Here is a 63,466-nt window from a genome sequence, read left to right on the forward strand (position 1 = left end):
CCAAGGAATCAGTCAGATTCCTCATCAAACCAAACGCTTTTTCGATCGAAACAAAGTCGCTTTGGTCCAACTGGCCGATCCCCGCATCGACACTCAAACCAAAAAACAAATCATTTTGAAACCTGGAGGGAGCGGTACTCTAGGAGGGGTCATCATTCGCTCTCTCTTAAGATGGGATCCTAATGCCCCCAAAGTTATCCCCAAGAAAAAAGTCCAACGAAGCCCCAAGAAGAAAAAGAAAAAGACCAGGTCCCCAAGAAGAAAAAGAAAAACTTCTCCAGTGGCGGGACCCTCCTCTGACCAGTCACCAACCCGGAAAAAGAAAAGAAGCCCCCCAAAAAAGAAAAGTCCACAGAAGAAAACTAGTCGCAAGGGAGGTACTTCTTCGGCCAGGACGCAACCTTACACGCGCAAACCACGACCTGCCACGGCAGTGACACGGTCACCGGCAGCCTCACGTTCATCCACTTCTCCGTTGATGACACCAAGAACTGAAGAGTACTTGGAGACGCTGATCACACCAAGAACTTCTCCGTTGATGAACCCAAAAAGAACTTCCCCAGTGGCAGGACCCTCCAATTTAGCGGCAGTGGCTGCTGCTCACAAAGTATCTTCTCCCAAAATCAAAGTCCATGAAAGATCGGGCATGTTACAAAGTTTACTGGATTTGTCCAAGCAAGAACTGGCTCGATTTAGTCCGTTACATACCCCTGCACGACGTGTCATGCCTGTCCTCAAACTGATACGACGTAAAGACAATCAGTGGCGACGCGTTCCAGTATAAAAAAGGTGTGTGACCAAGTCGGGGGTATCAGTGTTTTTTGGTGCTCCTGAAGACTCAAAGATGTCACCCTCCAGAAAACCCCAAGGAAAGAAAAAGAAAGGACTACCACCACGTTTAGTCAAACATGGGGACATGTTATCTGTCCTGTCCAAAGCTTCTCCACCTCTACGAAAAAAACTCATTCAATCAGCCTCCAAAGAGGTCATCGATACCGTGTGCGAATGTTGTTTGAACGTTTTGAAAGGCACGATCCCTTTGTCCAAACACCAGAAACAATGCTTAGGCAAACATCGTCACGTTCTTCGCCAAATGATTCAAAAGAAAATTCCCATTCGTCAAAAGAAGAAGATATTAGTGCAACGTGGAGGCATTTTACCCCTCTTGTTAGGCCCCATACTGAAAGGAGTCTTGGGAACCATGTTGGGAGGACTGGTGGGAGCAAGATAAAAGGGCCCTCGGAAGTCCCAAGATCTCAGAATTGACCCCTGACAACCCCATGGAAGGATGAAAACTAGCTTTAGTACCTTACAAACGATGGATGGAATACCATCGGTGGCAAGAACAACGCACCCCGCATTTAACTCCCAATCCCAATTTGAGCGAGATGTCCCAGTTACAACACGAATTGCAGTCCTTAATGGATCGCCAAGATTTGTCCGAAACAGAAAAATCGCAAAAGTACGGTCAACTTTTGCAACGACTGCAACTCTTTCACCAGAAAGCTTTAGACGAAACAGCTCTACCCACTCTGAAAGATTTTAAGACCTTGATGAAAAGTCCAGCACCATCACCAGTACCAGTACCAGTACCATCAGTACCAGTGACCAAGACAGAAAAAGGAAAAGAAGAAGAAGAAGAAGGGTTTCAAACTCCACCAGAAAAAGTACGCAAGTTAACAACACCACCTACCTCCAGAATTGGATGAATTAAAAAGATGATGGCCACCCCTTCTTCATCACAAGAGAAAAAGAAGGTGAAGACAGAAGTGAAACAAGAACCGATATCTCCCGCTCAGACATCCTCCTCCTCTTCAACACCTATTGCCGGTCGCACACGCAAAGCATTTGAATCCAAAAAAATACCCCAAGAGAAAAAGAGTAGCATCTTCCAAGAGTGGGTGCCTTATTAACACACCAACCAACACAAAAAATAAAAAAAATGGAAAAAGTCTTAGCCAGCATTTACTACGATCCCTCCCATCCTGCAGGTTACGCAGGAGTTCAAAAATTGTATCGTGCTGCCAAAAGTCGACTGAAAAGTCTCCGTTTACCTCAAGTGCAACGATGGTTACAAGAACAAGCTACCTACACTTTACACAAACCCATTCGACGCAAGTTTGCCAGAAGTCGCACCCGAGTGGAAGGCATCGATCATCAATGGCAAGCCGATTTAGCCGATGTCTCTCATTTGGCCAGCTACAATCGTGGCTACAAATATTTGTTTTGTGTCATCGACGTCTTTTCCAAATTTGCCTGGGTCGTGCCCTTGACTTCCAAATCGAGCAGCGAGTTAGTGTGAGCCCTGCAGCGGGTGTTGAAACAATGCGGGCGTCACCCTCTTCGATGGCAAACGGACAAAGGCACCGAATTTCTGAACCAAGCTTTCCAAAAAGAATTAAAGAAACGTGACATTCATTTTTTTACCACGGAGAATCCCGAAACCAAAGCCAGCATCGTGGAACGTTTTCAACGCACTTTGAAAGAACGCATGTGGAAATATTTTACGCATCACCACACTCTGAAGTACATCGACATCTTACCGCACCTGGTGCAAGCGTACAACCAATCTTACCATCGAAGCATCGGACGTGCCCCGCAAGACGTAACTCCCATACAACGAAGTGCTGGTGTTTGAGCGTCTGTTTGGTACGTCCCCGACGAGGGCTGTCCCCAAGAAAAGTGGAATGTTGGCCGTAGGAGATTGGGTGCGCATTGGCAAAACCAAACGCACTTTCGACAAAGGTTACTTACCGAACTGGACGACCGAATTGTTTCGCGTCACTGGACAAGTGCATGGCCGTCATCCTACCGTCTATAAATTGGAAGACATGAACGGAGAAGTGCTCAAAGGAACGTTTTATTTGCCCGAGTTACAACGTGTCACCAAAAAAGAAGACGACGTGTACGACATCGAAAGCATTCTCGAACGCAGAACCCGTAAAGTGGGCAAACGACGTGTCAAAGAAGTCAAAGTACGTTGGATAGGATATCCACCCAGTTTTGATTCTTGGATCGACGCTTCGCAAGTCATCGACTATAAAAAGAAGTGACCATCATGCCCTTTCACACAGCAGACGCAGTTACGTCGACCACTCCTTCTTCACATAGTTCTTCTGTGCAAGATTTACAAAAACAACCCTTGTGGGTGTGGTGTGGAGAACGTGTGCCTAAAACGCAAATCGTCTTTTTCTGCCAAATCTTCGTGGTGTATTGTGTCATGGGGGCAGCCATTGCCAATTTGAGTTTGCAACAAGGAGACAAACAATTGTGGACCATTTTATTGAGCAGTTGCATCGGTTACCTGCTTCCTAATCCTTCCCTGAAATTCTCCTCGAACGGGAACCTTGTGTCCAGTGCCAGTGTCAGTCACCACTCCAACCACAATCAGAACCCCATTTTAGACGTAGACACACCTCTGACGTCCAGTAACCCCTCGGAGAGCCACAGAACTCTGGAATTATGAGTCACCAAAACCAATTTTACTTAACCTTACCCAGTGACAGTTCCATGGAGGTGTTTCCCAATAACACGTTGTGCTGTTACACGGCCAAATTACCTCAGGCCATCCCCTTAGATCACGAAGCCCATTGGGAAGTGGCTTTAGTAGAAATGATTCACCCGATCCAAGTCCTCAATGTCCTTCCCAATCAAAATAAATTTGATTTGGAAGTTTATGACGAACAAGTGCAACAGTGGATGGATAACAATAACAAGTATGACAAGAAAACCCGTACACAAAATCTAAAGTACACCACCTATCACTTGTTCATTCCCCCAGGCTATTATTTTAGTGGTCAACATTTGGTCAGCACCATAGCCACCAGGTTTAATGGCGTGTTTCTGAGAGCTTTGGAAAGTGCCAATAAAGGTATCGTCACCCTGGAGTACCACAAAACAGCTCGTCGCTTTCTGATAAAATTTCCTGATGGGCGTAAAATGATGTCTTTCTTATTTTGTCCTGAATTGTTTGACATGTTGGGCGGAGACATGGAGCTGAGAAAGAAAGCAGAACAAAAACCCGAATTACCAATCATTTCCGACAACGAGACTTTTGCCAAGTATTTTCGTACCCCGGTAGAACTGAACCAAGGACTGAATTTGATGTTTGTGTATTCCGATGTGGTGGAATACAACGTGGTGGGACACACCTCCGTGCCGTTACTGCGTGTCATTCCTTTCAAAGTGGATTCTGCCGCGAACGCTGACGAGGAAGGTGGAAACACTTACCACGTCCACCGCGAATTTGTCCATCCTCACTATTTGCCTGTCAGCAAGTCGTATTTGGACACGGTCAACATTACTATAAAAGGAGATTTGGGACAAAATATTTCATTCACCAAAGGAAAAGTCACGGTGAAACTCCATTTTCGAAAACGGTTCTCTCACGACTCGTAAGTAAGTCATGTATCCAGTGTACCGAGGGGTTGCTCGACAGCGAGGACACGGTTTAGGAGACATGTTAAAATCGGCCTTTCGTTCGGTGGCCCCGGTGTTGAAACCGATGGTGACACGCGGATTGCACGCCTTGAAAGATGCGGCACTGACGCAAGGCAAAGAATTTCTCCAAAATGTCATCATCGACAAACAAAACCCTAAAGAAGCCTTCATGAGGGCAGGCAAAAATGTCTTGCTGCAAACGGGTAAAGACCTTTTGGGTCGACGAGACACACCTATAAATGCCCTGCACGCTACCGAGTCAGGCATTCAGCAAGGACAAGGCAGAAAGAGACGACGCAGAAAACACCCTTTCACCAGACTTCAAGCTAGAAAGGCCAAGAAAAGAAGAACCGTTCGAGACTTAGACGTTTTCGATTATTGAGAAAAGAGACAAAAAAATGATGCACCGAGAGTCTTGCGCTTGTTCCAAGACGGAACTGGATCCATTTGCCATGCCCCCCACCATGATGACCATGCAAGAATCCCAATGGGTGGAATTTCACCCCGTCTCCTCATTGACAGCCTCAGCTCCCATCGAGTTTGAAATCAAAGGACAGCCCGAAGATTACATCGATCTGAATAGCAGTTACTTGTACTTGAAAGTCAAAGTTGTCGATGATGACAATTCGCCCCTAGAAAAGGATGAGGTAATAGCTCCCGTCAACAATTTCATGCATTCCTTGTTTAGCGGAGTGGACTTGTACTTGAACAACAAACTGGTCAGCAGCAGCATGGATACTTACCCTTATCGAGCGTACCTGGAAAATCTCTTGACGTACGGAATAGATGCCAAGAACACTCATCTCAATGCCTGTGTGCTATGGGAAGCTGACGAAGCAGGCCAGTTTGAAACATTCGAAACTGATGCAAGCAAAACACCAAGCAATGATGGATTTGTAGAACGAAGAAACAGAATCAAAGATGGACAGAGTTTAGAACTAATGGATCGTTTGCATTTGGACATGTGGTTGCAAGAGAAATATTTGCTAAACGGGGTGAATGTCCTCCTGAGACTGAATTGTAGCAGTGCCACTTTCAATTTAATAGGTAGTACCGCTTGCAAAACTGTAATCGAGGAAGCCAGGCTCTACGTACGACGCGTGGAAGTGTTACCTAAAGTGGGAAACGACATCAGTCAGACGTTGAGCAGAACAACCGCCAAGTATCCCATCCGACGCGTGGAAGTGAAAACCTTCACCATTCCCAAGGGACAGCGATCCATGATCGAAGATCATCTGTTCCAAGGACAGTTACCCAAACGTTTGATCGTTGGTATCGTCGAGAATACAGCCTTCAACGGAACTTTGGGTAAAAATCCTTTCTACTTTCAACACTTTGGCGTGTCCAAGATCGAAGTCAGTCGCGATGGCAAAACCTTGTGTACCCGACCCTTTGAGCCTGACTTTGAGAAGAAGAATTACTTGAGATCGTACTTGTCCCTGTACAAAGCCACTGGTCAGTTAGGAACCAACACCAGTCACGGCATTACGTACGACGATTACGCAGGAGGCTACGCTTTGTGGGCTTTCGATTTCACTCCAGACCAAGGCAGCGACGAGGGACATTTCCACCCTATAAAATCTGGTCAGATTCGTGTGGAAATTCAGTTTAAAGACCGAGTCCCTGATGAAACGGTGAACGTCATCCTGTATGCAGAATTCGATAATACCATAGAAATCAACAGTCATCCTAGATTACTAGAAACCATGGAAGATTGTTATCCCTCTTTACCTAGTGGAGAAACTTTGGAGATGGAATGTGAGGAGACCCTGGAAAAAGAAGAAGTGATCATGATGAAGTCGAGATGGCCAGAACAAGAAGCCCATTTAGTCTCCTGTTTTGCCAAACACTTGGTGGAAAAAATGACGGAATTGATCAAGAAAAATTGTTATGGATGTCGAAACGATCATCCCAGTCAAATTCAACACGATAAATGCCTGATGTTGAGTCAAGAAGAAAAATTGGACGAGTATCTGGACGAAGCTTGGAGTCTCATCTCGGACAAAGACGTGTTGCATCAGTGGTATAAAGACTTGCGTGAACATTCTTGTCCACCATTAACAACTCAAGAGATCAATCGTATCGAAGGTCTCCTGAATCAAAGTGAGGAGACGAAACGAAGAAACCGTTATTTGTCAGACATTTTCAAGCAAAAAGTCAGGATCGAATTGACGACGTATTATTACCTGTGAAGAAGAAAACAACACAAATGGATACCTGGGAACTTTATTACCTTTTGAACCACAGTTCGTATACGTCTTCTTGGAATCCTGTCGTCTGTGCTAAAGATGAACTCCCTCATCGCAAACCTAAAGACCATCTAGCTTACGTGATCAACACGGACGACAGTCATCTCCCAGGAACCCACTGGGTAGCCGTTTACTTTCCTCAAGAAGGATGTGTGGAATATTTCGATTCGTATGGATTGCCTCCTTTGGAAGACGATATCATCGACTTTATGAGAAGAAATGCTCAAACCACCCGATTCAATAATGTGAAATTACAAGGCACAGATTCCTTGGTGTGTGGACAATATTGTGTGTATTTTCTGCATCATCGCAGCCTGGGCTATTCCTTAGAACATTTAGTGACTCATTTTGATCCTCGTTCTTCTTCTAGAAACGATGTGAAAGTAGATCGATGGTTTTGTGACCATTATGCTTATATTTTGTCTCAAGCTAGGAAACGTAGTGTTCATCAATGGCCTAATGATTTCCAACAGTGGAAATCACAATTTCATTCACAACGTTGTCAGCCCTGTTTAAAGTAGACTGTCAATTGAGAAAAAAAATGTTTGATGTTATAATGTTGGATTATTGTTTAAAATATGTTAGAGTTGATGTTTAGTGTTAAGTGATTATTGAATAAAAAATGTTGTGTTTTGAAAAAAATGCCTTTGTGGTTTGTTTAGCTATAAGACTGTTTGATTGATGCTCTTTCATTTCTTACTATCCCTCCCATGACACTCACTGAACGTTGCGACTCGAAAACCGTGAAGGGGATGTTTTCCTTCACGTCCGCGCTTTGACTTTAAGAACCGGGTTGTTTCCATTCTAACCATCCATTGTCGACTCATCCTCCTACGAAGATGTGCTCCAAACTAGCTAAGCTCAACGAAGCCTACGTGAATTTGCATAGGGTCAGACACAGTCTGATACCGAAGCCAGAAGAGATAGAGAATGTGAGAATGCTAAAAGTCACTGAAGACCTGATAGAAGAGCTCTTCAGAGAAGAAGTGAACAGGGAAAAAGAAGAATGGACAGAGAAATACAGACTTCAGAGACAGCAGCAGCAACAACAACAACAGCAGCAGCAGCAACCTGAACCTGACAGAGGCTTTGTCGATTGTCGTATCGACACCAAAGAGTTCTTCTTCTCTTTCCGAAGAAGCAGACCTATCGCCAGAAAGTCTATCCTCAGAGGACATCGCATTCTTAGAAACTAAAAAGATTGCCATAGCAAACAAAAAAAAAACAGACCTTTTAAGGGCTACCCAATACTCTAGAAAAGAAATAACCATCACTTTGCCAATGTGTGTAGGTAGAGTAGTGTGAATATAAACACTAACTCTTTTTTAAAAAAATGTGAGGGTATGTATTTGTGTGTTTGTGTTTGTAAGTGCTAAAGTAAGTTGGTGAGGATAGTAGATTAAAATAATGTTTTTTTGGTGTTTGGGTTAGATTGGATTGCTTTGCGTATGTAAATAGTCTATTGAAGTGATTTATAAAAAATTTTAAAATAGTGATGGGTAGCATTAAAAAGTGAGTGAGTGTTTCTTTTAGGTCCTCGCATTGTTTTTTGGTCATGATCTAGGTAAGATCAATTTTATGTTTTTAGGGGGATGTTTTCCTTCACGTCCGCGCTTTCACTATAAATTGAAACTCGTTCGGCAGTCTAACTACCCTTGTTGATTGATCAACACCAAAAATGAACACGAGATTGGCGAAATTGTTGGAACTTCATGTGCATCTGGAATATGCCAGGCGCCTGTTGAACGAACTGGCCGCGGAGGCCATTGTGGAAGAAGGAAGGATAAGAGAGGAGGAGGAAAGAAGAAACAAAGAAGAGGAGGAGAGAAGATATAAAGAAGAGGAGGAAAAAAGATACAAAGAGGAGGAGAGAAGATATAAAGAAGAGGAGGAGGAGGAAAAGGAGAGAAGAAGAAATTTCAGAATCCCAGAAACCGAAAATTGGGATTCTGAAGCCACATATCCTGCCTCTGCTCTCTCCCCCCAAAAAGTAAAAAGTAACTGGGAAACAAGATGTGTATGTGGCGCAAGGCCTGGAAGGTGCCACCATTAACCAGGTGTCCATGAAGTTCAAAAAAAAAAACAGCCCTTTTCAGGGCTAACCAATACTCAAGAAAAGAAATAACCATCAATTTGCCAATGTGTGTAGGTAGAGTAGTGTGAATATAAACACTAACTCTTTTTTAAATAATGCGAGTGTATGTGTTTGTGTGTTAGTGATTGTGTTTGTAACTGCTCAAGTAAGTTCGTGTGAGTAGTAGATTATGGGTTTCTTTATTGTTTCTTAGTGTATGTGGAGAGTATAGTTTGGGTTATATTATATGAAATGAGAAAAGTGGGGGATGTTTTCCTTCACCTCCGCGCGTTGTTTGGTCCTGATCTAGGTAAGATCAATTTTATGTTTTTAGGGGATGTTTTCCATCACGTCCGCGCTTTCACTATAAGAACCCACCAGGTTCGTCGTTCGAACCATTTTACGGAATAATAAAAACGAAGATGGTGGTTGCAAGTGACTTGTTCAACAATTTGGTACATATATACAACTGGATAATAGATGGTATCTATGTAGTGGAGAGACTAGAAAAAGAATGGAAGATAGTAGAGTACCTGGACTACGCTAAATGTCTAAACATAGCAAAAGAAGTGATAGCAGGAATGATTGAAGAGGAGGAAAAGAGATTGAGAGGTATGATAAATCCCACCTATGTCAGAGTGGGAAGCCTAAAGGAAGAACTTGACAATGCAAGCTAAGTCAGGTGCTTTCTTGAAAAAATGTCACATGGGACAGAGTGCTCTTATGTGGAGAGAGGTCAGGAAAGACTGAGGAAAGGAGAGGAGTTGATGAGAAAAGTGATGGAGGTAGAGGTAAAGAAGATTAAAGAGAGATGGTATAAAGAAAGAAAAGATCAGGAAAACAAAAAGAAACAGGCTGATTTTGAAAGGCTAAATCAAAATTGGATCAAAGTCCAGGAAAAGTTTAGAGCCTTGGGCCATCCAGACTGGATGCCAGAAAACGAGAAAAAGAAGACAGGAATAGTGACAAAAGTGAGAAGATGGTTGAAGAAGTGGAAGTGTTAGAAGAAGAAACCCAAAGGCCCTTTTCAGGGCCACGCATATTTCTCGAAAAGAGAATGACTTTTCAATTGCCTAAATTTAAATTTAAATTTAAAATTTTTAAAAAAAAAAAAATCCCATATTCAATTCCCCTTGTCCCTAGACAAACCCAAACTCTATTCCCCATGTTAAATTCCCCTTGTACGTAGAGTGTCCCACGATTTTTCGCCATGTTAAATTCCCATTGTACGTAGAGTGTCCCAGGGGTGTTTTTAATGCTAATTCCCATTGTACGTAGGGTATCCCCATTTACTACTTTTCACTTCCAGATCATCACCAAGGCCTTATTAATCACTGTGCACTGTCGCTAAAATACACATGGACAACCACACCCTGAGCTCATATTCTCAACAATAAACAATTACCTTTAAATCTTTACCAAAAATGCATAAATTTAACTCTTCTATCACCACCAAAATTAGAGAGGAAAAACTGCTCTAAAAATAGACTAGAAATACATTCGTGGGGTACTGAACCGAAACTGTTAGCTGCGACCTGATTCCTGACATAAGGAATCAGGTCACAGTTAGTACTTCCAGTTCAGTACTCACGAATGTAGTTCTAGCTAATGGGCGGCAAGTTTACAGATGCAGCCAAAGTTATTCTGTAACGCCCCTGTCCTCCTTCGAACGAGAAAGGCAATGACTTGTCGCCGGTCTTAAATATGTCGCTTCCAACATCGATTGATGCACACTTTACAAAGTCCAAACCTACGATCAAGGCGATTTCAAACTTTGCAACCACTGCTTTGCTTTGGTAAACGTTACATCCGAAAGCAAAAGTCAAACACGTTTGTCCTAAAAGCGTCAGCTTTGTAGCTTTTGCAGAGACAATATCCTCCTTAGCTTTGCTGAGTTGAGGCCGGTTTTGTATACGAATTTGCCAGTATAATCTCTGAAAAACACGTGCATCGGTCGCTCCAGTAGCAATCAAAAACTTGGTATTAGTACCTTGGATACTAGCTGGCACATACATATATACATACCTGCATCGGTAGCTACAGTTGGATTCCAACCGAGTGCCGCAGGTTGTGGTCTTATCCCACTGTCCGTTTCGATGAATGTCGCAGCTTCAACCCTGGCGCCAAACCTATCTCCGCGCAGCGCCGACTGTAGTTTGCCTCTTTGTTTCTTTGTTACCATCTTTTTCAGGTTTGTTTAATTCTGGACAGTGTTTATAAAAAGCGTACCATCTGACCACATTTGAAACATTTGACGCGAGTCAGAGATTTAGAGCTAGAATTTTTATCGGAATGCGCTCTAACATTAGTACGTGTGACTTTATCGCGCTCAGACGACTTTTCAAGATACTTGTTTCTTTATGGTGCTCTCCGAGTATCTGTTTGAGCCGAACCAGCATATGCTCCATCGCCACTAATTCTGATACTTCTTTCCGTTCTTCTCCTAACCGACAACAGTAGCTACTATCACCCTTGTGATGAGTGTCTGCGCGATCAAAGGCTTCTAATTTCATGGCTTGGAGTATGACATCATTCAAACTTTTTGGCCGTGTTGAATGCGAAGTTGAATATCCTAATCAACCAGTGCGTCATTAAATTGTCTTTGCCTAGAACTTCTGTCAAACCACCTGTTGCTGTTGGATAGGCTAAGTGAACAAGTTTCCTGATATTTTTTCCAAGTTTGGGAAGTGTTTTGCCAGCTCGTTGTATTCTCTCTCTTAGCTGTGCTCTGTACAACCGCGTTTTGATTGAGCGGTGAAAGTTGTTCCTCAAGAGGCCTTGAATGCAGTTCTTAATTCTCACCAACACCATCCTTCAGGTTTCCGAGGACGCTTTGCGCTTGTCTGACAAGGGAAACGGCGAAATACGTACCCTTTTGCTCGCTATTCCAACCATTAAGGTGGGTACATGCCTCGAAATGAGACTTATAATCTAACTAGGAACCAGTTCCATCAAATGCTGGTTTGGTATGACATGACTTCGTCTGATTTGTCTGATCTGGCAACTGATGAGTGGTAAACACATGCGCTTGCAAATATGGTTCTGGACTTTCATCAAGTATACTACTTATTTCAGCAGCACCAAGGAGTCTGTTACATGTACGTTCGATGGGCTCAAATGTTGACTTGGGTACATTTTTGTGGGGTCCAAAACATGGGGAAAGTGTTACAATCTCGTTTTCTCACAACACAATCTGTGCCTCCATTCTACTATCTTGCACAGTTTAAGCGCCGTGTGTACTACTGCTGTCTGGCGCTAAGATGCTACGGCACGTCTCATGCACCCCAGACTCATTCGACTCCTGTGGCCACGCTTTACGTGACCCATGCGCTTGCGCCACTGCGCACGGTACCTTATTTTGTACCTGTGCCACAACATGTTTTGTACTAGTAGTTAATTGAACAATACTGTCACGAAAAATCCACAGGGCTAACTGTATTTTATCATCGAGTTTCGACGCTAGCCAACTCACAGTCTGAATGCTATCTTCATTGATGCTTGGCTAACCATCTCGAAAGTTTCGTTGAAAGATTCGTCAATCAGCGCAAAGACTGCAGCACATTTCTATCCTAAGCACTTTGCGCTTTGAATTATGTGGTGTTAGAAGCCAATCGTCATCTAGTATTCTATACGCCATTCTCAAAACTAATTATTTAAGCACCTTCTTCCAACCCTACTGCTACCACCAATTAATATGTGACGTGTATGAAAAAGTGCGTGAAAGAATATTTACAACTTTGGTAGCGAACCTTCCCCCTTGCTGTTCGTACTCTGTTTATAGTCAGAGACTGGCATCGGCGCCTGAAAATTCATTTCGAGGCCTGGCGTGTGCTTTAGCGAGGAAGATAAAAACACCAAATATCTGTATCGTCTTTAATATTGTTAGAGTCATTGAAAGCCTTCTTCAGGCATTTCACCTGTAGCATGCTTATTATAATAATTACCACACGATTATCTTCTTGATCCACCACTTCTTTAATCTATTTTCTCTGAGGACGATACACATCAGAATCACAATTTAGCTTACCGCCGGTCTTTATATATGCTGGTAAGAAATCACTTATCATTTTACCAAGACGAGTCTATTCCTAGCTAGACCACCCCATTCTTAATACGGGAATTTCTACCAAAACGACCGACTTAGGATGCAAAGGAAAACCGATACATCATTTTAAAAATATAAATGACTTGATATGTCCAACAGTGGAATACATTAGGGCATTGAAAATTCCACAGTGGAATATATGAATGCCTTGAAATGCCTAACAGTGGAATATGTTCGAGCACTGAAAAGCCCACAGCGGAATATATCAATGGCTTGAAGTGCCAAGCAATGGAAAAGTGTTTTCTGAACGCCATAATTAAAAATAATATCATATCACAAAGTTATGATTGACTATGGGGGAAATCGATTTTTGACAATAAAGAACGCAATAAGAAGCAACTGGGGGCTCATACTATTACTTTCTGAGCAAAATTAACTGGAATTATGCCCTTGTGGTTAAACCAGACGCAGCTTGATCAACTTAATGCAGCCAAACGGAATAACATCTCAAACACATTAATGTTATCCAAGTCTAAGATTTCCATTTCTCGCTGTCATCGCAGCATTGTTTGCGGCCCCGGCCCCTGCGATTGCAATAGTGGCTGTGTCAGGTACCGCCGAAACTTCATATGGCAAGACTTTCAAAAAGGTGATTGTGGGACTCAAAGAGTTCGTGGACGAATAACAATGGTAAAAGCCTTCGACTACAAAGGACGAGTCCCCAAATACCCTCAGGCATAAGTCACCCACAGCCCGGTACAACGCCCAAAAGACCTCGTCGTTGATGGAAACGAAGTTTTTCTCAGGCCCAGTAACCAGTTTTGATTTGTTCGCTTTGACAAAATCAAGCATTTTCAAGGAGTGTTTATGCGGAATGTACTTGCATCAATGGTTCTTCACACGCAGGAAACCGCAACATATCAACTAGATTTTACAAGAGGACCTGGTACTTATTGGGTCTCATACGTTGTAACAGCAACAACAGAAGAACAAACTAATGTCTTAAACTTAGCAATGGCCAACGTGTTTTCCATCCTCTTTAAAATGGTATTGATTAGCGTAAACGTCACATCGTAAAGTTGCGAGAGTCCGGATCATACTTGCTAAACATAACTGGATATAAAGTAGCTGGGGTCGAATAGCGATGTAAAGAATTGATCAGTATAATCGTTTGATGATACACATATAAATTATCGACAAAATCCATTATTATTGCAGAATTGTTCACCTATAAGCTATAATCATAATTAGTCACTGGCGATGAACTTTAGTTGGGAGGCATTAACACTAATCCGAAAATACACTTAACCGTCTGTTTGACGTTTGTGTTTAAGATTTATTATTACATATACTCAGTGGATTATGAAAGCGATGATGATGATGATGCGTTCTATAAATTTATTTACTTGTGACGAATATGTGCTTCAGAGTGGTGTTACCAGGCCCTCACACAAGCTTGGCTATGATCTAAGCGAGGGTAAGATAGAAATCGACCACTGGATCCACATGCCTGATGTGCCACTAGCCATTCGCGGCCAGCATTGTGTCATATCACAAGTGTGTGAGAACGTGTGTCAAAAATGAAGTCACTGGCTGCTGTAACAAATCCCAGCTCGAGACTGATTCTACAACGATGAAGTGAAATTCACTCCCGAATTCACCCCGTTTATCCAGCATGGATTCATATATGACTCAAGGACGTACTTGTTCGTGTAACAGGTCTTGGACGAAAACGACCGTTAGAGGAACAAAGCAAAGGCATAATGCCTGTGTTTCTGAGTGAGCGCGGTGCCAAAGAGCAGTAACACACAATCGTGGGACACTTAAATATTTCACAAGATTACATTTTCTATGATTGCATGACGGATGCACAAGCAAAACCAAAATGCATGGATGGAAGTGTATGCGTGTGTTGCAGCTGACCAAGTTCACCCTGTCGACCAATTCATTTCCAAAACAGCGATAACTACAGCATATCATGTGAAAAAGTCCGCACACATCGATGAATCAAGATTTATCGTGGCAAAAACACTTGATATAATGACGAACCTACAGCTTAATATAAAGATACCACATACATAACGAATAAATCATCGAAAAGAAAGAACATACTCCTGAAAGTAACTGTGAAATATCACATAAGAGAGCCCTATCCTTCCAATTACTTTTGTGACAGATTTGAAACATGGTTTCGTGCGTATATTTATTTCATCTATATTTTATCTGGTGATAAAAGTCGATTGACCTATGCATAAAAGCTTACGTGTCCATGGCGGATCGTTTTCTATGTTTTCAGATAGGTCATGTATTCGTATTCAGGTCGATTTATACAGTTAATGCTATTCAGCACATTTGTGTTGTGAAAACTTGCACACCTACATTCTACTTCATTTGTTCTTCATTCTCTCGACATGCATTGTTTGACTGCATTAATGCAAGGGACTGCATCTTGTTCTACTGGGAAATTTTCTGTGTAACTGGAGAACATGTAAGTATAATAACAGGGCATGGCATACGTACTGGGTGAAATCCAATTTTGATACTTGGATTCGGACGGATTCATACACCTAGTCCAAAAATGCTGCACAAGCATTCGTTTGTAAGAATAAAACGGTGCGTTTATACATAGAGGTTACTAAAAACAGCGGACGAGTCGCCACTCTGATAGTTCAGAATCAAAGATAGAAAAAATGCACACAACACGCAGTCAGTATCAGAAGATCTAGTACAATATATAACAGATGAAGTCGTGCTGTTGACTGGCGACAATCAGATTATAAATTATAAATTGACGTATGAAATAACTATGTTTTGCGCATTTTGTTTGATGCTTTTTGTTTTTAAAATCGGTAATGGGGTATAAACAGACGAGAAGGCAAACGATTAATATAGGCTGTGTCTAAGAACGTTATTGGGGGTTCCAAGAAACCTTCAGTACATCGTTTTCCATTAATTAAAAATAAAGAATAATGTTTCATCTATATAGATAGAAAAGTGAGACTGGATCGGTGTAAAAGAAATACTCACACGAAACCGCAAACAATCTCTTAAATTATTTCTGATAACTGCCATTAGTTTCTTTACTTCTTTAACATGTCATATATTGAAGATAAATACCTCAGTATGTTACATATTTTTATTATCTACCTATTTGCTGTCGGATTTTAATCAATCTTGTTTTATTTGATTTCTATAAATTTTACAAGCATCTTAGTAAAAGTTTTAAGGTGTTTTTTTCCGCTTGTTTTACAGGCAGAGACTTATAAACGGTTCGTTTCCATCATCGCATCTGAGGGGCATTGAATATATGAATAATTAAGATTGATCACTCAGTTACAGAGATATTATGTTAGGTTGGTCCGTTTTATATATGTATTATATCAGAACCACTCTACTAAAATATTCTTGAATGACGGATTTGAAAAGCAAAGTCTTTTACGGGTTTAGATATTGATGTATCATTTCCCATCTACTGACCTTTAAAATTCTTTGTATGAGCAAATGATGGAAGAGTGCTTCTTGCTGGGTGAAATCAATCCTTAGAACCCGTTTTAAGGTAAATGGCCCATCCTCTGACAGTTATTGATGCATTGCATTACTCCTTCTTGTGCTAGGAAAAATCACGATGCTATTATATTTATTACTAGGTAACCTGTAGATACACAAACAACTGTAAAAACTGGATTAACATTACATCCAGTATTTCAATACATTAGTTTATAATATTTTGAGAAACACTACGTAGTTTATCAAATAATATGAGTTAAGGACTCATGGATTTCAAATTTAATTGATAAGCCGGGCGCCTATTCCTCGTAAGATGTAAACGTACAGTTTGCCTTATCTAACTTTACTCTCAAATTTAAAACAAAAGGAAACGATTTTTAAAGCAGACTCCAATAACCGTTTAGATTTTAGTATCAGTCTTCTCTTATCAAATTTGTGGTTGGTGCCTGCAGTGTTCCAAACAAGATAGTTGCTCTTTTGTTATGAGTTTTGTTTTCATAACTTTTCAAATGGAGAGAGAGAGAGAGAGAGAGAGAGAGAGAGAGAATTCAGGCTTGCTAAAAGGGGTGTCACTCCTACATCTTGGAGAAAGGCTGAACGAGAGGTACGACGGGTTGGCTGTAAGAAAAACAAAACCGCTTGATTCTCGACGAATGAACTAACTTTATTTAAATAAATGATATATAGGAAATTACATTCTAGATGCACACACAATTTATATTTTAAAAACAAGAAATACATATAAAATTACAACTTTCCATCCTAATAAATCTGCTGAAAAATTCTATCCTGAAACTTTCAAAACATGGAGTAATCAAATTTCTTATTTCGATGACTTTATTCCTGATGCGAGTGAAAAGGATTCATAATTTGTAAAAGAAATATTTTAAAACATATCTTTCACAGTTTTGGATGCAATTAAAAATGTACAGTTGGCAAATGGATTTAAAAGTTATGTAGGGCTTTATGGTGAGCATTGTAAAAAAGCTGGATTATTCGGATCTTATACAATGATGAATAGCTGAAGAAAACTCAATATTTATGACTTTAATTTCCTTTCAATTAATTTTACAATTTACATCACAACTATAGGCATAGAAAAACCTTCGCCATTACATCTCATAAAGAGTAATTTTCTTGTAGTATTTAGCAACTCCCAATAGTTTTGTCAGATGAAAACTGAATAATTATTTCTACTCCTTGTTCACGATACAACTAGGAAGTTCTGTCGAAGCAGATAATTTTTGTAATGTAATTATCGCCGAAAAAATACAAAATACAACACCAATAAAGGCCAAAATTATGATGACCACATGCCAATTATGCTGATGTCAGTAGAACATAAAAAATGTAAATGAATATAAATAAATTGCAACGCGAGCATATAATAGTTTGGATAATAAGAAACAAGCAATCAACAGTGCTCTTTATTTCCTTCTATCACATGAATGTGTATAGTAATGTGTAACATAGTTGTCCGAGTACATATGCTGCCTAAAATAACACGAACTCCACCTTTACCTTGAACAAACAACGCATGGCAGAGCTCGCCCTTCAAAATAAGGTGGACAAGGTAAGGACCCACAACGTGCCTGGACAACATACATAAGATGACCGTCCTTGTTTGCAGATCCTCGAGACATTGCCTCTGGGTTTTCGTCCACACACACGTAGTTTGTAGTCCCAACATGATCATAATATCCAGACATCAAATATCCAGTATATTCCATTTTCCATCCGGGATAGCAGTTCGTTTTACCAGGGATAATAAGGATGGCCATATGAGAAGTTTTACACACACAGCATGGTACGTCATCGTGGCTAGACACGGTAGAAAAAGGATTCGACCCATCCACCAATTCGTACTCAGCACCGTATATATACGCAGTCCACACTGTTCCGCCGACATTTTTTCCCCAGTTCGGTTCCTCCGGCAAGCAAAGAAAGTCAGCTGCGCCTCCGGCGTGAGAGTGAAAAGAGCCACTAGCAAATCCTGGAAAAAGAGTAAGTTAGCAAAATAAATGTGAAAATGAATTACTTCCATCTTTATACACTAGCATGCCTCAAAATGACACTCGCGAAAGAATCAACGAGTGCCCCAAATTGTCTCAGCTTCTTTTATTGTTGCACACTGGATACTAAGCTTCACTACATTAGTAAAATAAAACCCAGTTATTGCCTATAAATAGCCGCATATAAAAATAATGCATTTAATCACTGCTATGAATTAGCAGGGTTCATATCGAGCCATCTTACTAAAGAAAGAAACGAATGATCATTTTCGATTAAAGCACTTACATAAAAAATATGCTGATTCCAAACAAAATCTACTTTTAAATAATCAGATCGAGTTAACAAATAATTGTATGTGTTTGATTTATTTTCAGAATAAAATTACCGCTATTGGATTCGGTGGAAACGCAGTTCGGTTAGGTAAAGTTCTTGTTAGCATTAACAAGAACACTACGAATATATAAAGTGAATTTCTTTCTAGATAAGTGTAATATGCACCTTTTTTCATTCCTATTTGATCATACATGTTTAATATGGCGTTCGATAAGGACGTTCAATTGGTATTTCTGTATCCCGCACGATGATGGGAATTACTTTTGTGTCTTCTTTAACGTCTGCGTTATGATATTTTTAAACTTTTAATATTTCTAATTCGTGTTGAATTTCGTTCATACCGTAAATATAAATATATCGAAAAAAAAGCGTTAAAAATGGGTATGTAATAAATACAAAACCTCGTATGTGTTCTGCTTTTGAGTCCAGGAATAATTCCTTTTTTGACAGAGTAAGTCTCACCATAACGGCCTCAACGTATCCCCCCTATACCATTTCAAATTTGTTTTTTCCGCTAACTCATATCAATACACTTATGCAGTTTTGCATATTTAATTATATACCCAAGCAATCGTGAAATCATGCATGATTGATATGCGTTCTTTACAGATGTTCAGTACGTATTTCTATTTTTTTAAATTCTCTTCCCGGAAAATTTTTCATTGTACGACGGCCTTTGTATTGAATTTAAAGACTATTCGGACTGCTGTAGCTGTCCTCATGGGATCTGTGAATATATTAGGGACGAATCCGAATTAGTCTGAATCAGTTATTCAATGAACACAGGGGACTCGTTGGAAATGAGATTTAGAGTGTTGGCTAATAGATGAAGTTTAGATCCCACACCCTAAATATAAACTTTTTAATCGATATGAAGAGCGGAGGGACGGGAGTAGTGAATGGGGATACCCTAGCGACAATGGGAATTAGCATTACAGAGACCCCTGGGACACTCTGGCGACAATGGAAAATTAACATGGAGAAAAATCGTGGGACACTCTGGCCACAAGGGAAATTAACATGGGAAATAGATTTTGGGACTGTTGAGCGACAAGGGGAATTTAACATGGGAATAAATCGTGGGACTGTCTAGCGTCAAGGGCAATTGAACATGGGACTAAATCGTGGGACTGTCTAGCGTCAAGGGGAATTTAACATATGGAAATTGAACATGGTGGGTCTGTATAGCGTCAAGGGGAATTGAACATGGTGGGATTGTCTAGGGACAATGATGGTAGAGGGTCAAACACAACAGAGACAGAAACATACATACACTAGTACAAACGTGAGATTTATATATAAAGCATTACCAAGACCTGAAATCTTGCTGGGGTGTTCAAAAATTTGCATAATTGTAATGATGCTATAAATAGCTATAATCAAGGAAATGCTCAACGACAAAATGCATGTGACTAAAAGTAACGCTAAAATGACGAAATTGTCCCAGAATTTAAAGGAAAATAAACATATCCCAGAAAATTAAGTTACAATGGTTTAGACTAAAATGGATATAATTAGTAACTACTTACAATATCAACTTCTGTGACGATCGTGGATAAATACCTATGTATCTATAATCAGCTGAAATTCCTATGAAATCCCACTATCTATTTATAGCTCCAACTTGTGGGTTATTCCTTTGGAAAATCCCACTATCTTTTTATAGCCTCAGCTTGAGTGACGTTCCTGTTTAGGTGGCGCTCACCAGATAATATGTACTTTTGAGAGAGTGACGTATGTAAGGTGAAGTAGTTTGCATTTAAAACATGCACAGTGGAGAGAATGTTGGCATATCTCTATGCTACATTAATGTAATTTGGATGATATTTCGTCTGGATATTGTACTTTTGGAAATTTTACATGATTTAAGTACACTGCTAACTAAAATGACTGCTCCCTTGTGTTAAAAAATCAGTCTGAATTAGTCTAAAGTGCACTATACATAGCAGCTATTAAAATAGGGAAAATGAATTTTGCCAGACTAGACAATACCAGCTTCTGAAAGTGCAATGAATGAATTACCAAATATATAAAATGTAAAAAAAGTTATCGGCTCTTTTTTATACAATTGACCTCTGAAGTTCAGGAAGTGAAAATGACAAAGTAGAGCTAGCACTTTTTTGAAAGGTGCACATTTGAAGTAAGGACAAGCTGTATACTCTATAACCCATAGTACACCCATCAATCATACACCAAAATAAAGGGAATTAAAGGTTCTTTGCATTGTACCTAAGATATACAAGGTCTTTTTTAAATAGCCAGTAAAACCAGTGAGGAGAGCCGGGGAAATTCTTTTTCTTTAAAATCCTAACCCTATGCAAAATGCGAAACTGTATAGCGCCACCTTAAAGAAAATATAAAAATGTTTGCAATTATTTTTTTTATTTTCATATAATTATGTATGATGTTCTGAATAAAATGGTACATTCATATTGATGTTAAGCATGAAAATAAGCTAATTATGATCATATTTCTCTTGCTTACATAATTTGCCATGAGGTATGTTTGTGTGAGTAGTGACCTTAATTATGGGGAAATTAGAAGTCTTAGAATATAGGAATAGAGTCAACTTAAATTTAAAACTGTTGCAATAAGTGACAGAAATATATGGTGAAAATGTTTCTTTTCATTTATTTGCAATGAAATAAAAAAATAAATGAAGAGAAAGTGAATTCGCTTCTTCCATATTAAACAATAGGCAAATATTTTACACTTTGACCTTTGACCTTTATGAACCTGATGAGTTGCCTCCCTTTTCTAACTGTAAAATTCTTTGTTGATCTCTCTGAAATAATTCTGGATAGTTTCATGTTCCTGTCATTCAGCATAACATTGGTTGCTATGTTTACAAAAAGTAATGTGCATTCTTAAAATAGCTCACTTTTATCATGGGGGGGGGGAGGCTGGACTTGTTAGAGACTCTGACACTCATAAATACTGTTCTGTGGGGGGAAAGGCAGGAGAATTATTCAGAAGGATTGTTTTGATGCTTGCGACTTAAATGTTTCAGCCATATAAACATAATTAAATCATACAAAAATAATACCTATATCTTCTTTATGGTGGCGCTCACCAGATAATATGTACTTTTGAGAGAGTGACGTATGTAAGGTGAAGTAGTTTGCATCTAAAACATGCACAGTGGAGAGAATGTTGGCATATCTCTATGCTACATTAATGTAATGTGGATGATATTTCTTCTGGATATTGTACTTTTGGAAATTTTACATGATTTAAGTACACTGCTAACTAAAATGACTGCTCCCTTGTATTAAAAAATCAGTCTGAATTAGTCTAAAGTGCACTATACATAGCAGCTATTAAAATAGGGAAAATGAATTTTGCCAGACTAGACAATACCAGCTTCTGAAAGTGCAATGAATGAATTACCAAAAATATAAAATGTAAAAAAAGTTATAGGCTCTTTTTTATACAATTGACCTCTGAAGTTCAGGAAGTGAAAATGACCAAGTAGAGCTAGCACTTTTTTGAAAGGTGCACATTTGAAGTAAGGCCAAGCTGTATACTCTATAACCCATAGTACACCCATCAATCATACACCAAAATAAAGGGAATTAAAGGTTCTTTGCATTATACCAAAGATATACAAGGTCTTTTTTAAATAGCCAGTAAAACCAGTGAGGAGAGCCGCGGAAATTCTTTTTCTTTAAAATCCTAACCCTATGCAAAATGCGAAACTGTATAGCGCCACCTTATGAATTCTAGTATATATGTATAGCTACAAAATGTGGAAATCCCCAAGTCGATATTTATAGTCTCAAAATTTCCAGCGTCAGTGACGTCACTGTACTGAACACTAGGGGATAAATGGCAACAGTGTTGCAAGTGGCTGACCTGAATACGCGCTACTGTAGGTAGGTAGGAAGAGTGTATCTGATAGGCATAAAGTGAGTTTTATAGGGACAAACAGAGACCAATACACACACACACACACACAGAGACACACAACATATGCGCGCAGACACACGCACACACACACACACAGAGGGAAGAGGAAAAAGCAAACCCCAAATATACTATCAACACAGAGGGGAGATAATACAAACCCCAAATAAACTATCCATACAAACGTACGCGAACGCATACAAACCCCAAATATACTATCCACACAAGGTCGCTAACGCATACAAACCCCAAATATACTATCCACACTCGGGAGGAAGAAAAAAAAAACAACCAAATATACGATCTACACAACGTACGCGAACACACACACACACACACACACACACACACACACACACTATAAAATGGATAAAATTAGTAACTACTTACAATATCAACTTCTGTGACGATCGTGGATAAATACCTATGTATCTATAATCAGCTGAAATTCCTATGAAATCCCACTATCTATTTATAGCTCCAACTGGTGGGTTATTCCTTTGGAAAATCCCACTATCTTTTTATAGCCTCAGCTTGAGTGACGTTCCTGTTTATGAATTCTAATATATATGTATAGCTACAAAATGTGGAAATTCCCAAGTTGATATTTATAGTCTCAAAATTTCCAGCGTCAGTGACGTCACTGTACTGAACACTAGGGGATAAATGGCAACAGTGTTGCAAGTGGCTGACCTGAATACGCGCTACTGTAGGTAGGTAGGTAGAGTGTATCTGATAGGGATAAAGTGAGTTTTATACGGACAAACAGAGACCAATACACACACACACACACACACAACATACGTGCGCAGACACACGCACACACACACACAGAGGGAAGAGGAAAAAACAAACCCCAAATATACTATCAACACAGAGGGGAGATAATACAAACCCCAAATAAACTATCCACACAGACGTACGCGAACGCATACAAACCCCAAATATACTATCCACACAAGGTCGCTAACGCATACAAACCCCAAATATACTATCCACACTCGGGAGGAAAAAAAAAAAACAACCAAATATACTATCTACACAAAATACGCGAACACACACACACACCACACACACACACACACGCACACCACAGAGGGAAGAAGAAGAAAACCATTATACACTATCCACACGGAGTGAAGAAATAACCCTTTATATATACTATCAACAGAGAGTGAAGAAAATAACGCATTATATTCCATCAACACAGAGTGAAGAAGAAAAAGTTTTTTGAAAGCACCTAAGCCCTCACCTGCAATGACCAACTCTGCCAAACACCTACACCCCACCCCACCCCCCACTCCCAACACTACAAAACCCATTTAACCCGTTATTTTATGGCATCAGTGTGTGCTTTAGGAAACATCAAGACACAAAATGATGGATGAATAGACTGACTATTGTGTACGGACTTGCATGCCTAAAGAGCGTGCGTGAAGGAAAACATCCTTCCATTTCAATTCTAACTAAAACATGATCCAGAGGGATAGAGAGAGGTGAAAGAGCACAATTTCATAAAGTGTGAGTAAAAACAAAACACGCCATCCTTATTATACAATGTCAAGACCAAGAGACACTTACGTTTTCTTTCTGGTCTATTCTCTTTTAGAAGGTAGTATGATATTTCACATCAGGGCCAACGCATCGGCTCACATTGTCAATTTTTCCATTTCCATGTCTTTACTGGCACAAGTTCTTCATCATCTTCAATTTCTTCTTCTTCTTCTTCTGAATCCCTCTTCTCTGTTTCGTCTTGTTTTTTTGTTTCTTCTCTTTTCTCGTAGGGCACTCTGAATTCCAGTGTCCTTTCTCCTGACAACGATATTAGGTATCTTGACTTTTGTCTCTCTTTCTTAGACGAAGCAGGTATTTTGGAGACAAATACCCATTTACCTTTGCAGATATAGCAAACTTCATTAGCACACACTTTCGTATGACTCTCATCAAATCAACGACCAAAAGAGTAAGTTTTGTTGCCACTTTCGCCTGTGAATTATGCTTTCGTATGACTTTTAGCAAATATTTGACCAGCAGTTCGATCTGTGCTGACTCTTCCATCTTCTTGATCGTTTGAGAGTGAAATGAATACTCTGAGGCTAAGACACTATCCTTATATACAGGGACCTGCTGCGTATGAAACCTAGTCAAATGTAATTTTGCAATAAGATGAAACGATTTCTTTGAGGAAGTAAAAGGCAATGATGTACCGTATCGCCTCACACAAAACCTGAAGTGTTAGCTCAGATCCGTGTCAGCGATTTCGAAGACGACATAACTGAGCTTTCATCAATGCTCTCCATTTATGCCACAAAACCACGAGTCCTGATTCACGCCAAAAGAAATTTCGTTCGGTCCATAACAAATAGTATCACATCTGAGAAACGCAAAAACGAACTTCCAGAAAACTGAGAACGACGGCTTACACCTACAACGTGAAATGTATGAGTTCAAGTAGTGCGTAAAACTTAGTCAAATTAAATTTTTATAGTCAAGACGAAACGATCTCTTTTCGAAGAAGAAAGCAGACACCAAGCGACAATGGCGATCTGTGTCACACAACACTTTTCAAAATGTATATGATCAGAGGTTTGTTCTAGCGATCTGCACGGTTAAATTAAATGTTGATGTATTTTGTAATAAGACGGACACAATTTCCATGGGATCGCCCATGGAACCATTGTTCGTGCATTAGTTTAATTTTTTAAAATATTTTTTTTTATATAAATCGCCTATAGGATAGACCCAGTAAAGCATGGCCATTCTCGTCACTGTGTGAATAGCTACTCAAGTCAATTCGAAGTGAACGCGGTAAGAAAATAAGTATAGCCAATGAAATGGCTTACAACGGGTGATGCATTGTATTGTTCTAGGACTGTGTGGCATAATAATCCCTATGTTCTTGCGTTGTTACCATTACAGTGCAGACAGACTGAAATGTGAACTTACAAGCCCTCTTTGTGTGTGTTGTACCATTTCTTCTTACCACATCAAAATACTGAGCGTCACAGTATTGGTTCGCGTTTTCAAGTTGACCATTTTTTTATATCTCACTTAAACATTTTAACATAAACACTCACACTCACATCGGTAGAGTCAGAACAGATGTGTTACAGTATTGAGGGGCATGTTATCTTTTTTTTTCTTCAAACTAATAAATTTGGGGTTTGTATGAAGTAAAGAACCGAAAGTACAGTGAAACTCAAGGATGATGACCCAATCGGTCTGTCTATTGATGCGTGTATTTACTTAAGAAGAAATATGACGTCTAAAACACAAAGAGATACGGCAAGCATGATTAGAATGAACATAACGATGTTTTCCTTCACGCCCGTGCAATTTAGAGCTTCAATCCTCTTTGAAGACAAACTTGGTCTCCTTTTGTAGGGCTTGAAATAATAAAAGACCTGAAAAAATCTTAAGAACTTTGCTATAGATAATTTCATCAACAGACTAAACAACATAAATACCGTTACAACACTAGAAAGCCTTAAATCTTCTATCAAAAAGAAATGCATCAAAAAATTAAAGATTAACGATAACTAACCAATGAAACCGAATTTAACAAAGGCAGTGACATGTAAAGAAATGGCTCTCACTTTGGAAAGGTAGGCGAATGTACTCTGTCATGCACCATCAACTTAAAAAAAAATTATAAACAGAGAGAAACCTGAATTCAAAATTCAGTTATTTTTTTTCTTCAAAATTGTTTCGTTTCTTTTTTCTTTTTTTGGAACAAATCTAAGCACTAATATAGAGTGGAAAAGGGAAAATGCACATACAAGCTTTGATATTTCTGAAAAAATGAGGGGATATTCCTAACGTTCATAACCACCTATGGACTTGGACTTGTCTGTGACTTATCCATAAAACAAGATGTACATATTTCTGGTCAAGCTGCAAGTGTGTGCGTGTTTTTGAAAATGGTAAAAATTGGATATACAATTTTCTCGTGACACTTATAAAGTGAAGAGTCTGTGCAAGTGTCAAAAGCCAAAGTCATATAAGTTTTGTATTTTGTACGGCTTGTAAAGATTTCCACTTTAGAAAATGTGAAGTGTCACAAGTTATTATCACAAACAGAAGTGGAACATAGGGGCTTGCAAGAAAGAAAATAACCCAGACAGTTGGTGTCATCAAGAGTGCTAGAGACGGTACCCGAACTTGCTTGCTTGCTTACTTGAATTAAAGTGATTTTCGCTCTAATGGAGCATATATCACTTGTTTAATAACGCACCGCGTGATTTTTAATTACTCCTGGGGAAGGAAAGAGAGCCTCATCCCCCAGGCTTTTATGTACTCACAGACTACTTTTAAATTTAGCCACTCAGGTGTAGGACTAACTAGTCCTTAACAACCTGACTGAAAGGCTTTAAACATGAGTGGGAATAGTCTCACCACACACTCATTTTTCTGTCCGAGCGTGGTAAAGGAGGAAAAAGGTGCTCAAAAAGACAGCCATGGGTGTTAAGTACTCAACAAAACGCTAGCCCGTACTTATTTCAAATCAAGTCCCGTTTTTGCTAATGGACAGTAAAAAGTACCAATAATGTGTTAACCACTTGTGCAATTAGTTCAAATCTAACGAGTCTGTTAAATTTCCTACTTCCTAACATATCTATCTAATATTAGTACTTAGTCTACATAAAAATAGCCATACTGATCTTATTTAAATTATTATGTCTAAGAGACATATACCAGTTTGGTCACTGTTAGGTTTATAAAGTTAAGTTTGTTGCGGTGTTCCAATGGGTCAAGTTTGTTTCGAGAATAGTTTAGTCAAGGAGGGATACCAAGCCAAATATGATTCCCTAGTTAATAAAAAGCAATCTTTTGGAGCCCTAAAAAAGGCTGGTTTTTTCTGTTAGAGGGTAACACGTCTCTCTTTTGCTTTCACGTTCTTTCCCGCACTCCTAGTCTCATGATTCTTGATATCAGGAAATGCGTAGCCATGATGGGCGGCAATGTAAGCAGCGGCTTCTACCAGTTGACTGAGGGGGTATCCAGTGTAGGTTTGTCTGTAGAATTGGGGAAGAACTCTGACCCTAATCCCCATTGAGAAGGTCTTGGTTTAAAGGTGTCTAGATATTTGTAGGCAACGTATTGTATGGCTCTAATAAACTACCCTGCTTTGTTGACGTCATACAATGCTTGATCTAGTCCCTTTTCGGTGTACTTCTCAACGAGGGTCAGCGTCCCCCTCCTCCTCCTCAACCGCCTCAATTTCCTCTTCTGGTTCTGATACTAATTCTTTAGTTGAGGTAGATAGTTTCAAATCCGCTGCTATGGTGTCTGTCGCTGTTATTGTTGTTGTGGTTGTTCTTTCAGCTGAGATTGCCTGTAGTATCGGAGTGAGAAAAGAACGTTGTTGTTGTTGTAGGGTTTAACGCCATTTTTCAGCACGCGATAGGCTATACATGGCGGCCAGTATTAATGGTGGAGGAAGAACCCGGGAAAAACCCGGAAAGAACCACCGACCCACGAGAAGCTACTGGCAAGCTTTCTCACATACCCACATTAGCCGAATCCGAGACTCGAACCCACGCAGACAAAGGTGAGATGACAGTGATCCGTAACTGAGAGCGCTTTAGACCACTCGGCCACTCGGGGCCCCAGAAAAGAACGTAGTGCCTCCGATAATTACATTTGAGTTTGCCATACCGTTTGTCTAACATAATTGGCCCTTTGTTTTGCCACCACTCTTTCCGGGGCAGGTTGTTTGTTAGGTATAGTCGGATGTTGACTAAATGTTATTTGTGTTCTCGAGGTGGGTGGAGTGCTAACTGGTTAGGTCTGCATTTCTTGCTCCCGCTACTGTTGCGTATATTTCTTTTCTCCACACCGAGTTCTGGGCCTAATTCTTTTAATTTCGTTGTATCCGAACTTACATTATCAACATTATCACCAACAAAAAAAAAAAAAACGCACAAACCTAAAAGAAACACTCACTCACTTTTTTACAGAACATTACTATTTTTAAAATTTTGATAAGCGACGGAAACGAAGGACTTAGAGTCGCACTTTCTAACCAAGATAAAGAAATCATGTGCTGATAGACTCACTTCTGTATTTTTTCTTCTAACTGACTAACATATCATAGGCAATGGAATGTTATTTCTTTTCGAGAGTATGGAGTAGTCCTGAATTTTTTTTTTTGGAACTTGAAGCTATGGCGGTCGCTTAGGTTATAAGATGGCGACCTCCTCTGACGACAGGCTTTCTCACAGGATAAGGTCTGCTTCTTCGGAAAGAGAAGAAGAACTCTTTGGTGTCGATACAACTGTTGACAAAGCCTCTGTCAGGTTCATGCTGCTGCTGTTGCTGCTCTCTCTGCTGTTTATGAAGTCTGTACTTCTCCATCCATTCTTCTTTCTCCTTCTTGAATTCCTCCTTGAAGAGCTCTTCTTTCAGGTCTTCAGTGACTTCTAGCATTCTCACATTTTCTATCTCTTCTGGCTTCGGTATCAGACTGTGTCTGACCCTATGCAAATTCACGTAGGCTTCGTTTAGCTTAGCTAGTTTGGAGCACATCTTCGTAGGAGGATGAGTTAACAATGGATGGGCAGACTGGAAACTTTCCCGCTTCTTAAAGTCAAAGCGCGGACGTGAAGGAAAACATTACTACACGGTTTTCTGGCCGGAACGTTCAAATAGTGTTATGGGAGGGATAGAGAGAAGTCAAAGAGCATGAATCAACATTCCTATAGCCAAACAAACCACAAAAGCATTTTTTTCTTCAAAACACAACATTTTTTTATTCATACTAACAAACAACTCTAACATTTTTTTAACAATAATCCAACATTATAACATCAAAATTTTTTTTCAAATACCAAACATTTTTTTTCAATTCACATTCTACTTTAAACAGGGCTGACAACGTTGTGAATGAAATTGTGATTTCCACTGTTGGAAGTCATTAGGCCATTGATGGACACTACGTTTCCTAGCTTGAGACAAAAGATAAGCATAATGGTCACAGAACCATCGATCTACTTTCACATCGTTTCTAGAAGAAGAACGAGGATCAAAATGAGTCACTAAATGTTCTAAAGAATAGCCCAGGCTGCAATGATGCAGAAAATACACACAGTACTGTCCACACACCAAGGAATATGTGCCTTGTTATTACACATTATTGAATCGTGTGGTCTGAGCATTTCTTCTCATAAAGTCAATGATATCGTCTTCCAAAGGGGCAGTCCATAGAATCAAAATATTCCACACATCCTTCTTGAGGAAAGTAGACGGCTACCCAGTGGGTTCCTGGGAGATGACTGTCGTCCGTGTTGATCACATAAGCTTGATGGTTTTGAGGTGTGCAATGAGGGAGTTCATCTTTAGCACAGACGACAGGATTCCAAGAAGCAGTGTACAAACTGTGGTTCAAAAGGTAATAAAGTTCTCACGTATCCATCTTTTGTTTTTTTTTCTTCTTCACAGGTAATGATAAGTGATCAATTCGATCCTGACTTTTTGCTTGAAAATGTCTGACAAGTAACCGTTTCTTCGCCTCGTCTCCCAACTCTGATCCAACAGAGCTTCAATGCGATGGATCTCTTGAGTTGTTAATGGAGGACAATAATGTTCACGCAAGCCTTTATACCACTGTTGTAACACGTCTTCTTCCGAGATGAGACTCCAAGCTTCGTCCAGATATTCGTCCAATTTTTCTTCTTGACTCAGCATCAGGCATTTATCGTGTTGAATTTTACTGGGATGATCGTTATAACATCCATAGCAATCTTTCTTGATCAATTCCTTAATTTTTTTTCTGTCAAGACTATAGCATAACAGGAAACTAAATGTGATTCTTGTTCTGGCCATCTAGACTTCATCATGATGACTTCTTCGTCTTTGTCTTGGGGTTCTCCTTCCTCAGGATCTTCACATTCCATGTCCAAAGAATCCCTACTATACAGACATTGATAAAAGTCTTCCATGACTTCTAATAGTCTAGAATGACTTCTCTCAAACTGTTGGTTTATATCGTATTGTCCAATTCAGCATACAGGATGACGTTCACCGTATTATCTGCGCGTAGATTTTCTGTAAACTGAAATTCCACACGCATCTGGCCGGATTTTATAGGGTGAAAATGTCCCTCCTCGCTGTCTTGACTTACAATTCGTTACAGAACCGTTTTCGAAAATGGAGTTTCACTGTAACTTTCCCTTTGGAGAATGGAATATTTTGTCCCAGATCTCCTTTTATAGCAATGTTGACAGTGTCTAAATACGACTTACTGACGGGCAAATAGTGAGGATGTACAAATTCACGGTGTACGTGATAGGTGTTTGCACCTTCCTGGTCATTGTTTGTGGTACTATCCACTTTGAAAGGAATGACACGCAGTAACGGAACAGAGGTGTGTCCCACCACGTTGTACTCCACCACATCGGAATACACAAAGATCAAATTAAGTCCTTGGCTCAATTCTACCGGGTTTCCAAAAGCTCTGTAAAAATCCATATTACTTTTGATCTTGGGGCTCATATTGTTTGCGACCATTTCTGCATGTCCACCCAAAATTTCAAACAAACTACCATTGAACCTGAGGGACAATGTGTCCGTATCTTGAAATTTGATCAGGAGACGATGAGCCACTTTATGGTACTCGATCTTCACACTTTTTTTGGCTCTGTTCAGTGCTTTGCCAAAGGCTAAGTTGAACTTGTCCGCAATAGTGTCCACCAAATGTTCACCACTAAAATAATAACATGAAGGAATTTTCAAGGTGTAGATAATGAAGACTGGATTGCTGGCTGGTCTTGTGTCCCCTAAAAACCCGATTTTGTTGATTTCTTCCTCCAATTGGGCATTCAGGATTTCCACCTCGAAAGTGTTTTGCTTTTCGGTGATGTTTTTGATTTGTGTTGGGTGAATGATTTCCACTAAAGCCACTTCCCAATGGGCTTCGTGATCTAACTGGATGGTCTGAGGTAATTTGACCGTGTTCTTGGGAAACACCTCCATGGAACTGTCACTGGGTAAGGTTAAGTAAAATTGGTTGTTATTGCTCATAATTCCAGAGTTTTGTGGCTCTCCGAGGCGATACTGGAAGTTAGAGGAGTGTCTCCGCCCAAAATGGGGTTGTTGTTGTTGTTGTGGTTGTTGTTGTTCGACTGGTGACTGGCACTGGCACTGGACACAAGGTTCCCGTGGTTCCCGCTCGAGGAGAATTTCAGGGAGGGATTGGGAAGCAGGTAACCGATGTAATTGCTCAATACAATGGTCCACAAGTGTTTGTCTCCTTGTTGCAAACTCAAATTGGCAATGGATGCACCGATGACACAATACACCACGAAGGTTTGGCAGAAAAAGACGATTTGCGTTTTAGGCACACGTTTTCCATACCACACCCACAAGGGTTGTGTTTGTAAATCTTGCAGAGAAGAATTGGGTGAAGGAGTGATCGCAGTAGCTGAATCTGTGTGAAAGGGCATGATGGTCACTTCTTTTTATAGTGCGAAGCGTCGATGCAAGAATCAAAACTGGGTGGATATCCTTTCCAACGTACTTTGACTTCTTTAACACGTCGTTTGCCCACATAACGGTTTCTGCGTTTGACAATGTCTTTGATGTCGTACACGTCGTTTTTTTTGGTGACACGACTTGATTTGAAATAAGTACGGGCTAGCGTTTTGTTGAGTACTTAACACCCATGGCTGTCTTTTTGAGCACCTTTTTCCTCCTTTACCACGCTCGGACAGAAAAATGAGTGTGTGGTGAGACTATTCCCACTCATGTTTAAAGCCTTTCAGTCAGGTTGTTAAGGACTAGTTAGTCCTACACCTGAGTGGCTAAATTTAAAAGTAGTCTGTGAGTACATAAAAGCCTGGGGGATGAGGATCTCTTTCCTTCCCCAGGAGTAATTAAAAATCACGCGGTGCGTTATTAAACCAGTGATATATGCTCCATTAGAGCGAAAATCACTTTAATTCAAGTAAGCAAGCAAGCAAGTTCGGGTACCGTCTCTAGCACTCTTGATGACACCAACTGTCTGGGTTATTTTCTTTCTTGCAAGCCCCTATGTTCCACTTCTGTTTGTGATAATAACTTGTGACACTTCACATTTTCTAAAGTGGAAATCTTTACAAGCCGTACAAAATACAAAACTTATATGACTTTGGCTTTTGACACTTGCACAGACTCTTCACTTTATAAGTGTCACGAGAAAATTGTATATCCAATTTTTACCATTTTCAAAAACACGCACACACTTGCAGCTTGACCAGAAATATGTACATCTTGTTTTATGGATAAGTCACAGACAAGTCCAAGTCCATAGGTGGTTATGAACGTTAGGAATAACCCCTCATTTTTTCAGAAATATTAAAGCTTGTATGTGCATTTTCCCTTTTCCACTCTATATTAGTGCTTAGATTTGTTCCAAAAAAAGAAAAAAGAAACGAAACAATTTTGAAGAAAAAAAATAACTGAATTTTGAATTCAGGTTTCTCTCTGTTTATAATTTTTTTTTAAGTTGATGGTGCATGACAGAGTACATTCGCCTACCTTTCCAAAGTGAGAGCCATTTCTTTACATGTCACTGCCTTTGTTAAATTCGGTTTCATTGGTTAGTTATCGTTAATCTTTAATTTTTTGATGCATTTCTTTTTGATAGAAGATTTAAGGCTTTCTAGTGTTGTAACGGTATTTATGTTGTTTAGTCTGTTGATGAAATTATCTATAGCAAAGTTCTTAAGATTTTTTTCAGGTCTTTTATTATTTCAAGCCCTACAAAAGGAGACCAAGTTTGTCTTCAAAGAGGATTGAAGCTCTAAATTGCACGGGCGTGAAGGAAAACATCGTTATGTTCATTCTAATCATGCTTGCCGTATCTCTTTGTGTTTTAGAGGTCATATTTCTTCTTAAGTAAATACACGCATCAATAGACAGACCGATTGGGTCATCATCCTTGAGTTTCACTGTACTTTCGGTTCTTTACTTCATACAAACCCCAAATTTATTAGTTTGAAAAAAAAAAGATAACATGCCCCTCAATACTGTAACACATCTGTTCTGACTCTACCGATGTGAGTGTGAGTGTTTATGTTAAAATGTTTAAGTGAGATATAAAAAAAATGGTCAACTTGAAAACGCGAACCAATACTGTGACGCTCAGTATTTTGATGTGGTAAGAAGAAATGGTACAACACACACAAAGAGGGCTTGTAAGTTCACATTTCAGTCTGTCTGCACTGTAATGGTAACAACGCAAGAACATAGGGATTATTATGCCACACAGTCCTAGAACAATACAATGCATCACCCGTTGTAAGCCATTTCATTGGCTATACTTATTTTCTTACCGCGTTCACTTCGAATTGACTTGAGTAGCTATTCACACAGTGACGAGAATGGCCATGCTTTACTGGGTCTATCCTATAGGCGATTTATATAAAAAAATATTTTAAAAAATTAAACTAATGCACGAACAATGGTTCCATGGGCGATCCCATGGAAATTGTGTCCGTCTTATTACAAAATACATCAACATTTAATTTAACCGTGCAGATCGCTAGAACAAACCTCTGATCATATACATTTTGAAAAGTGTTGTGTGACACAGATCGCCATTGTCGCTTGGTGTCTGCTTTCTTCTTCGAAAAGAGATCGTTTCGTCTTGACTATAAAAATTTAATTTGACTAAGTTTTACGCACTACTTGAACTCAAACATTTCACGTTGTAGGTGTAAGCCGTCGTTCTCAGTTTTCTGGAAGTTCGTTTTTGCGTTTCTCAGATGTGATACTATTTGTTATGGACCGAACGAAATTTCTTTTGGCGTGAATCAGGACTCGTGGTTTTGTGGCATAAATGGAGAGCATTGATGAAAGCTCAGTTATGTCGTCTTCGAAATCGCTGACACGGATCTGAGCTAACACTTCAGGTTTTGTGTGAGGCGATACGGTACATCATTGCCTTTTACTTCCTCAAAGAAATCGTTTCATCTTATTGCAAAATTACATTTGACTAGGTTTCATACGCAGCAGGTCCCTGTATATAAGGATAGTGTCTTAGCCTCAGAGTATTCATTTCACTCTCAAACGATCAAGAAGATGGAAGAGTCAGCACAGATCGAACTGCTGGTCAAATATTTGCTAAAAGTCATACGAAAGCATAATTCACAGGCGAAAGTGGCAACAAAACTTACTCTTTTGGTCGTTGATTTGATGAGAGTCATACGAAAGTGTGTGCTAATGAAGTTTGCTATATCTGCAAAGGTAAATGGGTATTTGTCTCCAAAATACCTGCTTCGTCTAAGAAAGAGAGACAAAAGTCAAGATACCTAATATCGTTGTCAGGAGAAAGGACGCTGGAATTCAGAGTGCCCTACGAGAAAAGAGAAGAAACAAAAAAAAACAAGACGAAACAGAGAAGAGGGATTCAGAAGAAGAAGAAGAAGAAATTGAAGATGATGAAGAACTTGTGCCAGTAAAGACATGGAAATGGAAAAATTGACAATGTGAGCCGATGCGTTGGCCCTGATGTGAAATTTCATACTACCTTCTAAAAGAGAATAGACCAGAAAGAAAACGTAAGTGTCTCTTGGTCTTGACATTGTATAATAAGGATGGCGTGTTTTGTTTTTACTCACACTTTATGAAATTGTGCTCTTTCACCTCTCTCTATCCCTCTGGATCATGTTTTAGTTAGAATTGAAATGGAAGGATGTTTTCCTTCACGCACGCTCTTTAGGCATGCAAGTCCGTACACAATAGTCAGTCTATTCATCCATCATTTTGTGTCTTGATGTTTCCTAAAGCACACACTGATGCCATAAAATAACGGGTTAAATGGGTTTTGTAGTGTTGGGAGTGGGGGGTGGGGTGGGGTGTAGGTGTTTGGCAGAGTTGGTCATTGCAGGTGAGGGCTTAGGTGCTTTCAAAAAACTTTTTCTTCTTCACTCTGTGTTGATGGAATATAATGGGTTATTTTCTTCACTCTCTGTTGATAGTATATATAAAGGGTTATTTCTTCACTCCGTGTGGATAGTGTATAATGGTTTTCTTCTTCTTCCCTCTGTGGTGTGCGTGTGTGTGTGTGTGTGTGTGTGTGGTGTGTGTGTGTGTTCGCGTACGTTGTGTAGATAGTATATTTGGTTGTTTTTTTTTCTTCCTCCCGAGTGTGGATAGTATATTTGGGGTTTGTATGCGTTAGCGACCTTGTGTGGATAGTATATTTGGGGTTTGTATGCGTTCGCGTACGTTTGTGTGGATAATTTATTTGGGGTTTGTATTATCTCCCCTCTGTGTTGATAGTATATTTGGGGTTTGTTTTTTCCTCTTCCCTCTGTGTGTGTGTGTGCGTGTGTCTGCGCACGTATGTTGTGTGTGTGTGTGTGTGTGTGTGTGTATTGGTCTCTGTTTGTCCCTATAAAACTCACTTTATCCCTATCAGATACACTCTACCTACCTACCTACAGTAGCGCGTATTCAGGTCAGCCACTTGCAACACTGTTGCCATTTATCCCCTAGTGTTCAGTACAGTGACGTCACTGACGCTGGAAATTTTGAGACTATAAATATCAACTTGGGAATTTCCACATTTTGTAGCTATACATATATACTAGAATTCATAAACAGGAACGTCACTCAAGCTGAGGCTATAAAAAGATAGTGGGATTTTCCAAAGGAATAACCCACCAGTTGGAGCTATAAATAGATAGTGGGATTTCATAGGAATTTCAGCTGATTATAGATACATAGGTATTTATCCACGATCGTCACACAGGTTGATATTGTAAATAGTTACTAATTTTATCCATTTTATAGTGTGTGTGTGTGTGTGTGTGTTCGCGTACGTTGTGTAGATCGTATATTTGGTTGTTTTTTTTTTCTTCCTCCCGAGTGTGGATAGTATATTTGGGGTTTGTATGCGTTAGCGACCTTGTGTGGATAGTATATTTGGGGTTTGTATGCGTTCGCGTACGTTTGTATGGATAGTTTATTTGGGGTTTGTATTATCTCCCCTCTGTGTTGATAGTATATTTGGAGTTTGTTTTTTCCTCTTCCCTCTGTGTGTGTGTGTGCGTGTGTGTCTGCGCGCATATGTTGTGTGTCTGTGTGTGTGTATGTGTTTGTGTGTGTGTGTGTGTGTATTGGTCTCTGTTTGTCCCTATAAAACTCACTTTATCCCTATCAGATACACTCTACCTACCTACCTACAGGAGCACGTATTCAGGTCAGCCACTTGCAACACTGTTGCCATTTATCCCCTAGTGTTCAGTACAGTGACGTCACTGACGCTGGAAATTTTGAGACTATAAATATCGACTTGGGGATTTCCACATTTTGTAGCTATACCTATATACTAGAATTCATAAACAGGAACGTCACTCAAGCTGAGGCTATAAAAAGAGAGGGATTTTACAAAGGAATAACCCACAAGTTGGAGCTCTAAATAGATAGTGGGATTTCATAGGAATTTCAGCTGATTATAGATACATAGGTATTTATCCACGATCGTCACAGAAGTTGATATTGTAAGTAGTTACTAATTTTATCCATTTTAGTCTAAACCATTGTAACTTAATTTTCGGGGATATGTTTATTTTCCTTTAAATTCTGGGACAATTTCGTCATTTTAGCGTTACTTTTAGTCACATGCATTTTGTCGTTGAGCATTTCCTTGATTATAGCTATTTATAGCATCATTACAATTATGCAAATTTTTGAACACCCCAGCAAGATTTCGGGTCTTGGTAATGCTTTATATAGTAATCTCACGCTTGTACTAGTGTATGTATGTTTCTGTCTCTGTTGTGTTTGACCCTCTACCATCATTGTCCCTAGACAATCCCACCATGTTCAATTCCCCTTGACGCTATACAGACCCACCATGTTCAATTTCCATATGTTAAATTCCCCTTGACGCTAGACAGTCCCACGATTTATTCCCATGTTCAATTGCCCTTGACGCTAGACAGTCCCACGATTTATTCCCATGTTAAATTCGCCTTGTCGCTCAACAGTCCCAAAATCTATTTCCCATGTTAATTTCCCCTTGTCGCTCAACAGTCCCAAAATCTATTTCTCATGTTAATTTCCCTTGTCGCCAGAGTGTCCAACGATTTTTCTCCATGTTAATTTTCCATTGTCGCCAGAGTGTCCCAGCGGTCTCTGTAATGCTAATTCCCATTGTCGCTAGCGTATTCCCATTCACTACTGACGGGTGTATCCCCTAGAACCCAGTCTGATACGAACTTGCATAAAGAGGAACGTTTCATGGAACAAACTTCTTTCATATATATATATATATATATATATATATATATATATATATATATATGGTTACAATTATGCCATTGAAAGGTTGTTAACGCAGGAACTTCTAAGAGTTTTGCCTCGCAGATCCTTTGCCTGGTTGTTTACACACCCACCCATCTAACCAAGAAAAAATATGTACAAAAAAATAAAACATACCCCCCAACCCCAACAAAAAACGAAATTTCTGGATCCGCAGCTGAAAGTTCCTTTTTGCATTTGTAACGAGCCTGTAAAATGATGGAGTGTAACACTTTACCAGCTTTAAAAATAATGACTTGTAAGTTAGCACTGAAGGTATCCAGGCACGAGAATGTTTATGTAAGTGTATTATTTCATCTACACATCTAAAAACACTATGAATTATGTATATTTTGCATGTCGGTTGTAACTTGATAAACATACCTACTCATGCAAGGTCAAAAGCACTGTGACAGGCTGAGAGATACCGGGTGTAAATTTGAGAAAAGGAGGTCGGATGGCTTAGATTTGGAAATAAAATGGTTTAAAGCGAATAGGAGGGTGCTTGTATCAGGATCCACATTTTGCAGGCTACATCTGTTCTATAAAAAGGCAGTACTGTAGAGAATATAATTAGAGTAAACGGTGTCCAAAATAAACTCAAATGTGGCAAATACAATGTATCATAGGTATACAAATGTTAGAGAGGATTGGTAAGAATGTAATCACAAAACGCAGTTGGCCTCACCTTTGTACACGATTTCTGTATCATTTCCGGGACATGTAGTCCTTCCCCATCTCACGTAGATTGATCCGAGAACTGAAAATTAAAAATTCATTGGACTAAGGAAAATTTATTAGAAGATAACCACACGTTTATCACAAGAACTACCATCCTTTGAAAACAAGAACTTCACCACCAGTGGGACGAACCTACATATCGAATGAATTAGAATGTACGAATTGAATATCGTCTCTATCCACAATATGACGAAGAGGTGATTTAATTACATAGGGTTGTTTAGCGAGCTATACCGATTGTATGAAGACATTTATCCACTTGACATTGCGCCATCGACCATATAGATTTCGGACAAACATTTGATAGAGCGTCCAGTACATTTTACTGTTGCTTTCATCGTTATCCAAGTCATAACTTTTGTGTGATGTGCAAAGGAAAAATTAACTATTATGGAAATCGGACTGACTGATCCTGATTCTATGCATTGTTTTACCCTGCAAAGATAATAATAATAATAATAATAATGATAATAATAATGACATATTATTATTATTATTAGTAGCATTGTTTTAATAATTTTTTGCTGTTGTTGTTGTTGTTTTACAATTTGATCTTTGTACGATCCAGTTGTGAATCTTCGGAAGAGAATTACAAGAATAAAGAAAATTTTCATAAAAGAGCTTTCTCAAATTCGATCATATATTTCTGATCAACTTTGGGTTACTCTCAAAGAACCATAATGCCAACCATCGCGACATTTCAAATTTTAGCACTTTCACTCGTATACCACGCTGCACTAGGACCATCCACATACGTTTAGTTTCAAGAAATATAAAAAATGTTGAGTAAAGTAACACAATACAGCGTGATGATTTTCTATGACAGGAGACCACACTGACTAGTTATAATAAAACCTTTTACAAGGATAATAACTTAAAATTCATACCGGTGATGTATCACATGTCTATACACATATCTCATTGTTGTTATTATATGACCAGGTACAGTTTATGCTGATTCGCAAAATGAGATACATATTGCAAATATACATATACTATACAAATTTTAAAATGCAATGTATTTTCATATATTATTATATGCCGATTTTTTCCTCCGTTGACTTTACATTATCAAAATCTGTCAGTATTTTACGATATTGCACTCAAGCGTACTTCATATTGCACTCATGTGAGCCCAATAGTGTCTTGGGAACTACTTTGTAAACAAATCATGTACACTCACATAATATGTTCTTTACGTTTTGGTTGATTAAATTTTGTTTTTGAATGAACTAAAGCAGATTTTTTCGTGGACTTCCACATACCAGCTGCTTTGCCACATTCCCTATTAACTTTTTGGATACAATGTTTCGGATTTAGGCTAGATATAGACGCAAAACGGATTCCTTACCAATAATACGCAAGTGACAAGGCACAAACTGTCTTCTTTAGCTGGTAATAACAATTGTAAAAATATACCTACTGTTTCACTTCCTGAATTTCCTCAAAATTTACTTTCTTAGTTCTCCGAATTACATTAGCCATGTCATGGGTTCTGAAGCTTATTACACATTTCGAAATGGTACTGTAATTTCGATTATATTCCAAGTGCAATTACATCCTCCTTACTGCACTCAAAATGAAATAAACATTATATTCCATAGCGTCTTTTTGATAATTGCAATTGAAAGACTTCATATTATTTCCACATTATGATTTCAAACATTCAGTGACAAAAGAGAAACAGACTTGCAGATGTCAACATGCTGCTGAAATCCGATGTACTTCATGTAGAATTGGTTCAGATAAATCCAGTCCATAAACACGAAATTTCGTAAAATCGACAAAAATACAAAACTCTGTTCATTAGAGATCAAGTGATAAAAGTTGTTGCAATGCGCATTCATTCACACTATGACTCAGATTTCCAATTTAAGTATCCAAAACGTCATTTGCTTTCGAAAGTTATGTATAGCGTGACTAAGTTCAAATTTATGTGGGCGGAGTTATGTGCGCATTAATACTGTTTTTGTTGTGTAATGATGAATCTGCGCTTGTGTATTTAGTTTGGAATACGGCATACATTCAGTTACTTTGTTTCTTGTAGTGTGTGTTTGTTCATATAATTATGCTTTAGGTAGAATAAGAAAACGAGCATATAATAAAAAGGTTACTGCATTTGTATGGGAAAATATGAACTCGTTTTGTCGGATGGGTATAGTGCACTCCCAAGGTCGTGCTGTATTTCCATCAGAAAAAACTCGCTCGCATTTTCCCATACAAATGCAATAACCTATACATATGAATGTAATGGAGGTTAGATACTTGTAAATTCTCAAATGAGTAGAAACTTTCTCTAACAAATGTAGACAGAGCCAACACTATTTAATTGTAATTACAAATTAAAATAATTATTCGGACTTAATAATGGAGACATACCCGAAAAAAACATCAATGCCTGCTAGTTGCTGGTCTGCATGTATATATATATATATATATATATATATATATATATATATATATATATATATATATATATATATTCAAACCAGGGTCAGCTGAATTTGAAAGTAAATTCCCCAAGCCATCTAAGAAAATTATTAGTCTTACTTATCGACAAGTCCTACCAATTTAACTAAAAACTTCACAAACGTGACGTTAGGTAAAAGACGGCGCAAAACTGCGCATACCTTCACATAGCAAAAGAACTGAATCCTAATGGAAACGCTGCCAATGATAAACTTAACTGATTCCAAGAATAATATTTCAGTAGTTTTTGAGTAATCACGGTACTTGCGAATAGCGCAAAAATACATCTGTCAATATAATTAATTTCATTACTTTACACCAGTACAAACAACATTAAGGTTTTCAAATACAGAGTGATGCTAAATATATCGACTAAATTTCTAACGTATATGCCACTAGGTGATATTTAATGTTCTAACAATGCATTTAAAGATTAATATTTAGTTTATTTAGTTAGTTTTTGTATTTGAAATGGATGCATGTAGGCCACTAAATATTTATTTATGCAGAAAACCTGGTAGCTGTATTGTCTCCTTTGCAAGACGGTGAATGTAAGTAATATAATTTTACAAAGGAACATAACAACATATAAAGGTCATATACTTACCATTTGATCTATCCCGCACCAGCTGCTCATTTACAAGCATTCTCTTCAAAACATCTATTTCAAGCATTTTAACCTTCTCCTGAAGCTCCACCATGGAAGCGTCCGTTTCTCTTTGGACGAATTCAACCCTCAGGAGCCTTTCTAACAATTTGTATTCATAGTCAAATCTCGGGCAGTCGTTAGTGTTTGATGTATATGCCTTGTATACACATATTGTTAAGATGGCATAAAGAATGGCACACATGACCAAGCTATATGGTACTATACCTTGGAAAGACTTCCTCTTCTTATGCGAGAAGTTACCTTATAGCTATGGAAAAGCCAACAGAACAGATATATGGTCTTCTGCATAAATCAGGAACATATTTTCCGTTACCTTCGCACCAGGTTATACTTAGTTCTGTGTTTTTAGTGTTAATTCTATGTAATCAGTACGGCTAATTGCATAATTGCATGGTGTGTTTTCAAAGGTTTTCATGTAATTAAATTATATTGGGATCGACAACTTCTTATCGCAAAGCACATATCTATCAGAGATCTAAAACATCAGTGACTTAAACATTTTTTATTCAGCATGCGGAAAGAAAAGGAGGGCATTTTTTTATTCCCTTCATGCCATAGGTACAATCTTATATATAGTTTTAAGCCTTTAATCTTGCCATATATGCTGACTAAATTAATATGAAGTACAGATCCAAGAAACCTCATGGACTGCACATACGTGTCAAACAGTATTTTGCACAATAAGAGATTCACATAATCTCGACTATGAATTATATTAAGATTCAAAATAATCTTAAGAACACAACTAAGATTCAAAATAATCTTATGAACATAACGAAGATTCAAAATAATCTTATGAATATAACGATTGTTGTTGTTGTTGTAGGGCTTAACGCCATTTTCAGCACACGATAGGCTATACATGGCGGCCAGTATTAATGGTGGAGGAAGAAAACGGGAAATCCCCTAAAAGAACCTCCGACCCTCGAGAAGCTACTGGCAAGCTTTCTCACATACCCACATTGGCCGAATCCGAGACTCGAACACACGCAGACAGAGGTGAGATGGCAGTGATCCGTAACGGACAGCGCTTTAGACCACTCGGCCACTCGGGGCCCCATGAATATAACGAAGATTCAAAATAATCTTATGGATATAAAAAATGCAATGGAACAACAATTGATCCAAACGTATGCTTCTCGACCCCTTGTGCAGTCGCACGATTCCATGGGTTGGCCCAGATTCTTATCGACCGCTCGCACCCATTATGAATCCACCACGAGTACTGTAATACGTTACACGTACATACAGCATACAGCACTTTTTCTAATTTTGCTACGTCTACGTCCGTGGCACAGACATACGTACATACATATATACGTATCGACAGCACATAGCATTAAATGTTCTGGAAACTCCAGATAGCTCTAAGCAACTTTAGACGGCTTCGGACAGCTTCAGACCGCTTTAGTCATATTCACAGCCACATTGACAATCACACTTCATAGACACAATCACAGCGATAGTCACAATCAGCTACAATAACAGTCAGCAACAATAACAGTCAGAATCAGCTTCAAACACAGTCAGCTACAAACACATTCAGCTACAAACACATTCAGCTACAAACACAGTCAGCCACAATAAAACAAAATTGGTAATAATAATAGTTTCTGTATAATCTCTAGATATATGATAATACATTAAATCTGCGTTGTAATAAATACATTATTACGCGATAAGACATTACAAACCGAAAAAGCTTCGCATATCAAATGAAAATGTAAATTTAACACTTACCCCTATGGCTAGAGAACAATGGAGAGCGTATACTCCTTGACGTGATCCAAAAACGACCAGTGTGGTTTTAGAAATTGGTCTTACTTAAATCCATAGGAGAGCGAGTACAAGTCAGGGTAGAACACCCGTGCATATCATGTTAGTCATGTTACCTCGTTACAAGCAATCTCTGTGACTAGGTACATGTTAATACAGTCGCTTACCTGGAAAAATACGTTCACCCTAGATAACGTTGTACGCATGTACAACGAGAAATAGTCGAATTGTTTTAAGACAAAACCAAGTTATTTCTTTGCCTAATTCTGTGACAATTTGTATATACCAGGTGAAGGCGGTAGAAAAAGAGCAACTGATCCTATAAAATATCTGGCGTGACAAGATGAACTGGTAGACCAGCGGTTTATATACTTGATTCAACAGCTCCTCAACGCGGATTCACACGCGAGGAATTGCAAGTGATTCCCGAGGACATATAATTACCACCCAAATCACTTAACTAGCACCAAGGGTGCTAGCACCCTGAAGTCGATTACTCTCAAGACAGGTCAACATAGTATTTTCTCGTGTATGACCAAAATTATTATTTTTTCTGTCTACGGTAAATTTTCTTGGAGCATTTTTCGGATACCGCCACATCATTAAACAATTACAGCTTGCTCAGCGATTATTCTGTTGTTTCAGCGATATAATAAACTCAACATCAAGATAAATTTTCGATTATTTTTATTTATCATCTCGTTTATAACCAGATAATATTTTCTTATTATAACATCATCATCAGTTATTGCTTTATCTAAGACAATTCTCTTCAGTTGAGATATTTTTCTAACTCGAGATACAGCAAGATAAACTAAGTCTGACCATTCTATGCGATCATCAACAATCCAAACTCTAGTATCAGTAATAGTTAATCCCTGTGATGAATGGATCGTCATCGCGTATCCAAGCGTCCACAGAGATTTTCCTGTATTTAACGCGTCTTCGGCAACATCAATATTAACTGTAACAATATCATTCAATACCAAATTTTGTTTTCCCTGTCCTGGTACATCAACGTCAATATTTTGCTGTCGCGTATCAACCGGTCGATAACATAATTGAACAGGCAAAGTTGGAAATTTTTCTCGTTGTAACTGAAATAATTCTCATTGAAGTGTGTCTCTAACTATTTTTCTACTTGCAACTATCAAGTCATTTGGTCTCCATGATTGTAAAAAGTCCTTCATGGGTGTTTCTAAAATTACCTTACGCATCACCGTGCACTTAATTTTATTTGGTTGTTGTCGGATTAATTTTTTTAACTCGCTTAATTCTGCATCAAGTGATCTATAATCGGTATCAACTTCTTCGTAATAATCAAAAAATGTCTTTAGCCAATCACGTGGAGACGTTCCGTCGATGGGACACGGATGACCGTGATCGCCGGACATAATTATAGCAGTATTTTTCAACAACAACCAATCAAGAAATATTTTTAACACTTCTAGTGACACAGTACATATTTCATCCCAAATAATAACCTTCTGAATATATTTTTATCCCATCCGATCTGAAGTCCATGTACCACCGGTGTATTTGAAAAAGCTATGATAAGTACACGAATTAACTCTTCGTTGTTTCATTTCTCGCGCAAGTCTATGTGTTGGTGTTAACACGATCATGTCAGAATTCTGAAATAATTTTATTACTCGTGTTATTTTACCAGAACCACCTAGCCCATTCAGATAAACTGTTTTACGTCTTGATGCTGGATCATGAGCAGCAACAGACGGAACTTTAAAACAATTAATTATTAATTGTTCAGAATTCATAGAATATTTTTCTGCGAGTTTTTTCATCTCTTCGTGTAAGGATTCTCTTCGGTATAAATCACCATTAGGTCCTACAAACTGATCATACTCCTCTTCAGAGCTCTTAAACAACCACACTGACACAAGATCATTTTTACTTATTTCGTAAAAAAATTCAAATATGTTCTCTAGGGAATAAAATTTAACAGTTCGATTTCGTGGAAATATTGTTACCGCAGATATCCACGCATGAGCGTTATGATCAATAATCTCAATCGGTGTTTCTTTTCCTTTATTTACTAATTCGTATAAAATTTCTCCCGATAGAGTTTTACTACCATTGGAAATTTTAATTTACTCGATAACTTAGCAACATCATTTATTGATGCTCCCTTATCCGCGACTGATTCAGCCCACCGGTTATTTTTTCGCGTCTTAAATCTGTTAAACCTTTTCCACTCTTTGTATTTGTAAATCGTTCTATTACTCGCTCTGCTACACAATTCAGTGATGAGAATTTCATCGGAGCAAGATCTCCAGCATTAGATTTATCATTAAGTTGATAAATTCCATAAACAACTGCTGTTACAGGATAGGATCGCTCGTAATATGGTTTGTCAATACCAGTTAATAGACCGGGTTTAGAATCACCACTTAAAATAGCAGTTTTTCCGCTAACCACGGGATCACGTTTATCACGAATAATCCATACATCAGAATCTCCTGTTTGCACGATGAATTTTATTCTAAAAACAAATTTCTTATCACGCTGATGAACACCAATATAATTATTTTTGTTTTCGTTTTCGCTCGTGCATCGTTCATTGTATTATTAATGGCTTCATCGTGCACAATTTTCCACGTGGACCATACATGAGATGCTCCTTCATCGTAAAACTTTTTTGGCGTTATTGATTTCAGTCAGATTTTGTTCAGTATCGTCAAGATCGAAATAAAGCTTAGTTGTAGTCATATTACAGTTTAGACAAATATTTAATACATAATGAATCAATGCAAACGGTTAATGACCGGTTCATCAACTAATTGCGGAAAACCTTGCAAAAGAGAATTCTGCGAGCAGCATTTACAGTGTATTCGCAGAGATGGTTTAGGTCCGATACCTTGTCTACGCTGTGGTGTTTTAGTCCGAGGAAGAGCGAAATTATGCGCAAACGCGAAGGAAAACGATATAAGAACTCAAATGATATTGTAACAAAAAATAATGACAGTGACATATTTATCAAGCGCGAAGAGGATTATTTAAATAGGTTCTCAGACAAACTATTATTTAGACAAATGGTATTATCATAATGAACGGAATATTCACAAAACACCCAATCATTGAAAACTACGAATCATCTTGTGATGGTGAGATTAGACACCGCAGAACGAAAACACTGGTTGCTATTCTTAATACTCATGGCTATCTTAGATTCAATGCCGGAAAGGAACATTATCTCTGTCATCATTTTGTATATGAATGCATCTTTTGAATAATTAAGGATGGTCTCGTGATCGACCATATTGATGGAATCAAACTAAATAATCTTCGAGCTGTTACACAGAGTGAAAATTGTAGATTTGGAAATACTGGTCGTAATAATAATAATGCCAAAGCGGTTAAATCGATAAATATGGAAATTGGAGAAGAAATAATATTTCAATAGATGAACTCGGCTGGAAAATGTTTTGGTATATGTATGCCATCAGTACGAAGAGTTGCAGATAAAATAATTAAATCAGCTTTTTCACATCGGTTTGAAAGTTTGATTTCATTTTCTTATATTCCTCTGACTTTAGATAATGAGATTATGTAACTATCATCTTTGATATTTTTTTACTGAAAAATAATTTTTCAGATTATTGTGTAAAATTATTTAGAAATATGATTATATAGTTTAATGAATAAAGAAAATATCGATGAAATAATTGCTGCTATTGAAAAATTAAAAATAATGGAATAAAAATATCCAATTAATTAATTCCTGAAACAATTGTTTCTGATTTTGAAACACTACAAGTGAATGAACACGAAGGACGGTATGTTTTACCATCTGAATACAGATTTATAAAGAAAATTCAGTCGGCAATGTATCAGTTACTAGCTGTCATAGACGAGGCGCAGATAAAAGAATTCGTTGATTTATCGAAAAAATTAGATCAGAATTATCTCACGAATACGAGGCAAAGAAAATAATTAATACTCGTGTGAGACAATTAAGAAAAATTATAGATAATGAATAAAATTATTATATTATTTTTTTTGGTTTTTTTTACTAAATTTATTATTTTTTCACTGAAATTATTTTATTTTATACTGAAAATTACTGATTTTTACTAGTAAATACCCTATCAGAAAAATAAAATTAAATAAATTTCACGATTTTGACTGGTAAATACCCTATCAAAATTGATTTTTCGAATAATTTGTATAATTTTTACTACCAACTACCCTATAAAAATTGACTTTTCAAATGATTTTCATGATTCTGACTGGTAAATACCCTATGAGGAGATTGATTTTTCACTGAAATTATTGTTTTTTTTACTGAAAAATATATTTCTTATAATATTTTTTGCTTTCATTGATTTTTTTTCTGTTTACTGAAATTATTTGTTTTATTTGTTTTTTTACTGAAATTATTTGTTTTTCAATGAAATTATTCGGTTAAGATTTCATAAGTAAATTAATACATAATGTTTTATTGCGGAAATCCAATACATTTCCGGACTAATCTGTTAATTTAAAATTTATCCTTGTTAACAAACGATTATGACATCGCAGATAAACCGGATTGATTGGTTCTTGTATGACTAAAATCCCAGGTGTTTCTTTTGGTGTAAATGAATTAAGAAGAAATCCTTGCTGAGCTTGATATGATATTGTTGTGTCAGTGCTGTAAATATCACAAACGAGATTAACTGCGACTAAGGTTGTAATATTTACGGTTTCTGGTGAAATATGCCGTCCTTGCCCAGATGAATCATTATCATGTCTAAGGATAGCTGCATGCGGTGGTAGTTATTTTCTCCACGCGGATAGTATTTTAAAAAAGAATTCATCAATGACATCGTTGACGGATTTTCTTAATTCGTGTGTGTTATATCCGGGAAATTTATAATCAGGTAGTGACGCCTCTGTCAACGAATACGAGTCTAAAAAATTTTGTTTGATGATGTATATATTATCAATTAATCCCCGAATTAATCGCTGGTGAATATATTCCATGTCGGTTGTGAGCTAATTTAATATTTCTATGTATTTGATGATCTCGTTGCATGAACTTGATACATTAAAAAGACACTCTTGAAAATACTTTCGCAGCAGCTGCAGCTCTCTTTTATGCTGTTGATTAATTTCTTTTAAATATTCAATAATCTCACTTAGTTCAACAGATACAAATCTTATCGATTCTTTTTCAGGGGGTAGCTTAACAAACAAATATATTATTTCGTCTTTATTTCTGAAGATAAATTCACAACCGTCTAACTTTTAATTTATTATTATCTCAAGCAATTGTTTGTTTGATAGACTTTCACCATGATATGATTTCCTGTCCGTAGTATAATCGGATTTGTTTGGTTCTGGTGGTGTTGGTGATGTCGGCGGTTGAATTTCAAGCCATCCTAGGACGGTTCTGATTGAACTCTGATAAATATCTACAGCGTAGTCGTGTGAGTTTATCTCGATGACCGCAGATAATGTTGGTTCATTAGCGGATATTTTTATTTTAGATTCCTCTCCGGTAATATTTTTTATTTTACGCGTTAATTCATCATTGATTTCTTCGATTTGATAACTACCAGTTGGTACTCTAACGTCAGTCTAATCAGGGGTACCGTCAGGTTTATTTTTATTAGCAAATACAAGCGAATTATTTGATAGTAACCCACCAAATGATTTTGATCTGATATTTGGCCAACTGTGATAAACTCGAAACTGCGCTAGTGCTATCTCATTTGCTGAAATAGCAGTTGGAAAATTAATACTAAATTCTGGTTTAGTCGAACTTACCGATATCATCGTAGTCTTTGGTGGGTTTGTGTCTGTCGCGATCTGCTGGAGTAATTCCGTCATTATTAACACTCGTGTCTTTAATATCAATTTGATTGTATACGCTAATCATCGATGAAAATTCAAAATCAGATATGACTCCATCGCTGAGACTTGCCGATAACAACGAAGATAATTTTGAATATGCGGTCGTAGCGGTGTGTAAGTTTATTATATAATCAGATAATTTTTCACTCGCGCAAGAATATATTTTTTTTGCAATGATATTAAAAACACCTGCAATCGTTGTTGTGGCTGAAATGTAAATTGTCACGGCTACTGGTGCCATCATTGTTACCGCGGATAATATTACACCGGTTCCGGCAACAGCGGCTGATACTGAATAAACAATCACATCAACGATAACCAATCGTCGTCGATATTTTTTTTTATTTTCATCGTGTACACGTCGATGATATTTTTTAATTTTGATTGCCATTCACGCGCTTGATTATGTCTATATCGAGATGCATCATCGATTGGGGTACTCATTATTATTTTTTTTACATAACCAATTGAGGTGTTTCAGCTATATAAATTCTATACACCACCAGTATGATATTGTAGGTGTTGTTTTTTCGGTTTCTAATGTGAATACTTCATCGGTTCCCTTATTTAATAAAACAGTTATAAATCCAAAAGACTGTCGCTTTTAGGTCGCCATGTATAATTTTTTGTATGTATTCTAAATCTTACAGAACTAATCACAGATGACCTGTATACGCCAGTGACCGGTGCGGTAAATTTGATACTATTATTTTCTTGTGTCCACGTTGCAGATCCCGATGATATCGTAGATACGATATTGCTGACCTGTGATGAAATTCCAGATGGGATTTTAATAAGAGCAGTTTTTTCAATAATTCCAGGAATAAGTACTCGAATTCCTTCGAACGTTTCAATATTCTTTCTGATATCAGCAAGTTTTACACTGATATTATTTGGGGTGCCAAAACTCATTATTGATTTCATCGATTTTTCTAAAATTTCACTTTTTATGTTTGCTTGAGAGAGATCTTCCATAAATATCAACCATTATTCACTATTGACTGATTTAAATTATCTGCAGTGTATTAGTGAACGACCTTATCATAAGGTTTGGTTGATTTTGATAATGCATCAAGAACATTAATTACCTCACGACCGTATATTGGGGGACAGGTTAGTGTTTGTGTTGGTAACGTTGAATACCAAACCGGAGTTTGTATTCATTGTGTAAATTTTAAAAACTCAACCGGCGGCGCTAATCCATACGAATAAAAAAAAATTCTTGTGGATTTATCGCGTAAGCAACCCAGTGAGTTCCTTTACCATTAATGTTATCGAGATTAATAATACCGGTTTCATTACGATTCGGTTGTTCCGTTAATTGATGTCGCATAAAAAACACCTCTAAAGAATTTTATTTTTAATTTTTTAGCGGCATCAATTAAATCAAACTTTGACATCGGTACAATACTCAACGGCGTTTTGGATACCATGCTGAAGGGGTTCCTGGTAGTCTTAGACCTTTTCCGTACCACGATGGCAGGGTTCCTGGCAGTCTTGGGCCGGATCCCTTTTTTATTATATTTTCCTCCTGTTATTTTTTCTGCTAATTTGTGACCGGCTTATCCAACACCACATAATGCAGCCACTTTAGCAATAACAGGAGCAGTAGCAGCTAATTTTTCTATAAACGGTATAGCTGCAAGAAGAGGAAGAAAACCACCTGTTTTACTCATGTCTTTGATAGCATTCGGAGAAAGATCAAGTTGGATTCCGGTCTTTGATTGTTTTGCTTTGTTAAAATTTTTAGTTGGGTCTTAGTCAGTGATAATTTATTTGGACCACCATTAGAAATTTGATCTTCTTTTAGTGTTATTTTTATTCCACGGCTTTTTGTTGAGTTTGATTGAAGTTTTTTCACCTGACTCGGAGTCAGAGTCACACTAGCATGACTGTATGGCGTTTTATAATAATAAGCAATTGATTTAAATTTAATCTCACATTCTTTCCACTGGAGCGTCAGTGATTCTCATTTGACCACCAAAACCTTCAAGAAACACGGTTCTATCACTGAGTATAACACCAATTGCTCTAAATTTAACAGCACCCGCATTACTTATTCTGGCGTTGAAGTGCATGTCAACGATAGATTATTTAACTAAATCAATATGTTCAAGTGAAAAATAATAAATCGGATATAATCCTGTAAAATCTAATTGTGATATTTGTAAACCGGTATCAATATTTTGATCTCGTCCCATAAAACTCATCAAACGATAATAAACAAGTGATACCTGATTATTTTCAAAATTTAACGAAATTTTTTCAGATGGTTCTTCATGTCCATTTATTCTCAATGATACCTTGATATCATTAAAATTATCAAATACCATTGGATTATTTAACTGACTTATAATCGATCAACCCTTTGAAGAGCAATGAAAATATGTCTTGGTGCAGAAACACCTTGCTGTGACGAAATATGCCAGGTAAAATCGCTAGTTGCGGAAGTTTCAATATTATGAATGATGGTCGTTAACCAAGATACTATTGATTTACCGCCTTGATCCATACAAGAAAGTATCCGTTGTTCTTCAGCGAGTGATTGAGTCATTACCGGCATCCATAATGTAAGTTTATATAATACTACTTTACCAGCATCACCAACATCTCTCCTGATAGCATCTTTATCATCTTTTCTGTGAAGAACAACCGTGTGTTTAGCTCCAAAAATAACTTTTCTGACATTTCTACAAAATCCAAAAATATGAGATAACGGAATCGCACAAGAAAATTTTCTAAGATTAGTTTTTAATATCATCTTACGCGTAGCAAATCCTAAATTATAATATGGGTTGTGACTATGCGGCATTAAAAACGCAGCAGCTGGTCTAGCTACCGCTCCAGCTGGTTGTGGGTCAGAAGCGGTATCTTGTGTCACTTGTACATAACGAAATAGGTTGGGATCAGGATGGTCAGAATTATCTTTGGCAAACATCATAGTTGGACCAGCTGATCTAGTATAATCATCTGAATATCTCGCTAGACCTATAATCGTTGTAGCAACATCAACATTACCATAAATTGATTCAATTTCTTTTCCATCAATCATGTATATTGGAGATTTAAATAATGCCATAATACCGTTATTAACAAAACCAACTCTAAAACCCTCTGCGTATTCTATATTATCTGCCTTTAAAATTTCACCCATAACCTCAAAAAACGCCTCACAAGGTAGAAAATATTGTCTTGTATCCTGAACTTGTAATTCAATTTGTCCAGATTGATTTGGTGATGTTGTATCATACGAATAATACTGATAATCGAGTATTGATTCATCCTTGAGTACCGGTGCATCCATGTCAAGCACTGGGTCGGATATTCGTTTAAACATTTTATTATAAATTTGTTATCTTCTAAAACGAAGACCGCTTCCTGATATAAAAACTTGTATTTATTTCATCTCCTTGATTTATCAACTCAGTTAGTTTTTGATTTGCTGCTTCATTATTACCTTTCTAACATCACTAGGCATCACTTCAGTGCTCGGCAATTGACCGGTTGCTGTCGTCGACGTATTAATTTTTCTATTCTATCTTTAACCGCGTAAAATGCTTTATTACCAGTATCAGCAATAGCAGCAGGGGCTTTATCACGAATTAAATCCATTGCCTTCATCGATAACTGTTTTACAACAGGTACCACTTTAGGAGATATCCTTGTAATAAAACCTTCAATATCATCACCGATTCCGCTTCCATAAGTAATCCGCGACTTTATTACTCAAACAGGTAATGATTTACGATGATTTTTGTGTACGATCATTTTATTTAATTATTTTATTTATTTAACAACTAATCGCTGTAATCATCAACAATTTCATCAATAAGGTTTCGATAAACACTAATACCCATGATACCACCCTGAAATAATCGCCGACAAATATCACCACTACCAGTAGCACCATGTGCATCATGAAACTCTTCTTCTGAAGATTGTGGTCGAGGTGATTTTTTTCCTTGCTTCATTTACATCATGTATAAATTTTTGATACCCTGTATATTTTGGATCATATTTAATATTTTTATCAGCAAAATATAATGTAGGAATCCAGTTATTAGGTCTTATTTTTTCACAATGATCAGGTTTTAGATAATTCTCTCTGGAATCATGTTCATGCGCAGCAATATAAATTAATTTATTCCGGTCAGTAAAAATATCAATATAAAAAATTTGTACAGATGATGGTGATTTCTTATGTTGCTGGGAGAAAGTTCTTGTGTTTCTAACGGTGGAGGAAGTTCATACTGGGGAATTTGTGGTTGAATTTTTTATAATTTTTGTTTTTCTCTTTCTTTTTCTTTTTTGCGATTTTCTTTTAATCTTATTTCTTCTAATCTTATTCCTTCATTAAAAGCATCATAAATATCACCCTTGGTTATCCGGGTAATATTTCATTTTACTTTATACATCCAATCAGTCTATGTCTTACGACTATTAACATCTTTAACAAACTCAGGTTTTAAAAAACATGTTCTCTCTGGAAAACTTGAATGCGCAAACGCACCAAATTCAATTACATCTTTAGCAGTTGTAAACGGGAATTTCTCTGTTATTAGTAAATTTTTTCATATAAGTAACACGTTCATCATCAGCAGGGTCAGTGTCATCAGGTGGAGGTTTAGCTGCAGCTATATCAGCTGGAAGAGTTTGTAAAATTCCTTTTATTTCTTCAGTAGATGTAATCACATGTTTAAGAAATAATTCAGATGATTCTGTAAAACCTCTCTCTGCTTCCTGCTTGTATTTTTAGTCTGACAGAATCTGTAACAGGAAGATGTTTTTTTATTGCTTCTAGTCGCTCTAGTGCTAATCTAACAGAATGTGCTTCTCCAACATTTGTCATTATTTATATAATAATAATTTTAATTTGTCGAATCGGATTAGATAAAATATTTGGATGAAATGTATAGCAGCTGAAAGGGTGCTCTTAAAAACTCGCCAGGAGGAATGGTCTTATTGGACTAACACGAATTAATTCTTAAATAAGCCTTTTTTTCGGTAAATAAAACTTTTTTAAGTGATTTTTTCCAGGATTTTTTATTTTTGAAGAAATAAAGGTGGACCAATTAAAGTGTGTTCACCCTCTCTGCTGCTTTATAAAGGCTTCAAAAGGCTTGATTTTGTTCGATCTATTAAAACGGGAAAAAAACACAAGCAGAAAAGATGATAGCCTGCAAAACCCACTATAAATGTAAGAAAGAAAAGACAAAAAGGTGTGGAACAGAAAAGATTTGGAAACAGGAATATTGTAAGAGAATAAATATATAATAGGTATACATAATAAATCTTATAAAACATGCTTATGTACGAAAATATAATCAAGAGATAATTCAAGACTGTAGATTCAACTGATTTTCATAAGTATATATAAAACACTTTAAACAATAGAGATAAACTGACTATACTATATGACTAATTAATACATGTGTGCCATTCAGTTTCACAACATTCCAGTTTATTATTCCATCTCACGAGTGCAGTATCGTTCTTTTTGTATGGATTCACCTGAAACAATAATTCATTTTTTTAGGATTATGCAACTGTAAATCAATTTTTGAATGATTTAAGCCAGTGGAGTAGAAAAAGACACTACTTTCCTGCATACCTTTTTACTTGGAGGAATAAATTGTCCGTATTTTAGAAACAGGCAACGTAATTAATTTTATATTGCTGATATCTAAAAGATAGATATGTAATATGCACCATGAAAGAAAACCTTCACTCCCACACATACCCTAGGTTTTTTACATTATATTTTATAGGGCCTGAGATTGGAATGTTTTTAGTCACAGCTTGGCTAAAACGTTATCACACACAGTCATTCAGTTTGTCAGATTTACATGCATTGATGAAACGATGCTTGTCTGCATCATTGTTAAGATTAAATTCTTGTAGAACTCCATGAATTAAACGTGTAAATTACTACTATATATTAAGACGATAAATATGATCTTTTTCAAATGGTTTACGTACAAGCAATTATATATGATTAATTCGCCTTAAACCTGGCTCTTTTTATCGTGTAAAGAATTGATTTTACTTATTGACAGCCAGAACTTGTGTCGGTGCTCGTTTCATGTATTATGTAAACCTCGCATGCCACTGGGCCAGTTTTTCCTGGTCGTTGTCGCACAGATTATCCTACTGCAGTACGTGCCAACAGTAATTAATTCATTCAAGTACACGTAAGGAATTTTAGAGCTAAAATATATTCCTAAGTTTGAAGTGAGTTTTGTTTCTATGGGTCTTCATTAGCGTAAAGTTGAAAGTTTGGATCAAAAATTGTTTTCCTATTAGGGGCTCATGCATTTTGGATTACTGGAAAAAAGTTATGATATTAAAAGAGAAATTCGCTATAAAAAATTTAAATCGATCTTAAGGTGATTCTGCCATTTTGAGGAGTTTCACTGTTATTACTGTGTAATGCAGGTGAAAAGCAACAGGTCACCGTTAGTATTCATTCGTGTTTTTACTAATGTGATCTCATTATCATTAAACCAACAGATTTCTGTTAAACTGTGTCAATAAAGAATTTCCACTATTAAAACACTGACTGGAAATTATGAATTTATAAGAGAATTGATGTCGTTTTGTTACCATATATGTCCTGCTCGTGTCCTAGTTCGATATCTGTCCTGTTTTTAATTTTTACTGATTATCTTACTCTGTCATACAAATCGTAGGATATATTTACCATGAGTTCTTTAAAATTGTTGTAAATCATATGCGAGAGTAAAGTATATCCACTTTTTACGGTCGGATGACAAGAACGTTACATATATAGGAGATATATCATTATGACTTTCGAACAGCTAGCTTTCCATGAAAAAAATGAAAGACATTCTAACCATATGCTAAACAAAAGGTGATTTGTTGCTATTATGAAGCCCATATGAAGCAATTCAAATAATACACATTAACTTTAACGGCTAATAAACAGCTTTATGGATATACTCGAAGGTACTATATTTTCGGGTGGATCAAACATTGAGTACGAATACGATAGACATTAAGCTCTTGAGGTGAACCCTTGATTCCGGTACACGATTTCAAACTGCTCTCTGGGAATGCCGATGTTCAATATGACGTTTGGAGATTTTAAAAGTGAGTGACGTTTTTGATTTGCTTTAGGTGTGTGTCACAGATACACGTATGAAACTAAATAGTTATCAGGTGTATCAACATACCATGTCAATATTGATACTAAATATATGGCAACATATAGTTATTTCAAAAATATAAATGAGCACGTATGTATGTATGTATGCATGTTTGTATGAGTGTGTGTGTGTGTGTGTGAGAGAGAGAGAGAGAGAGAGAGAGAGAGAGAGACAGACAGAGAGAGAGAAGAGTTTCCTGACAAAATGTAGAAATCGTTTCATTATAGTGTAATAGCATAATCCAAATCATGTCTAATGTTAATTCTAAAAGATTCAAAATTAACAAAGAAAGCCTTATGAGGTCTGTAATAACATATTATGCAGAGACTTTACTGAAACCATCTGATACATTCTCCCAATGGCTATCAGTTTTTGTGAGCATTAGTAAGTATTTTTGTCAAATGCCATAAGTCTTCTAGACGCTGACAGACGTAAAGCTTCTAAATATTTTCAATGGTATATTGCTGAGTCTCAGTTTTTTCTTCTGCAACTGTGTACATAAAGTGGCAACTGCATATTGGGTTATGTTGAATTTCAGAGAAAAGCTTTTACACATGATGAATTATTCAGGATCTAGGAATCTTGACAGAATTAGCAATACGTTACAGAAAACCATCACCCTTTATTTGCAAGCACACGGCTCACGCTATAACTCGTTCCGTTAGCAGTCGAAGTACAAGGTTATAGCCCACATTTTGCTTGAACTACGCACGTCATTCAAATAGTCATCATTGTTTACAGGCACATGTAAAGGTGTTCAACTATTCGCAATTACGGACATGTAGTTTGTCACATCTGGGTGACCTAATTGCTTTCAACCGTCGTACCATCTGTTACAATAATGTAGATTCCATGAACAATACCAGTAGGTGATGAAGTTTCCTCTGGTATGCACGCATAACTACAATGCGTGCTTTTGTGCTTGTGAGAAATATTGCCAAAGTTCTTTTACTCTATAGTATCCCTTGATTTCCTCGACTCTGTCTTTGACTAGAAGCATACACGTTTTATATAAACTCCAAGGTAATATGAAGGATTCTTAATGATGTGCATAGGGTAGCATAATTCGAGGAAGCTGCCCTACATTATAAGTCTGTTTCTTCCCCCAGGCTTTGTTGGTGAAATTGGGTACCCAAGAAAAGGTTTGATGTGCTTGATGACTATAGTGCGATTTTAATATTTGACTTCGACATTTTTTATTAAAACAATCTGAATGTATCTCAAACTTCATCCCCTTTAATCCAGGGCCACAAATCAAGCAATCAAACACTGGTTTGGGGTCTGTTATGTAACCAAAGAGACAAGTATCTTGTGCAAAATTAAATTTATTATTTAACATCCAAAAGAGATTCAGACCGAACCATCTAGTACCACAAATGTCAATTCACAAAATATATTCCTTTTCTGGCTGTTTCGACACAAGGTAATTGCATGACATTTTGAGATGAATATATAATTTCACCAAGTGTTTGCTTGTATTTACTGAAGTATTTCTTATGTGTATTGCTATGTTTCCATTATTACTGTGCAGCTGACCGATGCAAATTGCAAAGCAGGAGTAGTTGCTATTGTCTGAGTAGTAGATAGCAAGTGGCACACACTATGCATACTCATTGCATAAACAAATACTGCATACAAAATTAAATTTTACCGTTGAATAATCTGCACGTTGTATGAACATAAGCAATGCTCTGTATGGGCACTTGTCTCTACTTTGCTTCTGAGTGGACAAAATATCCATTATCTGACCAATGATGTACACATATAATGAACGTTTTGTTTCTGCACTGTCGGTCTATTTATGCTGCACTACACACAATTTTATTATAATCCATGTTTCTTACCTGCACATGCAGTATTATAGAATAACTAACGTGTGGAAATACCTCAATACTTCTTTATAATTAAAAGTAGCATTATTTATTGCATGTATAAACCGTTTATAAAGATGATTTGTTTGACTTAATGTGTGCACGAAATCAGAATATGATTGTCAAAGTATATTTTGTAAGACTTGCACATGTCAGATTAGGCTCGAAACCATTTCCATTCGTATCTATTAAAAATAAACATACTCTCCATAGCTATTCCTTGTTTCTAAACTAATTCCATTTGTTCTGTCTTTGCGACAATAGCAAGTCTCATATATAATGAGAACAGAAGACATGACAATATGAGTATGAATTCTGTAAAAAGCTGCAGAGAGCCAGATATAGGCCTGATTAGAACAGTTGGACATAATGCAATATTTCTCGGAATAAAATTAGCACGACTGAGCTACAGGACGGTTGTGCTCAAGGTGACAATCTAACTTTATTGCTCAAGTGCCTGAAAAGGAATACAACACAATTATTCGATACCTTTATCATGTGACTACAATATAAAATGCACGTTTGCCGCGAAACACACCCTAATCACTTCCCGTTAATTATCTTATGGAGGCGTAATTTGTTTGTTTTACGAGCAACTACGATTGAATAAGAATTCACAAATTGAGTCCATAGTAACGTCAAGACTTACCTTGATGATGTAAAGTTCGAAACTTTAGGAAACGTTACTCATACAGGTGATGACAATTCCTTGACTCATAAAGTTTTATTTGCCAATAAGTCTTCCTCTCAGCAGTTTCTTGGTAAGGAAACCATTACAGTGGCATAATAATACTTCTAAATCGCTGTCTGGCGCACTTTTAGGAATCGAACTTCTCATACGACTGATCAGAAATCATTATATCTGCAGATATTGTAAGAAGAAAGGGCACGTCATTTCTGATTGCAACAAAGTGTGAAAAAACTCTTAGAGGTCAAGGTCACGGTCACGTATTGAAGGCAATACGTTTGCTTGGTCAGCAAACCCCAGTGTGATTTTATTATGGAGAATTATGAACCATTCATGCAGAAATGTTCTGTATCACTTATTGATGATTCTGCCAAGCTTATCCCTATTCAAATATTAAGGAACTGTGGAGCTTCTGAGAGTCTTTTATTATCAGGTAGATGCCTTTAGCGGAGAAGTCTTCTTTTCCTGGAAGTGTTCTTATTCAGGGAGTAGAGTGCGGCTTTGTTAATGTTCTTCTCCATTGTGTAAGTTTTTCACCAGACTTATAGTCTCCGGACGTGTGACACTCGTAGCTGTGACTTATTTACTTATTTATTACTATGCAGTTGCTAGCTGGAGGTAAGATTGTGGTTAATGCACATATTACTGAAAAGCCTTGCTTGGAGGAAAACGTTCATCCTGTTGAAAATGAAACTCTGATTGATATTCTGTTTGTGCAGTTGCTAGAGATATGGGAAAAGATCTCTTGAGAATGATGTTGGTCAGGAAATTATTCCTTTTACAGACACATTTATTGGTCATTCTTTTGATGAGATCACGTTTTGCTCCAATATCGATCGCAGTTATCCTCTTTACACTACTCACTCTCGCTATTATAATCAGGGTGAGAAAGGACAATCACTCATTGACGAACATGAACAAGATTCAGGAAACTCCTGTTTGTTACGAACGGTTATTACCAAACCTGAAGCCAGACAAGTACCTGGTATTTTGGGGGGTAAAAATGGGGTCCTTTTGAGACAACGTAGACCACCTGAGGTATCAAATGGTGACGACTGGTCAGTGAGCTATCAAAGTGTTGTTCATAAGTTATATCGACGTGTAATTCTTAGTCCAACTGCTCTAAACTACCTTGGTCATTTAGGAGTCATTAAAACATATCACAAGATCTTTAATCCCTTACATTAGACCAAGTACGGCAACCAATACTTGTTGACCATGATGTGTGCATCCACAAGATTTCCAGAGGCAATTCCGTTTATGAATATTAAACTAACACCATAGTCAAAGCTTTGATAAGGGATATTTGTCACTTTGCGGCCTTCCCACAACTGCCCAGTCCTATCAAGGATACAATTTTATGTATGGAATTTTTCAGCAAGTCATGTCTGAATTCGGCATTGAACAATTTAAGCATTTTACTTAATGCCCTGATATTCAAGGGGATTTAGAAAGATTTCACCAAACTTTGAAATATATGATTCGGACATATTGCTTTGATTCCGGAAAAGATTGACCTGGGTACTGTCATTTACTCTTGTTAGCGTTTAGGGAATCAGTTCAAGACTCATTTGGCCTTACTCATTTCGAACATGATTTTGGACATACCAGTTGTAGACCGCTGAAACTATTTAACGAAAAACTTCTTTCAAATGAAGATTTCAAGATTAATCTTCTTGACTATTTCTTCGATTTCAAGTAGAAATTGTCAAATCGTAAAGACGTAGCAAGAACTACTTTTCACTCAACTCATTCAAAAATGAAATTAAGGCATCACAGAAAGTAGTTTTCAGTCTAGTGATATGAATACCAGCTCTCTTGCCCATACCTTAAATTGTCTTCGGGCTAAGTATTATGGTCTTTATACAGTTGAAAGGAAGGTAGAATACTTAAATTACATCAGGATCACTCCTGGGATATGCTAAATGATTAAGCTGTTAGTCTTTCGATCTTTTTAGTTGTACCTGTCCCACACAGGGAGGATTTAAAGGATGGCATGAAAGCAGACTGTAGTGACTTTGGTTGAATCAATTTATCGGAGCTCATAAACTTTGACTAATCTGGACCAGAAACATTGATATCTACGACCCTAATAAAACGTTTTTGTTTTGTATTTCTGTTGGAAAAAGTGCTGATTTCGAATGGTTGCCAGGACAATGCTGTCGATATTTGAGCTGGATTCCTTTATTACATGTAAAGTCTTTCCTTGAATGCCCAGCTGTTTGAGTTTTACGAAACATCTGCCATGATGCACAGTTAACTGTTATAATAGTTTTTATAATGCAGACAACAGGCAATAGTTGTTTAATTGACAGAATCAGTTTAAAATATCCCTCCCCCTTCAAATATATGCACAATTAAGCCTAGTTTCCTATCACAGGTTATGTGACACTCTCTATTACCCTGCTAATAAGCAATGTAATTTATTATGTGACTTCTGTTTCCACCGTAACGTAAAAGTTCATTTCGAATACAATTAAGACCAGAGTCTTTCCTAAGTTGGAGTTAGAATTTCTATGCACCTTTCCCCCCAAAAAACCCTGCTTATTGTAAGCTTTCTTCGCTTCATGCCACCAAAAAGGGTTGTGAATGAGGATCAAACGTTTTCGATGGTAAGACCAGATACAAGCCTGTCATTAAATGATTAGGGTTAATAAAGAATGATTATTGCAGGGTAATATATAGAGGTTCTCAAATGGGTAACGATTTAATATTGAATTTATGAAACAAGTTGAATAATGTCCAGACTTTGCAAAAGGTAGACATTATTTAACGATTTTCATAACTTTAATATTAAATCATTACCCATTTGGGATTCCTTTTGTCAAATAGTTTTATTTCAGTAGAAATTGTTTAGCTAGAAAAAAGAAAGAATTATTTCCTTTATTTTGACAGACGCTGTACCATTCATTGTTATGCGTAAAAAAGTCACAAACAAAATTGAAATATTTTGTTACAATATTTTTGTAAAAAGAAGACTACTGGATGCATAAATACACATATTTACTGTAACGTATTTGTGACCGGATTTGATTTGATTTGATTTGGAACATTAGATTGTACAGAAGACGTAAACAATTTTTTTTGAGTCGGACTTGATAACATATTTGCCGCGTAAATATGATGTGGTTGGATAAAGTTATGTCAGTTGGGGAGACCGGTTTATGTTTACATTCTTCCGTGAACGAATGTGAGTTTATTTACTTCAGTAAGTTCCCATTTCAACCAAGCTTGTATATAGGGTGGATACCATGCTACGTATATACCACCCCTCCAACCCACCCCAACCCTCGCTATCATCTAATCAATACCAGTAGTTTTACTTGTTGTTATTGTCATTGTCCTGGGGTTTTGCTATTTTTCATGTTATGATACGTTATACATGACATAACAAACCCCTGTGGGGGAAAATTGTCAATATTGAAAAAAACGAGACCATTTTACCTCATTTCCCTTTTGCCAGTCGAATAAAATAATGACGGCCAAAAATGTTGAATGAAAACAAAAAATTCTAGAAGGCGGGGTTAAAATGTTTTCCCACGATTTTAGCCAATCAATAAATAAAATACTTCACAATAATTTCATGGGCTTTTTTGACCAAACATAATACATAATGATATGCTCACATGTTATAATATCAAAAATATTAAACAGCAGACACTATTGGCAAAGTGTACCGGCTGTGTGATAAAACCATTTAGGGAATGTATATTCAGACAAAATAATATTAGGTCCTCTGCTCAATGGAAATAACAGCATTATACAGTTATAACATAGACACTGTACTACATTCTGAATAACTGGCATAGTACGCCTTGGAAACTTAAAACAGGACCACTTGGAAAATGTAAAAAAAATTTTTTTATACATATGAAGTAATAAAACATTTGAAATTAAGTTCTGACTATGAGATAAATTGAAACATACCAACATGTGGACAAAAACACCATGTTTCATTCTGACTAATTGTAGAGAACCCAAAGGAAAAATATTTTTTTTCTCATATAAATGATGCTAGTGCACACATGACATAAAAATAGAACATAGTACACACTATTACGCAATTGTTATTTCCTCATATCACGTGATACAGGACACGAATGTTACCCAATTGGAACAAATTCAAATCCTTTGGAACTTAGTATAAAAGTTCATAAGTAGACGTAATTAGTTATATTAACCAGTCCAGATAGTTATATTAACCAGTCCAGATAGTTATATTAACCAGTCCAGATAGTTATATTAACCAGTCCAGATAGTTATATAATACTATTTACAATTCTGTAAGTACTAAACGGCAGGAAATATTACTTCTTAAATGAAAGAATGTATTTGTTTGCAAAAATGAAAATAAGGAACCTCCTGTTTTGTCTC

General features: G+C 37.5%; 1 protein-coding gene across 1 annotated transcript; it reads right to left on the reverse strand.

The window, feature by feature from the left end:
- Positions 1–16,958: 16,958 nt before the first annotated feature.
- LOC149776054 (short-chain collagen C4-like) lies at positions 16,959–42,034 on the reverse strand. Its single transcript, XM_089941585.1, has 3 exons — positions 41,673–42,034; positions 38,544–38,615; positions 16,959–18,308 (listed from the first exon to the last, which is right to left on the reverse strand). The coding sequence occupies exons 1-3, from the start codon at positions 41,914–41,916 to the stop codon at positions 17,833–17,835; spliced, it is 792 nt and encodes a 263-aa protein (XP_089797711.1). The 5' UTR covers positions 41,917–42,034; the 3' UTR covers positions 16,959–17,832.
- Positions 42,035–63,466: the final 21,432 nt, after the last annotated feature.

The sequence above is a fragment of the Sinohyriopsis cumingii genome, chromosome 18, assembly GCF_028554795.1.
Source record: "Sinohyriopsis cumingii isolate HCF-2022 chromosome 18, ASM2855479v2, whole genome shotgun sequence".
NCBI lineage: Eukaryota > Metazoa > Mollusca > Bivalvia > Unionida > Unionidae > Sinohyriopsis > Sinohyriopsis cumingii.

What these genes read in the sequence shown, in the direction of transcription:
- LOC149776054 (XM_089941585.1), bottom strand. Translation starts at nt 41,916, where the DNA reads ATGTGTGCCATTCTTTATGCCATCTTAACAATATGTGTATACAAGGCA. An exon ending in GGTGCGGGATAGATCAAATG is followed by an intron (nt 38,616 to 41,672) that starts GTAAGTATATGA and finishes TTTAATTTTCAG; the next exon opens with TTCTCGGATCAATCTACGTG. An exon ending in TACAGAAATCGTGTACAAAG is followed by an intron (nt 18,309 to 38,543) that starts GTGAGGCCAACT and finishes CTCTTTTTCCAG; the next exon opens with GATTTGCTAGTGGCTCTTTT.